We start from the raw sequence: 70,424 nt of genomic DNA on the forward strand, positions 1-70,424 counted from the left end.
TCAGAAGAGCCTCCCCTCCACAGACAAGCTACTGCTGCTCTGTGAGCCAGGGACCTTCTGGGGCTGAGCAATCAGGGTCCCCCCACAGTCCTGCACGTGTCCCTGGATGACAGGGTTTCAGTTGCTGCCGTGCCCCAGATGGTGCAGGGAGGCCCGAGCAGAGCTCAGCCCCACTCTCTTCTGCATGATCCCCCAAACCAGCCCCTTCACCACAGTGTTTCCTTCTTCAGGGGGACAGCCAGAAATGCCTCCAACCTCACCGGCGCCGTGCCCCAACTCCACGAGCTGCACAGGTAGGGAGGTCCCCTCTGTGTCTGGCAGGGCTCTGCCTGCTCTCCCGGTGCCATGGGAGGTCTTACTCTTCTCCAGCCAGGGAGAAGATTCGTGCCGTGGGAGGCAAGGACGGGTGCTCGGGCAGAGTGGAGGTCTGGCACCGTGGCTCCTGGGGGACGGTGTGCGACGACTCGTGGGACATGCAGGATGCCGAGGTGGCGTGCAGGCAGCTGGGCTGTGGCCCCGCAGTGTCTGCCCTGCATGAGGCTGCGTTTGGGATGGGGACGGGCCCCATCTGGCTGGAGCAGGTGGAGTGCCGGGGGACGGAGCCATCCCTGCAGGACTGCTGGGCCTGGCCCGGGGACAGCGGGGCTTGCCGGCACAAGGAAGATGCTGCCGTGAGCTGCTCAGGTTAGTGGCAGGGCTGGGAGCCCTTGCTCGGGTATTGGCAGGGAGCTAGGGAAGGCCTTTTGTCACGTGGTCCGGGCATGGCCCCCGACCTTCCGAGAGAAAGAACATTCCTGTGGAGTGCAGGAGCCCGGTGCCAGGCAGGGAGCAGCCTCGGTGTAACTGGCCGTGCTCTGGCCACTGCCCGTGGGGCCCTGCAGCCCCAGGGCTATCCCCTGGGCTGCCTCTGCCATCCTGCCTGCCTCCCAGAGAGAGGTGCTGGGCTCTGTCCCGGCCTCCCTTTCTGGCACTACAGGAGGGGCAATTTGGGTGGGATGTGTCAGGGACATCTAGAGAACCACACACACACACACACACACACACACACAAACACGGTGTGTTGGGGAGGAGGTTTCCTGATACCCACACACCCAGTGTCTCAGCCCAGCTCTCCTTTTCCTCCTCTGCAGCTACACCCAGGATGACAACACCCCCACCCCGAGCAGGTAACTTGTCCTCCCCAGGCTGGGTACCCCAGGGCCAGGCTGTGACCCACAGCTGGATGGAAGGGGCTCCTTGCTGGGGTGTGAAACTGCCTGGAGGAGATACTGGAGTGGTGGCAGGGGTTGGGGAGAGCTGTAATTTACCCAGGAGGGTGGAAGCTTCCCTGTCACTCACCCCTGGGGCCATCCACCTGCTTCTGCTTTGCGTGATGGGGCCAGCACTGGTGCTGCCCCTTCCAAGTTCTCTCCCATGCAGATCCCACCCAAGGCCGTCAGAGCAGCAGCGGGAGAGTCTCAGTGCCCGTCATCATGTGCATCATCCTGGGGACCCTTGTCTGCCTGCTCCTGGCCCTCCTGGCTGGACAAGTGCTGAGCGCCGGGCTGGGCGCAGAGGTGGGTCCTTGCCCAGAGGTGCCGGGGGGAGATACCTCCTGCCAGGGCTGTGGGGTGCGGCGGGGGGTATCAGCGAGGGGCACAGGCAGAGCGGGAGGGTGAGACTGTGTGCTGCTACCTGTCACATGTGCTGCCCCATTGAGTGACTGGCCGTGGGGCACCAGCAACAAGGGGTAGAGAGAGCCCCAAGGTGGGGGCAGTTAGCCATGGGGTGAGGAGAGAAATGGCAGAGTGGGGATGGCCAAGGCTGGCTGTGCTCTCGGTAGTGCTGGAGGGGGCTCTGGGGCAAGAGAGATGCTAGGAGGAGTGTGGGGCAGCAGGGTCCATCACTGTGGTGTTAGGCCCCCAGGCTGTCCCCCTGCCCAGCCCTGCCCACACCCTGGCAGGACAGGGGCCCTACTATAGACCCGTGGGGCAGGTAGGGGCAAGCTCCAGGTGGAGAGGAAGGGTGGAACAGATCCAGGGTGAGACAATGGGGACATGGCGCACAGGCCAGAGGGGCATGAGCACTGTCTCCAAAGCAATGATGTGAGGGTGACGCTGCCCCAGATGATCTTCACATCGATGTTGCCCTCACTGGGGAGGGATGTGGTAGACATGCCTGGATAGCACAGTGGGGCTGTGCTGTTCGGCCTGTCCTGAGGTGGCCCAAGGAACCTTTTGGGGGAGCACAGTGAGGTCTATTTGCCCCTCTGCCTGTCCCTGTGCCAGCCCTGCCTCTGTCCCCAGGCTCCAGAAGAGCCCAGGAGCCCTTCCCCGAGGCTGTGTACGAGGAGATCGGGTACAGCCCAGCGTGGGAGAAACGAGCCAGGTTTGATCGCTCAGGTGGGTGTGGGTCTTCCCTGGAGGCACATCCGCAGGACCCATTCCTCTGGCCCCAACCCAGAGCTGACCCCTGAAGCCCCCCAGCCTGTGGTCCCTGTGGTGCTGGCTGTGGGAGCTGTGGGGAAGAGCATCCAGGTCCTGATCCCAGGAGAGAAGCTTTCTCCCAGTCAGCTTTGACTGTCCCAGCTGGACAGCCCCTCTCTTCCTGCCCCTGCACCCCATGAGACACCCGAGGAGCGAGGCAAGGGGCTGTCCTGGGCCAGCTCTGGAAGCTCCTTTGAGACAGGGTTTGTCCCGGGGAAGCAGGGTGAATTCCCAGCCCTCCTCCCCACACAGCCCCAGCTCTGTGGGTCCCACTTCCCAGCAGCGCTGACCGTGAACCACGTCAGTGGGGCTTGCTCCATAACACCCGCTGTGCATCTCTCCAGGCTCCTATTCAGAGGAGTCCCTGACCCAGCTGCAGCCCCACCCTGGGGTCAGCGAGGAGGAGAATGGTCTGGGATCAGCACCAGGTAACGGAGGCAGGAAGGGGTTGATCTCCCTGCAGACATGGGGTGGACAGAGGTGTCCCTGAGTGTCACCATCGGAGAAGGGGAGGACATGGGCATCTCTTGTGGTTCTGCCAAGCCCAGTGTCTGCGCTCTGTGTCCCTGCACATCCTCCCATCCTCTGCTCTTCAGGACAGATCTTCTCACTGTCACCAGCTCCCCTCTCCTTTCAGATGTCCTTGTCCTGCCTGGAGGTGACACAGCAGATGGCTACGATGATGCCAGGGAGGTTTCTGACCTGGGGGAGGATGCTGTGCCTGGGCAGGGAGAGTGGGAAATTCCCAGGATGCCAGAGGAGGGAGCAGGGCCCAGGGCTGCACCTGGAGGTGAGAGGGAAAGAGAGTACTGCCTGTTCCTAGGGTGCCATCCCTGGTGCCCCTCAAGTCACTACCCTACTGACACCAAAACCTGCTGGGAAGGGGGAACCTGGCATAGGAGTTTTCCTTGAAAGGCCCAGGGGTGGGAGAAGGAGCTGAAGGTGGTGAGGAGCAGGGAGGGTGGTGGTGTACAGACCCCATGGGGTGAACTGAAACGTCCGGCCTTGCTGCTTGCAGGGGGCAGCCTGCGCTCCTGGAGAAGTGCTGAGGTCCCTGGAGCTGAAGGAGACACATCATCCCCGTCCCCGGGGAGCATGGGCTATGATGATGCTGAAGAGGTGCCTGTGGCACTTCTCTGTGAGGACGCAAAGGCTGTGACACCGGAGCTTGGTGCACAGCAGTCCCTGAGCCCCAGGCCAGGAGAGCCCATCCCTGCTGCACAGCTGGGTGCAGCCGGGAGGGAGGAGAGGTCTGTGCAGCTGGGAGAGCCACGAGCACCAGGGGACTGTCTCCCTTGAGCCATGGGCAGCAGAAACCGCCTGGAGTTTCCTCCATTTTTATTCCCATTTTTATGCTGTGCATTCTTATATTTGCTTATTAAAAGCCTCTGGGGGCTTTGACTCAGAGCTGATGCTTCCCTGCCAGGTGTCAGGGCATCTCCCTGAGGCTGCTCAGGGGGAGCAGAGAACAGAGACACGGTCGTAGGGAAGGGGCACGTCTCAGGGACAGCAGGCTCAGGGTCAGCCTGTGGGGCTGCGTGAGGCCACAGTCCCTGGGGAATAATCTTGGTGAGAGAGACATCCATCCTGCTGCCCACAGGCAGTTTCTAATCAAAGTGACTCTCTGATAGGTCCCATGATGCACCCCAGTGGGAGCACCCATTTCTTCCCCCAAGGGTTCCAGCTGCTCTTTCCCCCAGGCCCTGCCTGGGCCACACCGATCCCACCATGCAGAGGCCACGACAGAGCTGCCATGTCAGGGTGAGCCCTGGGCTTTTGTCTCACAGAAGCAAGCCCTAAGGTGACCGCAGGTCCCTGAAAACCCCAGCCAGCCCCAGGTGGGATCATGGCCCACGGATTACCTCCCACAATGCTTGGGAGGCAGCTCTGCTCCCCACTGCCCTGGCACAGGGTGCAGAGCCACCTCCTGGGAAACACGTGGCTGGGATTCTCTCTCCTCATGCTCTGCCAGGACCCCAGTCTCCATGGGCTGTTCCTCCTGCCTTGCAGACCTGGAGCAGCCCTGGGAAACCCTCCTCCTGCTCCCCTCCAGCTCCCACCCCGCCCCCCTGCTGCCTTGCCAGGGATGTCAGTTTGGGCTGTGTGCGGGGCAGTACTTGTGGGCAGGTACGTGAGGGCTTGGAGCACCGAGGATGAGGGCACTGTTCCCTCAGCGCTGTTAGAGGGCCAGGGGGATGGAGAAAGCTTCCCCACAAGACGCGTGCGGCAGCCAAAACTGTGCTCCAGCCCCTGGCCTGGAGAAGGGCCCATCCGGGAGGATGCTCATGTGGACACTTTTCCATGGCAGTGGAGATTTTGTGTCCCTCCAGTAAAACAGGTGCTGCTGGGAGCTGAGACAGGGTCCCTCTCCCTCAGCTGGGGTTTCACCTGCCCCAGCACCCACGGCACAGAAACTTTGTGCAGAAGCCAGGCTGGGAGAAGAGTTTGGCACCTGGGCAGGACCTGGCGCCCAAACTGCCCAACTGCCCTCCCTGCTCCTGCTGGTGGGTCTGCGCATGCCACCGGCTTCCACAATGGCTTCTTTTCTGCAGGCTGGAAGGTGCGTTGGGTGTCTGTGGCAGGATTGCCTGTGGGGAGTAGCTGCAGCTCCATAGTGCTGCAAACAGCAGGATCTGGCCCTGGAGCAGAAGTGGAGAGGAGGCAGACGTTGCCAACATCCTCTCCTATTGCAGTGTTGTCCCATTCCCTTCTGGGAGCTCCTCCACCCCTGGGCTGACCCTGGGGGCACCTGGGGGGAGCCGAGGTTCACACATCCCCCTGCCCCACACCTGAGAGCCTTCCTGCTGGCAGCCCCCATGGGAGAGCAGTGTTCCCAGGGCAAGACCCCCACAATGATGCGTGACATCCATGGGCATTGCAAACACAGCCTGGATAACTCCCACTGGGATAAGCTCCAGCCCTGCATCTCAGAGAAATAAGGTATAAAGGTGAAGTAAAGAAGAGGGGAGTGTTATCTTCTGAACACGGGATGGTGGGGGCCTCTGGACAGTATGGACACTGATCTGCACACTCCAGGTGCCCCAAGTGGGAACTGGGGAGAAGAGCCCAGTGCCTGTCCGGTGTGACTGCCCCACCAGCTCTGCCCTCCCACAGGTGTAATATTTCTCCCATAATCTGGCACCTGGTAGAGGTTTGCCTCTTCCTCCTTGAGGAAATAAGCCTCAGGCGTGGGTGTGCTTGAGAGGGCAGCACCACTGAGCAGAAAGAACCTGTTTCATGCATTTTGGGACCTAACAGGATGCCCCTGCCAGATGGGTCCCTTCTCTGCATCAAAGCAGGATTGCCACTGTGTCCCAGATCTGTGTCTGCTCCTGCAGCTCCTGATGATCTACCTGAGGGGGGTCGCAGTGAGACCCCAGCCCTCAGCACCACTGCCCCACACTGGGCAGAGCTCAGATGTGGAAAGCCCATGGGAGAGCAGTCTTATTTCTCTGAGTTTGGGCTCCCTGTTCCCAAGGAGGAGCAGTGCAACAGGGCGAGGTGCCCCCAGGCTCTGATGACATCCAGGGTGTGTGGTGGGGGCACACAGGGGCAGAAATCCCATAACCCCTCCTCTAGTCCCTGGGCCTTGCCCTGCACCACTCCATCCCAGGAGGTGAGGTGGACAGCAGGCTTCCATCTCCCTGGGGCTGCGGGTGTGGGTTGGGCTCAGGGATCTCCCCACTCCTCAGCACTGAGGCCGGTCCTGACAGCAAAGCAGTGCCCTGGGACAGCCCTGGCTGGGGTCTCCGTGGCAGGGTGGCTGAGCACGGGCAGCTGTTAACTCCAAGGCTGAGAGCCTGACCACATGCAGGGGTGGTATCTTCGTGGTGGTAAACATGGGACAATTGTGCTTCTCAGCTGCAAGGAGTGCCTCTCCCTGGGAGTGGGGGACAGTGGCCTCCCTGTGGGCAGTGTGCCCTGGTCTGGGAACTGAGGTTGAGGTGAAGGATGTGTGTGAGGAAAGGAGCAGTCTTTGCACCAGTGAGAATGACCATGAGGAGAGAGACAGAGTCTTTGCAGAGACCCCTCAGTGGAGAGATCCCGATCTCTGTGGAGCAGGGAAGGAGACCCAGCTGGAGAACACCCCAAAGACACACTGAGTGGAGAGTCCTGCCCAGGGGAAGCCTGGGGGCTTGTGGTGCAAGAGGAAGGCTCCTTCTAACCTGTAGATGTGCAGCTACAGCACACGGGCAGTGCTCTGGCAAGAGGGGAAGGAGCAAGGAGGGACAGGGCAGGATGGACAAAGGCAGACGGGCTCTGCAAGACCCTAAGGGAGAAAAACATTGCTGAAACCCATGGTTGAACCAGGGACCTTTAGATCTTCAGTCTAACGCTCTCCCAGCTGAGCTACTTCAGCCCTGCCCCAGCAGCCCTTGTCCCTGTGCCACCCGTGCCAGGCCAAGCCTGACACACGTGAGGAGAGATCCTTGGGGACGTTCCCAGGAAAAAGATGTGCCCAGTGCAAGCAGAGTGGGCCTGGCCTCTCCGTGCCCCTGTGGCCAGGTGGGCTGCAGTTGCGGGGTGGGTGCCAGCTTACAGTGGGAGTGACAAGATATGTGTTGGGCCTTAAATACAAAGGTGATGGTTGCAAAGTCAAGTGAGCAGGCCAGGCACATGCAGCTGCAAAGGCTGAGGAAAAGAAGTGTGGGATTGGTGGCAGACACCTCTCACAGGAAGAGGGCCAGGGGAGGAAGAGCTCGTGTTGGTGCCATAGGCTTTTGCTTCATTCTTGCCTGAGCCAGAGCTTTTTGTTCAATATTGGGAGACCATATGTAGGGGGAAAGGAGGCTTGGAAACCTCCAAGGGTCTGGATTGCAGAGCCTCTCAAGATAACCTCTTCCAGTGTGTAAGTGACCTCATGGTTATGACCTCATGGTCCTCATCTCCTGCCTGAACATTCGTTCCACTTTTGTCCCTTACCTCTCCTTTTCCCACCATCCACCACGATGAAGAGCCTGGCTCTATTTTCTTAGCTGCCTGACAGGTACTGAAATGCTCCTACCAGTTTTCCCAAAGCCTTCTCGTCTCCATACTGGAGAGTGTTCCCTCAACCTTTCCTCAGGTGGGAAGCTCTCCAGCCCCCTGCACGTCTACACATACCCGACTGTATTGGTGCCTCTTCACTGAGCTTGCTCCAGTTGATCAATGTCCTTCCTGTACTGGGGGCAGGAGGCCCCAAACTCAGTACAGTACTGGGCATGTGGTCTAGCAAGCACTGAATGGAAGGGGAGAATCCCTCCCCCTCACTCCTGGCCATGCTCCTCTTCAGACAGCCAGGATGCTGTTGGCCTTCTGGGTTGCCAGCCGTCACCGCTGACTCATGTGAAGCTTGTTGACCACCATGACCCGCAGGGCCTTTTCTGCTGAGCTGCACCCCACCCAGGGCTGTTGTCCAGGGTTAGGCCAGCCCAGGGAAAGACTTGGTTGAAGATGAGGGGTGTTGAGGGAAAGGATTAGGGAGGTAGGTAGGGCTTAGATTTCAGGTATCTGGTGAGGTTTTCAGCTTCAGTGATCAGGGCAGGGCTAAGGATGAGAGCTCACCTTTCAGGGTTAGGTGTTAGGGTATAGGCAAAGGTTTAGGGGGAGCTGGGCAGTGCCAGGCCTGAGGGGCAAGGATGTGGCACTCGGCGTGTATTTGTCCTCAGAGTGACCGGGGGAAAACCTCAACTGCTGATGACTGCCGGGGGCAGCCTGGTCTCTCCTTCTAGCAGCAAGGACCTGCTCAACTTGGCGTCTCGTAATTTGCATAAGCTGTAAGCAAACTGTTACACCCCTGGGGCTAAGGACGATTTCTTCCAGGAGGGCTGGTTTCGTAACTAGAGATAAGCATGTGCTATAGAAACAGGAGTAGAAGTTGTTAAGGAGAAGAATGCTGTGAGCTAGCAGAAAATTAACTGCAGAAAAAGTCAAGCTGACCTTAGACGTTAGCCAATCATGAGCTCAACTTTTGTAATATGTATTAGGTGATTAACCATTGTGCCAATCAGCTTAAAACACATGTCTCTCTTTGTCTGTTTGGAATATAAAATCGGTTGTTGTGTTCAATAAAGTAGATCCTGACTTGCATCGAGCTGGGTCTCCGTCTCTCAATCGCGGCAAATTGGTGACCCCGACGTGATTCGGGATTAAGAACCACCTATCTGCGTGGCATGCTGCGAGTCCCACAGAACTTTGAATGAGCTGCTGAAAGGAAGCAGGAGCCGGCATTAAGAATCCCTCCGGAGTTGTGAGGTGAGCTGTGGGAGACATGGGAAGTCAGGTGTCTTCCCCAGAGAGGGACGTGTACGAACTTATGAAAGCCCTTCTTGAAAAATATGAAAAGAATCTCTCTGGGCAAGATCTTAAGGTTATGCTCAAGTGGGTACAAGTGAAAATCCCCACTGTAACTGCTTCCAGTATATTAACGACTGAGCTTTGGGATGACGTGGGGATTAAGCTGTGGGACGCGGCTACAACAGGGAATGCTGAAGCACAGCGCATGCTCCCGTGGTGGAGGACTATCTTTGAAACTCTGAAGGCTCAGGAGACCGTTAAGAATAAAGATACTAAAGACAGGAAAGGTCTCCCGGTCGATAAGAAGACCTCGGAGCCTCTTGAGGTGGGCGCCGCCAAGTACCCCCCAGAGGATGATCCTTTTGATCCAGGACCAGTGGACCCAGAGGAGGAGCCAGATCTCTACCCTCCCGATCCCCAGGACGTATGGGCAAATATTAAACGACAAGCCTTAGAGCGCCAGATAGATAATGTGGAAGCGCGGGAAATTCTGTTGTTAAAGTTAGCGGTGGAAAATGCCAATGCAGATTGTAAGAAGTTATTGAAATCTCTTCCGAACCCTAATCCCTCTCTCGTGGAAATGGTGGAAGCCTGTAATAGAATTGGCACCGTAGATCATAAATTTGAAGCGATGGCCGCTGCTTTTGCTGCCATGCGTGGCACAGCTGGCCCCGGGGTTTGTTATGGCTGTGGCAAACCTGGCCATTTGAAAAAGAATTGTATGGCTGCTACATCTGGAGCCAAGCCCCAGGCACCGGGGATTTGCCCTAGGTGCAGGAAGGGGCGCCATTATGCTAACCAATGTCGCTCTAAGTATGACTCCCAGGGGCAACCGATACAGGGAAACCGATCGCGGAGCGCGGGACGGGGCGTGCAGACACAAGTTCCGCAGTTAACCCCTCCGCTGCCGCAGAGGGATACGACAGTGCCTCAAGCCTTCACCCAGCCACAGCCGGGAGCGCCGGGCTGGACCTGGCAACCAGCCACACAGTAACGATGGATCTGGGAAGTCCCATAAATCTGTTATCCTCTGGTGGGACGACCAGCGCAAACAATGGGAATCGGATATAAAGACAGTGCCGGGTTCCCCCCAAATCGTGGAACTGACTGCCATCGTCCGAGCCTTTAGAAAATGGTCTACACCGCTTAATATCATCACTGATTCAGCTTATGTTGCAGGGATTGTTGAACGAGCTGAGGCGTCTGTGTTACGAAATGTCTCACATTTTGCATTATTTGCTTTGTTACAGGAGCTTATTTTTCTTTTAGATTCTCGCATTCATTCCTATTTCATTATGCATGTCAGATCTCACACTTCCTTACCTGGCTTTATAGCGGAAGGGAACCGGCAAGTTGACCTGCTTACATTACCGGTACAGGTACTGCCAGACCGCATAGCACAAGCAAAACTTAGCCACGCTTTCTTTCACCAAAATGCTGGTGGGCTTAAGCGACAATTTGGCCTTACTACTCAGCAGGCAACCAGTATAGTTGCTGTGTGTCCCGATTGTCAAAGGCACTCATTTCCTACAATAGCAGGAGGAGTTAATCCTAGAGGATTGCAAAGTTTGCAACTTTGGCAAACCGACGTCACTCATTTTTCGGAGTTTGGTCACTTAAAATATATTCACTCCTCTATTGATACCTTTTCTGGGGCATTATTTGCCTCTTGTCATACTGGCGAAAAGGCGCGCGATGTTCAACGACATCTGCTGCGTGCTTTTGCCACTTTAGGCATACCTTCTCAATTAAAACTGACAATGGCCCTGCATATATTTCAACTGCAATTAAAAGTTTTTGAGTTCTTGGGGGATCAACCACATTACGGGTATCCCTCATTCCCCCACGGGCCAATCCTTAATTGAACGCTCTCATCAGTCTCTGAAACGCTTATTGCAACAACAAAAAGGGGAATAGGGACCGTTACCCCGAGGAACGTCTTCAGAAAGCTTTATATGTTTTTAATTTTCTGAATTGTTCTTTGATAGACAGTAATCCTCCCATAGTCCGTCATTTTAATACGAATGCTTCGCTCGAACTGCAAATCAAGCCGCCCGTGCTGATCCGAGATCCAGAAACAGGTACAGTCATGGGACCTTATCCCCTTATTACATGGGGTAGAGGTTATGCTTGTGTTTCTACAGAGAAAGGGCCTAGATGGATTCCCGCGAAGAGCGTACGACCTTTTCGTGAACCCCTGCCACAACCAACTGGAGTCGGACCGGAGTGCTCCAATCAGAATTTTGGACAGCAGACAGAAGAACTGCCCGGAAACATCACAACTGAAGAAGGAATTACATGAATAAGTATCGAGAACTGTCCATTGCAGAAATTACCTAAGGTTAATGTGTGGGTAACGCTGGCGAACCTTACCGGACAGGATACTTTGTGTCTGGCCACAGCCTCCCCTAGCAACCCCTTTTCCACATGCCTTGTGGATTGCCCCTGGAGCATTGGCCAATACCTGAGGGCCTCCAGGCACAGTTTCTACCTGGGAATGCCTCTAAGAATGTAACAGAATGCTGGGGCCTATCAGGATGGTTGAGAAGCCTTGTAAAAATGATTGTGTATGCTTTAGAGTTTTTATTCTTTTGTTACTTTGTTTACCCTGTTTTTTGCAGTGTGTGCAGAACCTGATAGCCAGTTCAGTGAAAAGGGTCCTTATTGTGCAACAAGAAGGGGGAGATGCCGGGGGCAGCCTGGTCTCTCCTTCTAGCAGCAAGGACCTGCTCAACTTGGCGTCTCGTAATTTGCATAAGCTGTAAGCAAACTGTTACACCCCTGGGGCTAAGGACGATTTCTTCCAGGAGGGCTGGTTTCGTAACTAGAGATAAGCATGTGCTATAGAAACAGGAGTAGAAGTTGTTAAGGAGAAGAATGCTGTGAGCTAGCAGAAAATTAACTGCAGAAAAAGTCAAGCTGACCTTAGACGTTAGCCAATCATGAGCTCAACTTTTGTAATATGTATTAGGTGATTAACCATTGTGCCAATCAGCTTAAAACACATGTCTCTCTTTGTCTGTTTGGAATAAAATCGGTTGTTGTGTTCAATAAAGTAGATCCTGACTTGCATCGAGCTGGGTCTCCGTCTCTCAATCGCGGCAGATGACCAAAGGCATCACCACTCAAATGGGCTGGGAATTAGCACTGAGCCCCTTGGCAGGGCACATCCAACGGGCTACACGACACAGGATGTCTCTGTCTCCTTTCTTTGTCACCCTGAAGTCACTTGCCTCTGTTCTTCTGCTCTAATCACTCCCCAGAGAGGCTCACGTCAATCTCCTGAGGGAGCTTCCTCACCCAAACCCCTCAGCACGCCCCACTAAACCCCAAAGACTCTTTATTCCTCCCATAGCTCTCCAGACTCAGTAACTTTCTCCTGGGAGCTTGTTAGAGTCCAGCAACTATAATTAGTTTATTCTTGCATCTTAATTTCTGTCCAGTTGTAGGGGGGCTTTTAGAACAGACTGTCTTTGAGGATGGGTTTTGCTAAATTAATGATGTTAACAACTACATGATGTAAAACAAGTGCATTTCTTTCTCAGTTATACCTCAGAAATGCTTTGAACATTGACAAATGATTTTTCTGTTGACTGTAAAATGTTGCCCACAACACCCCAAATTAATTTGCTAGAGGTGGGCATGGAATAAGGAGGCACAGGAAGATAGGCAGGGAGATCACTAGAGGCATGAGGTCGTAACAAGGCTCTGGGCTAGAAATTTGGCCAAGAAGGTGGAAAAGTTGATTTAAAGTGCCAAACTCTCTTTTTAGCCAACTTGCTAATTGTGCGTATAGTTATAATTTCCTATCTATTTGTCTAGCATATTTCTTTTATGGTCATCACTTGAGGAAGGTAGACCTTAGTGGAGGCTTGGATTTGGCATACAGTTGAGGACTTCATTGTTGTTTGTTTGTTTGTTTTTTAATAATTTGTTTCATATTTTACTTCCGTTTCTTCAAAATTAATAATATTCCTGTGACTATTTACAGTCAAGTCTCAGGGTAAATCAGGTGGGAATTGGTGCAAAGGAGCTGTAACATTCAGCTGTGAACATCAGTGAGGAAGTCTGATGTAGAAGAATGCAAGTCCCAGGCAGCCCCTGAGGGAAATGGTGGGGCTGGGGAGGTGGGGAGGAAAGTTGCCCATACAGTGGGGGACCATGAGGAGACCGCTGTTGCTACATTTCCTGTCCTCCGTAGAAGACCATCAGAATTGGAGAAAGCTTCTCTCACTTCTGTAAAATTAAGAAAGGATTAAAAACCCCTTCAAAATGAACAAAGAAAAAAAAAATATTTACGAAGTTGTCATTAAAATCTTCCACTTTAAGTAGACTCCTGAAGCCTCTCCAATTAGCTGTACAAGCCTGGAAGTCCTGAAATAATTGATGGAAGAGATGTGGCTCCTTTGGGTTTTCTTCATTTTAATGAGACCCGGGTGTATTTGGTGCTTGAACCTCAGATACTGAGAGGAGCTGAACCAACCTCTGAAGGGGTTACAGTCAGAAGCAAAAGCCAAAGTGTCTTGGAGTGTTAATTGGCCCCTCTGAGGCCCATTACAGACCAGGTGTCCCCATGGATTAGTTAGAGAAGAAAATTGGAGGCTGTGAGTACAGGTAGGCAAAGGCACTGTGCAAGGGGAGTTGATGCTGAGTAAAACTTGATATATTTTATCATGCCAAGTGGTCAGCCCCAAGAAGGGGGATCCCATCCCTCACACTGGCTCAGGGCTCTTCCTGGGGCACTGTGGGTGGGGTGGGCAATGCTGAGTGCAGGACAGTGGTACCACAGCTCCCAGCCTCCCTGGGGGGCTGCAAGGAAGCCACGACGCCCCAGTTCCATGCAATTATCATGTCTCTTTCCAGGCCTTGGTAGCAGAGACAACTGCCATAGCCAAGGGGACAGAGACCCCCAGGCTGTGGACACCCAACCTATAGCATCTCCCTGACTTTCCTGAGATCTCTCCTTGCTCCCTGCCTGTTCCTTGGAACACAAAGCATTGCACTGATCCAGGCTCTGGGTGACATCTGGCACCACAGCACTACCCTTCAGGGACATTTCTTTCTCCTCCTGTCCAGTCTCAACTTCCTAAGCTGCACTTTGTGATGCTTTTCCTTTCTCAGGTGGTTTCCCACTACAAAGAAAAGGTCCAAAATCTCTGAAAACACCCCAAACTCCTAATTTCAAGCTACTTTTTTACTCCCGCACGACCTTCCACACCATCAGGACAAGGAAGCCCAGGTCACTCAGCCACTCCACATACTTCATGTGCTTCATGCTCCCTAAACCCACCTTTGCAGACATCCTCTGGGCACTCTCCCATTCCTTCTTGCTCCTCAGAATGGGAAGCCCCAGAGAATGTTATCGGTGTGACCACACCAGTGCTGAGTCGAGGGGGATGATAACTCCCCGTGTCTCGATGGTCATGGTACAATGCAGCTCCGTATGCAGGAGCTGGCTCTATTCATGGTGAGCCTTTACCAGCGGCACATATGGCATCACTCACAGTGCCCAGGGCCTTCTCCTCAGACTCACTCCTCTGCTGGTCCAGTCCCACTTTGCCCCTTCTCCTTGTACAACTTGAGGTTCCTGCTGGCCAAAGCCCCAAGTATCTCAAGGTCCCTGTGCACTGAAGCTCCAGCACATCAGCATTTAAGGCACGTGTGCAGATGGTTCGTCTGAGAAGACAATAACTTGAGTGGATGTATGGCAGTATGGGTAAGAAAAAGAAATGCTCATTTAATGGAAGTGATGACGAAGGTGGAAAGCACCACTGTAATGATGAGATAGCTCATCCCCAGTCACACTGAACTTCACAGGAAGACAATGAGCAGTGAGGTTGACCTACATCTATGTGCCTCAGAAGGTCAGTACCGCACCTTATTGGGCAACGACAACGTCAAGTTTGGGGATAAAAGTGACAAAAATCAGCATTTGTTGCTTTCCAAAACTTGCAGCAAACTCCTGCCAGCAGGCAGCGGAGGAACGGATGCAGAAGCCACCCCGACAAGAATGTTGTGCATGCTGAAAAGTTTTTGGTAGAAGGCAGATCATGACGAGGGCTGAGCAGTTTGTCACAACAGGCAGAGCACAGACTGACATTTCCGATCCTAGTTCACGTGACTGCAAAGAACAACAGGAAGGAAACTGGTGCTTGCAAAAGGCCTGGGTCTTGAGCATGAGCCATGGCCTTTGGTCACAGAGGCCAAATGATCCAACCAGCTGGTGTGCATGTCAGATGCAGAGGGCAGTGGGGCCCATAAGAACTTCCCTATTTGACAAAAGGGTTGCAAGGAGCCAGGCTTACCAAGAAAGGCAATCTGCAAAGTCCTGATTTCAGCTGGGACAGAGTTAATTTTCTTCCTAGCAGCTGGTACAGTGCTGTGCTTTGGGTTTAGGGTGAGAACAATGTTGAGAACACAGGGATGTTTTAGTTGTTGTTGAGCAGGGCTTATCCTAAGTCGAGGATTGTTCAGTTTCCCATGCTGCCAGTGAGGGGGGCACAAGGATCTGAGAGGGAGCATGGCCAGGACAGCTGACCTGAAGTAGCCAAAGTGCTATTTGATACCACAGGACATCAGGCCCTGTATATAAACATGAGGGAGGAAGGCGGTGGGTTGGCCGGAGATGTGGATCACTGCTTGGGGGGACCAGCTGGGCATGGATCAGTGGGTACGGACCAATTGCACTGGGCACCACTTGTCTTCTTCTTTGGTTTTACTCCTCTCTTTTTTAATCTTCTTTTTCATTACAATTATTGCAATTATTTCTATTATTATCATTAATATTATTATTATTACTACATCTTCTTTCAATTATTAAATTCTTCTTATCTCAACCCATGAGGATTTTTTGTTGTTTTCATTTTTTTTTTCTGATTCTCCTCCACACCCCACCAGGGGAGATGTGGGGATAATGAGTGAGTGGCTGCATGGTGCTTAACTGTCAGCTGGGGGTAAACCACAATATTCCTTTTTGGTGCCCAAAATGTCATCTGATGGTGTGACCACAGCCCTGAGAAGTACAGCTGGAGTAGCAGTTGGTCCTGACACCATCATCACTGTGCAGTACAGGACCTGCAGCAGGTGAGTTTGGGGTCTGGATGGTGCCATTTGTTGTCCTGAGACAAATGTGAAGACTCTGGTTACGTCCTATTAAAGAGGAGCCCAAACACCCCTCAGGTCATTCTGGATATCCAGAGAAGTGGGGGGTGGGAGCAATGGGCAGGCCTGAAGCGTGTCTTCAAATCTTAGACGTGTTTCCTTCCCAAGGTGGAGATGGTGTGGGTACAAGGAGAGTGACCTGATCCTCCCGTGCCAGGAAGAGCATCCAGCCCAGGGGTGCGGACGTCTGGAGGAGGCTCAGACCAGAGCTGTCTATAGGAGATCCTCCTGCCAGCACTGCATTTGGGAGATGCTTTGGCAGGGCTTCCTAAGGGCTGATACAAAGGAGACAATTCCTGATGGCGAAAGGCCAGTGCAACCCTTCATGCCCACCTTCCCTCTCCCCTACAGCCACTCTTATAGAGGCTGTTGGTCACCTGTGAGTGGCTCTCAGCTAGACAAGAAGAGCTGCCCAGAGGGGCACGAAGCCACGTGGAGCAGAAGTTGCCAAAGGCCAGAAGGGCGATGAAGCTGCCCTTGGGTTGGCAGCAGGTGGAGCAGGACCCAGCAACAGCTGGTGGCTAAAGAAGCATGTCCCCAGAGAAGACTGGTGGCATCCAGAACCTGGGCTGGTTGCCCAGCAGATGTTGTAGCCCCACCTCTCAGTGAGATGAAGGAGCTGATGCAGGGGGAAGCACCGCGCTTCCACAAATCCTGCCTCAGCACTGAAAAGAGGACAGTCAAACCCTGTCACTTCTCTGTTCCTCCAGGAATGGGTGCAGCAAGATGAGAGGCTTGATGTGTCCTGTCATGTCATTCTGGAACAAATACTTGAGACAGAGCGCCAGGAACTTGTAACCATGGGCACGTGAGCTTTTCCTCTGAGGGTCGGTGTCACATGGCTGCAGTGAAGGAGATGGTGGGGTTTAAACACCCAAGAGAGGTGTGCAGGACAAACCCCAGAATCAGAGCCTTGGAGTACAAGGGAGAAATTTTTGGCTTGTTCAGGAAGTTCCTGGGCTGAATTTCTTGGGAAACTGCCCTGTAGAAAAAAGGAGCCTTGGACAACTGTTTCATCTTCGAGGCCAAACCTGTTGAAATGCAAAAACTATGTGGGCTTTTTATGGATGAAGTTGAGCAACCATGGCAGGAGGCCAGCACACTTTCTTAAACAACCTTGCCACTGCAGTTGCCTGTGCCTGAGCCTGCCTGCTTGCTTTTGCTGCAGCCACATTTTCACTGGAATTCCATGGAAATCCCAGCGCTCCTACCCTCAAGCTGGCATCCACCACAAGCCCATACAGCCTGGCCAACCACCGAGGCACCAGCCACCCCATGCCCCTGTGTGCAGCCCAGGCCATGGCTCGCACCCCCCCTTTCCTTGTTGGTGCCCCTGCTCCCAGCACTGCTGTGCTGTCCCCAGATGCCACCCTCTTGCCACCAGCCTGCCTGTGGGATGGGATGGAGATGCACAGAGGGCTGAAGGGGCTCAGGCTGCCCTGGGGGAGCACAGAGACCTTGTCTGTAGATGCAGGAATGGAGCTAGGAAAGGCAGAGCTCATCTGGATCTCAAACCGGCAAGGGATGCAGAAGGTAGAAAAAGGGGCTTCAGTAAGGGTGTTGGCAGACACAGCAAGGCTAAAAAAAAAAAAAAAAAAGTGGGCCCAAAACTCAAAACTCAGTGAGGGAGTAGGCCTAGTGACCAAGAACATTTGGAGACACTTTCAGCAAGCTGGTTGGCCATACATGACTCTGTGGGTCCTCTTTGGGGTGAGTTTCAGCCAAGGGTGCTGAGGGTGCTGGCCAAAGTCATTGTGTGGCTGCTCTGTCACCCTGGAAAGGCCATGGCAGTCAGGGAGGTTCCTGACGCCTGGGAAAAGACAAACATGTCACCCATCTTCATGAAGAGCAAAAAGGAAGATGAGGGAGCTACAGGCTGCTCAGCCTCACGTCTCGTCCTGGGAAAGTGATGGAGCAAATCCTCCTGGAAGCCATTTCCAAGCACCTGAAGGACAAGAAGGGGATTTGGATCTGCCAGTAAAAACTGCACAAGGGCAAATTCTCCCTGGACAACCTGAATACCATTTACAATGAGATGATGGGCCCTTTGGATGAGGAAAGAGGTGGATGTAGTAGTCCTCAGTGAAAAGGGCTGCCTGGGACCCACACAATGTTGAAGACAAATGCCAGTGTTCATCCTGCCACTGCGCTGGGACAACTCCAGACAAGAGGCCAGGCTGGGGACAGCAGCTCTGCAGAAAAGGACCGGGGAGTCTGGTGCACAAGTGGGACAGGAGGGAGCAGTGTGCCCTTGGGAAGAGGCAGGCCAACCACATCCCGGGCAGGATTAACAAAATCACAGCCAGCAGCTTAAGAGAATTGACTCTTCTCCTCTATTCATGGGCCCCAGTAGGATTGCTGTGTCCAGTGTGGTCTCCCCAGCACAAGAAAGACCTTGACAGGCTGTGAATAGTCCTGCAGAGGATGGAAAGATGGTTGGGCCTGGAGCACATTGTGTACTAGGAGAGGCTAAGTGGGCTGTTTGGTTTTGAGGGTTGGGGTTTTTGGAGAGATCCCTCAGAGACAAGCAGCTGAGCAAGGGCTCAGGGAGATGGTGGAATCTTGGTCAATAGAGATGTTCCAAACTCATGGAGACGAGGCCCGGTGCACTTGATCTAGCACAAGTTGTCTGAGTATGGGCTTGGAGACCAACTTAGGCAGGAGCTATGGAACATCAGGTCTGAGGGTCAGTATGAAGCTTTTTCTTCTCTGGTCATAATGGTGGTGGAATTGGGTATCAGAGTTGTGCCTGTATGCACCCCCACTGCACTGACATCATTAGAGCCCAATAAATTTTTCCTTTTAAAAAATTTTCCTTCTACCTGTGAGTGCTTGTACAACCCTCACAGCTTCCATACAGCAGAAATCACTTCAGGCTGCCATGGTTCCCCTTTGTACCAATAAGAATCCTGGTGTGAGGACATCTTGAAGGGCTCACCCATGCCCCCAGCACAGTGTGAGCTCTTCTGCAGGAGTCATTCCTAGGCTGGCACTCATGCCATGGGCTGAGGACTATCACAGCCCATCTCCAAGGCCAAGCCTTGCCAGGACCGTGCAGGCAGGCCAAGGCGACCAGCTCCAAGCAGAGACATACCCTGTGGGTACCCACGCGGCTCACAGAAGGGCACCCACAGAAACCTCATTGCCCAGCACAGAGGGGCTGTGGCAGTGCCGATGGGTGGCAGTGGGCAGAGCAGGGAGGACCTCCTCAGCTGGGCTGGCCAAGTCCTGCTGCCCCACATGGCCCCACAGCCCCATGGTGCAGGCACTGCGTGGACCAGGGTGGTTGTTCAGGGTGGGGAAATGTCTGCCCAGCACAGACCCCGTGGCAGCCGTCCATGGTTCTTCCTCCAGCAGTGGCAGCCTCTCACCACCACTCGACCCTTGGTGAGCCCCACGTAGGGTTTTACAGGCAGAGATGTGTAAGGAACTGAAGGAGTAAATGCCTCAAGCATTCATCAACACAGAAAAATTTGACAATCTGTGGCCTTTGTGATCAGTCTAAGGAACAAACTATCTGCCCAAGGAAGCACAGAGTGTATCGAAGTACTCACGGCTCCACTCTTTCGCAGTTGTATTGCCAAACTCTTTAGATAAACCTCAAAGGAGGGAATCGTGGACTCAGTGAAAGAATATGTTTGGGTTAAAGGACTAATAAGAGAGGTAAGTAACCAGCACCAGATGGACCTAAGCAAAAACTGAGGAAAAAAATAAGGGATTGGGAGGTGAGCATGTCCACTGACTCAATTGACAAGGCTGTTGATGCACCCCGTCCCCCCACAATGCACGCACGGAACCTGTGCTCCACCTCTCCTTTTCTCTCATGGAAATGTGTTCTTGGAATACCTGCCTCTCTTGGTCTAGTATGCAAAACATCTGATAAAGATGAATTTAAAAGGCAAGAGAAAACTTTGCTGGGGGTGCACCCACCACCAAGATAACCAGACCTGAGACAATGCTGGAACGTGGGTGATGGACCAGATTCCTTTACTCTCTCTCTTCTTCTCCTTTACTTTTATTCCTTTTTTTTGTTTGTTTGTTTCTTATAAATTTATCAATAAGAGCTATCCTTTTCCAAGTTTAAGTTGTTTCTATCACAAGTAAAACATTTTAAGTGGTCATTTGGTGTCATTTCATCTGAATTTAACCTGAGGGGATCACAGAAACTTTACAACTCCCTGAGCTCCCAGTCTGGGTTGTAACACTGTGCTGCAGGGTCTGGTAGTGTCTGGGTCAGGAGAGACGGCCCAGGGCTGGCCATCACTCCTGGGCACTGAGCCCAGCAGGAAGGTAGAGGTCACCAAGCAGCAGAGGCCCCTGCCCATGGCTGCTTGTATCTCCAGAGATGGAAATAGCCAGGGCTGGTGGGGCAGCTTCCTCAGGGTGTCTGGGGACCACGGCACAGACCAGCTCCTCTCTTTTTGCCTCTGATGGTTTGCATCCTTCTCCAAAAGGCCTGGCTGTGCACCGTGACCACACTGCTCTGTGATCCCACTTTGTTTGTTTACACAGCCCAGCTAACACTGGGGTTTTCCTCTCCCAAGAAACCTGCCAGCCCAGGCTAAGCCCTCCCTGGCTCTCTCCACGTCCCCTGCCCTCTCCCCAGCGCAGCTCAGCAGAGCAGCCCAGTCTGGACCAGCCCCATGGCAGTGCCTGCTGCGGGGTGCTGCCGAACTCTGGGCACTCACTCCACAGCTCCAACCCTTCTGAAGGGCACACCAGCCCCAGGGAGCATCCCAGAGAGGGATGGCAGCCTCCTCAGTGTCCCCACTACTTGAGCTGGTCCAAAGGGCAAGAGGAAACAGAGGCCAGGCACTCTCTGTCTGTCCTGCATTCATGCTGCAAGTGGCCCTCAGCCCTGGCTGCTTTTGTTCCCCTTCTGCCTCCCCACCAGCCCTGCTGCCCAGGACAGCAGGAGACCCCTGCCCTGGGGCTTCTCGGGCAGCTTCCACATTTCTCTAGTCTCCTTTCCCTGTGCCTGTTGCATTTTCGCTGGCTCACACTGAACTGCAGGGTCATAGCTTGTGGGTATCTGGATTAATGCTTTACTCTGGATGAGTTTCAGCTTTGAGGTGTGTCTCATCTTCTGTGTGTCCATTCACTGCCCACCCCAGGGCACACAGAGAGTGTCCTTTCTTTCCTGACCCCTCCAGAATCATTTCCACAAGGAACACTATATGCCGTCAACCCTTCTATACATGTGGCTGCCTAAAGAGGTAATGGAGAGATCCTGCAGCACCTACACAGCCCCTGGACACCAGGAATAGTCTTTGAAAGCACCACTTGGTGTCCAATAGATCACACAGTTGCCACAAGTTTATTGCCCCAAAGCAGGAAGTAAAGAATGAGAAAAGACATTTTTAAAAGTCCAATTCCTTGGGCTTATTCGTGGCAGCAGCTTTGTTAGGACAGCCCAGCCTTCAGGCACTGCACTCAGGAGACCCTTTTTATTGCTGAGATGCTCTCAGGGAGGCCGGATATGGTAGATGGTTCAAGGCATTTGTGAAAGGGTCAGACACAACAGATGAAGCCTCTAGAGAAGTGGAATGAAGCCAAGCAGTTACCTCTTATGAAAATTATCAGAAGGGAAAAATAAATCAGAGGCTTGGCCTAATCCAAGCTCTGGGTACTCTGCAGAGAAGGTGAGGCAGGTTACTGCTGGTGGAACAAGGTGCGTTGGATCAATTCCTTCACCGCATCCTTGAGCTCCCTGTTCCTCATGCTGTAGATGAAGGGGTTCAAAGCTGGAGGTACCACTGAGTACAGAACAGCCACCATCAGATCCAGGGATGGAGAAGAGATGGAGGGGGGCTTCAGATAGGCAAAAAATGCAGTGCTGATGAACAGAGAGAACACGGCCAGGTGAGGGAGGCACGTGGAAAAGGCCTTGTGCTGTCCCTGCTCAGAGGGGATCCTCAGCACGACCCTGAATATCTGCACATAGGACAGCACGATGAAAATAAAACAAGCAAAGACTACAAATACAATAGCCACGAGAAACCCAACTTCCCTGAGATATCCTGAGTCTGAGCAGGAGAGCTTGAGGATCTGGGGAACTTCACAGAAGAACTGGTCCAACACGTTGCCATTGCAGAGTGGTACAGAAAAAGTATTTGCAGTGTGCAGCAGAGAATTGAGGAACCCACTGGACCAGGCAGCTGCTGCCATGTGGACACAAGCTCTGCTGCCCAGGAGGGTCTCGTAGTGCAGGGGTTTACAGATGGCAACGTAGCGGTCGTAGGCCATGACGGTCAGAAGAGCACACTCTCCTCCAAGGAAAAATGCAAAGAAAAAGACCTGGACAGCACAGCCTTGGTAGGAGATAGCCCTGGTAACCTGGAAGGAATTGGCCATGGAATTGGGGAGAGTGGTGGAGATGGAGCCCAGGTCGAGGAGGGAGAGGTTGAGGAGGAAGAAGTACATGGGGGTGTGGAGGTGGTGGTCGCAGGCGATGGCGGTGATGATGAGGCCGTTGCCCAGGAGGGCAGCCAGGTAGATGCCCAGGAAGAGCCAGAAGTGCAGGAGCTGCAGCTCCCGTCTGTCTGCAAATGCCAGGAGGAGGAACTGGGTGATGGAGCTGCTGTTGGACATGGTCTCCATATGAACCCGGGGGCCTGTACCAGAGGGAAAAGACAGTGACAAGTGAGGAAAGACTTCTCTGGGTAAAACCAAAGACATCTCTCACACATTCGTGACCCCACCTCAGACCCCCTCCCTTTCTCCTGCTTGGCAGGACCTTTGTGCAGCTCCCTGGCTGTTGCTCTGGTTTGTGCTGTCTGGGGGTGCTGTGAAGAGCAGGGCCCGTGGGCTCCCAGATGTGTTGGACATGCTCTAGGCCAGGGTCTGCCTGGGAGCAGGGGACACCTAGGGACCAGGTCTGATAGATTTTCTCAGGTGAATTCTCTCTCATCATCAAAGGGATTGACAGCATCTCCACCCCCAATCCCAAGCAAACTTGACTGCATCAGGCTTTTTTTTTTGTGTTGTTCCTTTCATAAAGTTATTCCTTTCCACCACACCAACCCACTCCAGCCCCATCTCCTCTGGGGACTCTTCTGTGAAATCAGAAATGCTGAGCATCTCTGCTGCACTCAGGCTGAGCATCCACAAGTCCTGGGAGGCAAAAGGATTTGCTGTCGCTTAGCACAGGGGCAGGCAAGCTGGTCTGTCTGTTTGTCTTATTCCCGGCTGCCCTGTGTCTGCCCCTTGAAATGGAGGGGGATTGCACTCCTGGGGTACCCAGAGAAGCAATCAGACCCCACTGAGAGCAGAGGGATCCACTGCAGATCACTAAGTATTTCACCCTGCCACCAGGCACCTTCACAAAGTCTCAGCACCCCACTCCTTGCCAAGGACACAGAGTTCATTTTCCCAACCAATCACCCTTTCCCTGCTTGTAGCATCTCGGGGTTTCGCTATTGGGTTTTACACACAAATGATGCAGGAGAGATTTGCAGTCTGCAGGGCGGCTCCCAGCTTGGGAGGACACCCCAAGGAGTCACCAAGTGTTCTCATGGTGGCATCTCCTGAAGTCAGCTCAGTCCCCACCCACACGGGCTGCACGGCCCAGAGCCCCACAGCTTCGAGGAGAGCTAGGACACCGGGTTCCCAAGGACACGTCTGCGTGGGAGGACCCACGAGATGCACTGTAATGGCCCAGCTGGGAGAGGCCAGCAGAGAGACAGCCAGGCACTCGGGACAGCCTTCCCCTGTCCCAGCTCTGCCCGCCACCTCCCAGCCGGTGACACCGCAGGGCAGTCACCCTCAGCCCCTGTGCTGCAGGGGCACGGGGCAGGAGAGATGCCCTTCACCTCTTCTTGGCGCTCAGGGGGGCGAGGAGGCTGCTGGTGGCCTGGACTCCATGGCTGTGAGGGCAGAGGCTCTGCTGGGTGGGAGAGAGAAGGTGAGAGATGTCAGTGTCACAGAAATCGGGAATGAAAACTCCTTAATGCTGGGTTTAGCATTAATGAGCAGGCATTACTTTATGTGGTTGGGGACATGAGGGAATCATTCCACCTGACATGTAAACCATACATTACAGTAGCCAAAGCTTATATCCCTCTGTTACATACCTATTCATCACATTTCCTAAAACTCATTATCATATATACATAGTAGCTATTAGGCATGCAGTTTAGGTCTCTAAGGGGCTTCCATGGGGGTCACTGGAGGTCTCTAGCAGTCTGTGGTGGTGTTTGGAGAGGAGCCCTTCTTGAACATTTCCTATATATGGGAATTGGACTTCATTGGTTTATGTATGCACTTCTTATCTCCAAACTAGCTTCAGCTAGTTCATTCTTTTTCAGAGCACCTTAATCTCCAAGGACAAGGGCTTCTCATTAGGAGTTTCCCAATTTACACACAGAGCCTCTCCTTTTAGGCATTCCCCACGAGGTGTTTATCATGCTTGCCTAGCTGAAGGACCTCTGTGCAACAGAGAACGTGTTGCAGGTGTTCAACTGATTGCTTAAGTTCTTATGCTACCCTAAAAAAGTGTTTTTTCTTCACCCATTTTCCAACATCAGGGGAAGGGACCTGCGCTGCAGGGCATGGCCGGAGGTGCCAGTAGATCCCCTGAAACAGGATTTCTGATAAAAATGTCACTCCCTGCCCACGTCTCTGCTGCCTGGAGCTGTGCCTGATGGCAGCCTGGTTTCTCAGTTCCCATCTCCTGCACTCACAGACCCCATCCCAGATGCTGCGTGCTCAGCTCTGCCCTGAAGACACCTCCTGGGGCAGGGCACTGCCCAGGACCTTCTCTGTGCTTCAAAATTCATGTAGGAATAGCAGAGAAAACCTGCCAAGCCTGCTGCTAATGATGCTGGTGATCTGTAAACTGGGGGATTGCTCTGATGCTGCCAGACTCATTCACCTCTCAGTGAAACAGATCTGCATTGTCAGTACCTTCTCCAAACCAGTGAGAGTCATTCCCATCTCTCACTGCTCACCCAGGCAACCCAGAGTAGCAAACTGAAAGCACAGGCTCCTTCCCTTGCAGCTGAAGCCTCCCTTTTTTTCTGTCTTGCAGGATTCCCCTCCAGAGCTGTCCAGGCTGTCAGCAGGAGCTGTGGGCAGCCCTGACCCACGCCTCACCCCCTCAACAGCACAATGACCCTGTCTTACCAGGGGTGATTGTGATGAAGGACAGCCTGGGGTGCTCCTGGCTGCACACCCAGCTTCACGTTCCTGCAGCCGTCCCCAGGTAAAGGGAGATGACATGCCCTGTCTCCCCAGCCGTTCGGCAGATAAGCACTGCTCCAGAGAGCATCAGCCCTGGGATGTGCCAGCTCTAGAAGGACCCTCCCAGAGACTCTACCAGTACCCACCTGCAGCCAGAGACTTACTGTGTTAGGAGCTGTGATGATTTGTCCCCCAGTGAACTCAGCATCCTCCCACTGCACACTGTCTTACATCCCTCTCACTTCTCTCCTTTCCCCTTGTCACCCGTGGGCAGTGCCCTCAGCCCTGCCGTGCTCCGCAGAGATGCTGCTCCCAGGCAGAGCTGTCTCTCTCCAGTGCTTCCCGCTTGCCATCAGCTCCTCCTGCCCCCGGAGCCCGGCCCAGCCCAAGGCACCACTTTCTCTACCCGCTGCTGTCCCTCGAGAGATCCCTGGTGCTCAAGGGCTGACAGCTCCCGAAAGGCAGCGGGGCCACCCCTGGGGAATGTTCTCTGAAGTCAACTGAAGTCATCACCAATGTACCTGTCCCGACAGTGGAGGGAGACTGGTTCCAGCACAGTTTGTCCTAGCAGAGCATGGTCTGGCCTGTAAAAGCTGTCAATGTCCCCATCTGAAAAATGTAATTTCCCTGTCCCAAAACAAAAAAAGGACACACAAAGCAGGACAAGGAAAGGGTTTGTTTCCCCTATGCAGGGCAGGAATACAGCTGAGGCAATGTGGGCATCTCATCCAGAGATGGAAGCCCTTGGGCTCAAACAGGATCCATTTCACCTCATGCACCCCACATCTGACATGATGCAGCAGCTTTTGGCATCGTCTCACAGAAGTCACCCCTCTATGTCTCCCTCCCCGCTGCTACCTAAAAACCTTGCCACATACACCCAATACAGGTACCTAGGCACCTGTAAGTTTGTGGAGGACTCTCTCCTCTGAGAGGGGGACCACACTGGAGCAGGGGGAACAAGTTCCAGAAACTCTCCCCACCGAAGATGGCAGAAGCAGCAGCACTGACTGCACCCCCCTATTCCTGCCCCTGCGCCACTGGGGGAGGAGGTAGAGATATCGGGAGCAGAGCTGAGCCCGGGAAGAAGGGAGGGGTGGGGGGAAGGTGTTCTCAAGATGTGGCAATGCTGCTCACTCTCCTACTCTGTTACAAGTTTTTAGTGTCTGTAATAAATGTATGTTATTTTTTTTTCTTCCCCTAACGAGTCTGTCTTTCACTCGTGACCATAAAGGGTGATGATTTTTCCCATCCCGGTCCTATCTTTATCCCCAAGCCTGGCTCATCTATCCCTTCTCATTGTGGGAAGAGAAGGGGGAGCGAGTGGCTGCGTTGTGTTTGGCTGCTGACCAGGCTCAAACTACAACACATGGTCAGACAAACTGTGCTCAGTTTCACACATATCCCACATGGACATTTGTATCTGACTAATCCCCAACACTTCCACAAGCATAAATAATTGCCATTTCTTAGGACAGGAATCACCCTGTTTTCAGAGAAACAATTTAAAACCCAAAGTGAAACACACTCATTCACAGACAGGTCCAAAATATCTGTGTGTGACATTTAACAAGTGGGTCAATCGGAGGAGCCTCCCAGGGTGACCTTGCCGATTTAGGGTGGGGGTTTCTGCCTCGGGGTCTGACAGTCTTTATGGGATGCCGGAGACAGCACTGAGGATTGTGCCAGGCTTGCTATGGCATGCCTAGGAAAGAAGCAAAGGCAGGGAAAGGGAAGGACCAAGGTGGTTTGGGGAGAAAGAAGCATCGGAAAATAGGGGGAAAAGGGGATGAAAGGAGCTGGTCACATGTGGCTGGTCAGCATAATTGTTTATGCACACCATGTAACTGAAAGTCTGTCCTGTCTTCTTATGAAATTCCATCCTCCACAACATTCTGGAGTGAGGAGATGTCTGCTTTTGGTACGGATAGAGGTCCGAGGGCCCATCCCTGGAGTGGGAAGCACGAGTCAAAGGGGCTTGTGCACCTTCAGGGCCAGCAACTGGAGAGATCAAGCTGTGTGCATGTGTCATGTTGGTGCATTAACCGGCAAGGAGGAGAGTCCTGGGAGCCAGGTATTTAGAGACCCTATGTAGAAGCATTTCTGATGGAGAATGGCCATGATATTTTGTTGCAAGGTTTGGACAATCCAGGCCTGAGATCAGACTGCTAACAACAGCTGTGTTATGAGAATGACCTTGAAGGGCTGTGTTGTGAGGAACTGTATCTGTTGAGTAAAGATAACTGAGGAATTTTCCCAGCTATGTATCTGGCTAAGCTAAGCACAAGTATGTAGCAAACTGCAAGATGCTTGCCTATCACAGTTTCCCTTTGGGCATGTGAGAAGTTGCTTATGACCACTAATCAAGGGGTATGGGGCACGTGAACAGCGGGTGCTTGCTGTGCAAAGGATATAACCAAGCGATTCAGGCAATAAAGGGGGACGACATGTAGCCGCATCGGTGAGATTGTTTACTCGGCCAACTATCGGAGAGGACTCAGCTTCGACAACCTACACACCAGCCATGTCCCCTTTGCCTTCCTCTTCCTCTTGGCTGCCCCCAACCTCTCATCTCCCTGACCTTTCCCTCCGGAACCTCACAATCCGTGCTCTCCTTCTATCTGGCAGAAAACATGAGCTAGGCTTAGGAGAGAGGTTGAAGATGAGGGGTGTTGAGGGAAAGGGTTAGGGAGGTAGGTAGGGCTTAGATTTCAGGTATCTGGTGAGGGTTTCAGCTTCAGTGATCAGGGCAGGGCTAAGGATGAGAGCTCACCTTTCAGGGTTAAGTGTTAAGGTATAGGCAAAGGTTTAGGGTGAGCAGGGCAGAGCCTGGCCTGAGGGGCAAGGATGTGGCACTCGGCGTGTATTTGTCCTCAGAGTGACTGGGGGGAAAACCTCAGCTGCTGATGACCAAAGGCATCACCATTCAAATGAGCTGGGAATTAGCACTGAGCCCCTTGGCAGGGCACATCCAAGGAGCTACACGACACAGGATGTCTCTGTCTCCTTTCTTTGTCACCCTGAAGTCACTTGCCTCTGTTCTTCTGCTCTAATCAGCCCCCAGAGAGGCTCACGTCAATCTCCTGAGGGAGCTTCCTCACCCAAACCCCTCAGCACGCCCCACTAAACCCCAAAGACTCTTTATTCCTCCCATAGCTCTCCAGACTCAGTAACATTCCCCTGGGAGCTTGTTAGACTCCAGCAACTATAATTAGTTTATTCTTGCATCTTAATTTCTGTCCAGTTGCAGGGGGCTTTTACAACAGCCTGTCTTAGAGGATGGGTTTTGTTAAATATAATGATGTTAACAACCACATGGTGTAACACAAGTGCATTTCTTTCTCAGTTATACCTCAGAAATGCTTTGAACATTGACAAATGATTTTTCAGTTGACTGTAAAATGTTGCCCACAACACCCCAACTTCATTTGCTAGAGGTGGGCATGGGCTAAGGAGGCACAGGAAGATGGGCAGGGAGATCACTAGAGGCACGAGTTGGTGACAAGGCTCTGGGCTAGAAATTTGGCCAAGAAGGTGGAAAAGTTGATTTAAACTGCCAAACTCTCTTTAGCCAACTTGCTAATTGTGCGTATATTTATAATTTCCTATCTATTTGTCTAGCTTATTTCTTTTATGGTCATCGCTTGAGGAAGGTAGACCTTAGTGGAGGCTTGGACTTGGCATACAGTTGAGGAGTTTATTGTTGATTTTTTTAAATAATTTGTATCATGTTTTACTTCTCTTTCTTCAAGTAAATAAGATTCCTGTGACTATTCACAGTCAAGTCTCAGGGTAAATCAGGTGGGAATTGGTGCAAAGGAGCTGTAACATTCAGCTGTGAACATCAGTGAGGAAGTCTGATGTAGAAGAATGCAAGTCCCAGGCAGCCCCTGAGGGAAATGGTGGGGCTGGGGAGGTGGGGAGGAAAGTTGCCCATACAGTGGGGGACCATGAGGAGACCGCTGTTGCTACATTTCCTGTCCTCCGTAGAAGACCATCAGAATTGGAGAAAGCTTCTCTCACTTCTGTAAAATTAAGAAAGGATTAAAAACCCCTTCAAAATGAACAAAGAAAAAAAAAATATTTACGAAGTTGTCATTAAAATCTTCCACTTTAAGTAGACTCCTGAAGCCTCTCCAATTAGCTGTACAAGCCTGGAAGTCCTGAAATAATTGATGGAAGAGATGTGGCTCCTTTGGGTTTTCTGCACTTTAATGAGACCCGGGGTGTATTTGGTGCTTGAACCTCAGATACTGAGAGGACCTGAACCAACCTCTGAAGGGGTTACAGTCAGAAGCAAAAGCCAAAGTGTCTTGGAGTGTTAATTGGCCCCTCTGAGGCCCATTACAGACCAGGTGTCCCATGGATTAGTTAGAGAAGAAAATTGGAGGCTGTGAGTACAGGTAGGCAAAGGCACTGTGCAAGGGGAGCTGATGCTGATAAAACTTGATATATTTTATCATGCAAGGTCAGCCCCAAGAAGGGGGATCCTCCCTCACACTGGCTCAGGGCTCTTCCTGGGGCACTGTGGGGTGGGGTGGGCAATGCTGGTGGAGGACAGTGGTACCACAGCTCCCAGCCTCCCTGGGGGGCTGCAAGGAAACCACGAGGCCCCTGTTCCATGCAATTATCATGTCTCCTTTCAGGCCTTGGTAGCAGAGACAACTGCCATAGCCAAGGGGACGGAGACCCCCAGGCTGTGGACACCCAACCTATGGCATCTCCCTGCCTTTCCTGAGATCTCTCCTTCCTCCCTGCCTGTTCCTTGGAACACAAAGCATTGCACTGATCCAGACTCTGGCTGACCTCTGGCACCACAGCACTACACTTCAAGGGACATTTCTTTCTCCTCCTGTCCAGTCTCAACCTCCCAAGCTGCACTTTGTGATGCTTTTCCTTTCTCAGGTGGTTTCCCACTACAAAGAAAAGGTCCAAAATCTCTGAAAACACCCAAAACTCCTAATTTCAAGCTACTCTTTTACTCCCGCATGACCTTCCACACCACCAGGACAAGGAAGCCCAGGTCCCTCAGCCACCACACACTTCATGTGCTTCATGCCCTCTAAACCCACCTTTGCAGACATCCTCTGGGCACTCTCCCTTTCCTTCCTGCTCCTCAGAATGGAAAGCCCCAGAGAATGTTACAGGTGTGGCCACACAGTGCTGAGTCGAGGGGGATGATAACTCCCCGTGTCTCGATGGTCATGCTGCAATGCAGCTCCGTATGCAGGAGCTGGCTCTATTCATGGTGAGCCTTTACCAGCGGCACATATGGCATCACTCACAGTGCCCAGGGCCTTCTCCTCAGACTCACTCCTCTGCTGGTCCAGTCCCACTTTGCCCCTTCTCCTTGTAAATTGAGGTTCCTGCTGGCCAAAGCCACAAGTATCTCAAGGTCGCTGTGCACTGAAGCTCCAGCACATCAGCATTTAAGGCATGTGTGCAGATGGTTCCTCTGAGAAGACAATAACTTGAGTGGATGCATGGCTAGTGTGGGTAAGAAAAAGAAATGCTCATTTAATGGAAGTGATGATGAAGTGGAAAGCACCACTGTAACGATGAGCTAGCTCATCCTCAGTCACAATGAACTTCACAGGAAGACAATGAGCAGTGAGGTTGACCTAAATCTATGTGCCTCAGAAGGTCAGTACCACACCTTATTGGGCAACAATAAGGTCAAGTTTGGGGATAGGAGCGACAAAAAGTAGCATTTGCTGCTTTCCAAAACTTGCAGCAAACTCCTGCCAGCAGGCAGTGGAGGCACGGATGCAGAAGCCACCCCAACAAGAATGTTGTGCATGCTGAAAAGTCTTTTTGGTTGAAGGCAGACCATGACGAGGGCTGAGCAGTTTGTCACAACAGGCAGAGCACAGCCTGACATTTCGATCCTAGTTCACGTGACTGCAAAGAACAAGAGGAAGGAACTGCTTGCAAAAGCCTGGATCATGAGCATGACCCATGGCCTTTGGTCACAGAGGCCGAATGATCCAACCAGCTGGTGTGCATGTCAGATGCAGAGGGCAGTGGGGCCCATAAGAACTTGCCTATTTGACAAAAAGGGTTGCAAGGAGCCAGGCTTACCAAGAAAGGCAATCTGCAAAGTCCTGATTTCAGCTGGGACAGAGTTAATTTTCTTCCTAGCAGCTGGTGCAGTGCTGTGCTTTGGGTTTAGGGTGAGAACAATGTTGAGAACACACAGATGTTTTAGTTGTTGTTGAGCAGGGCTTATCCTAAGTCGAGGATTGTTCAGATTCCCATGCTACCAGTGAGGGGGGCACAAGAATCTGAGAGGGAGCATGGCCAGGACAGCTGACCCGAACTAGCCAGAGTGCTATTTGATACCACAGGACATCAGGCCCTGTATATAAACAGGATGGAGGAAGGCGGTGGGTTGGCCGGGAGATGTGGATCACTGCTTGGGGGACCAGCTGGGCATGGATCAGTGGGTACGGAGCAATTGCACTGAGCACCCCTTGTCTTTTTCTTTGGTTTTATTCCTCTCTCTTTTTGTTATTCCTTTTCATTACAATTATTGCAATTATTTCTATTATTATCATTAATATTATTATTATTACTACATCTTGTTTCAATTATTAAATTCTTCTTATCTCAATCCATGAGGATTTTTTGTTGTTTTATTTTTTTTTTTTCTGATTCTCCTCCACATCCCACCAGGGGACATATGGGGATGAGTGAGTGGCTGCATGGTGCTTAACTGTCAGCTGGGGGTAACCACAATATTCCTTTTTGGTGCCCAAAATCTCATCTGATGGTGTGACCACAGCCCTGAGTACAGCTGGGAGTGCAGTTGGTCCTGACACCAATCACCACTGTGCAGTACAGGACCTGCAGCAGGTGAGTTTGGGGTCTGGATGGTGCCATTTGTTGTCCTGAGACAAATGTGAAGACTCTGGTTATGTCCTATTAAAGAGGAGCCCAAGCACCCCCCAGGTCATTCTGGATATCCAGAGAAGTGGGGGGTGGGAGCAATGGGCAGGCCTGAAGTGTCTTCAAATCTTAGAGGTGTTTCTTTCCCAAGGTGGAGATGGTGTGGGTACAAGGAGAGTGGCCTGATCCTCCCGTGCCAGGCAGAGCATCCAGCCCAGGGGTGCAGACGTCTGGAGGAGGCTCAGACCAGAGGGGTCTATAGGAGATCCTCCTGCCAGCACTGAATTTGGGAGATGCTTTGGCAGGGCTTCCTAAGGGCTGATACAAAGGAGACAATTCCTGGTGGTGAAAGGCCAGTGCAACCCTTCAGCCCACCTTCCCTCTCCCCTACAGCCACTGTTCTGGAGGCTGTTGGTCACCTGTGAGTGGCTCTCAGCCAGGCAAGAAGAGCTGCCCGGAGGGCAGGAAGCCACGTGGAGCAGAAGTTGCCAAAGGCCAGAAGGGCGATGAAGCTGCCCTTGGGTTGGCAGCAGGTGGAGCAGGACCCAGCAACGGCTGGTGGCTAAAAGAAGCATGTCCCCAGAGAAGACTGGTGGCATCCAGAACCTGGGCTGGTTGCCCAGCAGATGTTGTAGCCCCACCTCTCAGTGAGATGAAGGAGCTGATGCAGGGGGAAGCACCGCACTTCCCCAAATCCTGCCTCAGCACTGAAAAGGGACAGTCAAACCCTGTCACTTCTCTGTTCCTCCAGGAATGGGTGCAGCAAGATGAGAGGCTTGATGTGTCCTGTCATGTCATTCTGGAGCAAATATTGAGACAGAGCACCAGGAAATTGTAACCATGGGCACGTGAGCTTTTCCTCTGAGGGTCGGTGTCACATGGCTGCAGTGACCAGGAGATGGTGGGGTTTAAACTCCCAAGAGAGGTGTGCAGGACAAACCCCAGAATCAGAGCCTTGGAGTACAAGGGAGAAATTTTTGGCTTGTTCAGGAAGTTCCTGGGCTGGATTTCTTGGGAAACTGCCCTGTAGAACAAAGGGCCTTGGACAACTGTTTCATCTTCAAGGCCAACCCTGTTGAAATGCAAAAACTATGTGGGCTTTTTATGGATGAAGTTGAGCAACCATGGCAGGAGGCCAGCACACTTTCTTCACCTTGCCACTGCAGTTGCCTGTGCCTGAGCCTGCCCACTTGCTTTCGCTGCAGCCACATTTTCACTGGAATCCATGGAAATCCCAGCACTCCTACTCTCAAGTGGCATCCACCAAGCCCATACAGCCTGGCCAACCACCGAGGCACCAGCCACCCCGTGCCCCTGTGTGCAGCCCAGGCATGGCTCACACCCCCCTTTCCTTGTTGGTGCCCCTGTCCCAGCACTGCTGTGCTGTCCCCAGATGCCACCCTCTTGCCACCAGCCTGCCTGTGGGACGGGGTGGAGATGCACAGAGGATGAAGGGGCTCAGGCTGCCCTGGGGAGCACAGAGACCTTGTCTGTACATGCAGGGATGGAGCTAGGAAAGGCAGAGCTCAACTGGTGCTCAAACTGGCAAGGGATGCAGAAGGTAGCAAAAGGGGCTTCGTAAGGTGTTGGCAGCCACAGCAAGGCTAAAAAAAAAAAAAAAAAAAAAGCGGGCCCAAAACTCACTCAGTGAGGGTGGGCCTAGTGACCAAGAACATGTGGAGAGACTTTCAGCAAGCTGGTTGGCCATACATGACTCTGTGGGTCCTCTATGGGGTGAGTTTCAGCCAAGGGTGCTGAGGGTGCTGGCCAAGTCATGTGTGGCTTCTTTGTCACCCTGGAAAGGCCATGGCAGTCAGGGAGGTTCCTGATGTCTGGGAAAAGGCAAACATGCCACCCATCTTCATGAAGAGAAAAAAGGAAGATGAGGGAGCTACAGGCTGCTCAGCCTCACGTCTGTCCCTGGGAAAGTGATGGAGCAAATCCTCCTGGAAGCCATTTCCAAGCACCTGAAGGACAAGAAGGGGATTTGGAACTTCCAGTAAAAACTGAACAAGGGCAAATTCTGCCTGACCAACCTGAATACCATTTACAATGAGATGATGGGCCCTTTGGATGAGGAGAGAGGTGGATGCAGTAGCCCTCAGTGAAAAGGGCTGCCTGGGACCCACACAAAGTTGAAGACAAATGCCAGTGTTCATCCTGCCACTGCTGGGACAACTCCAGACAAGAGGCCAGGCTGGGGACAGCAGCTCTGCAGAAAAGGACCTGGGAGTCTGGGTGCACAAGTGGGACAGGAGGGAGCAGTGTGCCCTTGGGAAGAGGCAGGCCAACCTCCCAGGCAGGATTAACAAAATCACAGCCAGCAGCTTAAGAGAATTGACTCTTCTCCTCTATTCATGGGCCCCAGTAAGGTTGCTGTGTCCAGTGTGGGTCTCCCCAGCACAAGAAAGACCTTGACAGGCTGTGAATAGTCCTGCAGAGGCTGGAAAGATGGTTGGGCCTGGAGCACATTGTGTACTAGGAGAGGCTAAGTGGGCTGTTTGGTTTTGAGGGTTGGGTTTTTTTGGAGAAATCCCTCAGAGCCAAGCAGCGAGCAAGGGTCAGGGGAGATGGTGGGATCTCGGTCAATAGAGATGTTCCAAACTCATGGAGACAAGGCCGGTGCACTTGATCTAGCACAAGTTGTCTGAGTATGGGCTTGGAGACCAACTTAGGCAGGAGCTATGGCACATCAGGTCTGAGGGTCAGTATGAAGCTGTTTTCTTCTTGGTCATAACGTGGTGGAGTTGGGTATCAGAGTTGTGCCTGTATGCACCCCACTGCACTGACATCATTAGAGCCCAATAAATTTTTCCTTTTAAAAGATTTTCCTTCTACCTGTGAGTGCTTGTGCAACCCTCACAGCTTCCATCCAGCAGAAATCACTTCAGGCTGCCATGGTTCCCCTTTGTACCAAGAAGAATCCTGGTGTGAGGACATCTTGAAGGGCTCACCCATGCCCCCAGCACATGTGAGCTCTTCTACAAGTCATTCCTAGGCTGGCACTCATGCCATGGCTGAGGACTATACAGCCCATCTCCAAGGCCAAGCCTTGCCAGGACCGTGCAGGCAGGCCAAGGCGACCAGCTCCAAGCAGAGACACACCCTGTGGGTGCCCACGCGGCCACAGAAGGGCACCCACAGAAACCTCATCGCCCAGCAGAGGGGCTGTGGCAGTGCCGATGGGTGGCAGTGGGCAGAGCAGGGAGGACCTCCTCAGCTGGGCTGGCCAAGTCCTGCTGCCCCACATGGCCCCACAGCCCCATGGTGCAGGCACTGTGTGGACCAGGGTGGTTGTTCAGGGTGGGGAAATGTCTGCCCAGCACAGACCCCGTGGCAGCCGTCCATGGTTCTTCCTCCAGCAGTGGCAGCCTCTCACCACCACCCGACCCTAGGTGAGCCCCACGTAGGGTTTTAGGCAGTTATGTGTAAGAACTGAAGAATGCCTCAAACATCATAACACAGAAAAATTTGACAAGCTTTGGCCATTGTGATCAGTCTAAGGAACGCCACCCAAGGAAGCATGGAGTGTATCGAAGGGTGCACAGCTCCACTCCCTCATGGTTGTATTGCCAAATTCCTTAGATAAGCCTCAATGAAGGGAAACAAACTGAGTGAAACCATATGTTCAGGTTAAAGGAGTGATAAGAGAGAGAAAGAACCAGCACCAGAAGGACCTAAGCAAAAACTGAGGAAAAAATCAATGGTGTTGGGGCGAGCAAACCACTGACTCAATTGACAAGGGGCAGGGGCACCTGATCCCCCTTCCACGCACACACAGAACCCACATTCCACCTTTTCCTCATCTCTCATGGAAATGAGTTGGAGGAGAACCTGCCTCTCCTTGTCTAGTATGAACATCAGCAGAGAAAATGAACTTAAAAGGCAACAGAAAACTTTGCTGGGGGTGCACCTACCGCTCAAGATTACCGACCTGAGACAATGCTGGAACTTGGGGTGGTGATCCACATACTTCGACTCTCTTTCTCTCTCTCCCTTTTCCTTTTCTTCCTTTCTTTTCTTCCTTACAGGTTTATTAATAAGAGGCCACATTGCTTGCTATCCTTTTCCAAGTTTAAGTTGTTTCTACTGCAAGTAAAATTTTAACCAGTCATTTGGTGTCATTTCACTTTAATTTAACCCAAGGGGACCACAGAACCTTTATGCTTCCCTGCATTCCCAGTCTGGCTCATAACAACCTTGGAAAGGCTCATTGCCAGTACGATATTCATTTTTGGCTACCTGGCCTCTGCCTTCAAATGCACGCTATGAGAGAAGCACACCTGTGGAGCACCTCATCTGCACAGTCAGAAGGGGTTCTGTAAGCATCAGCAATGTTGCCCTCGAGAAGGCATTTCTCAACTGCCAGAAGGCACAGAGCACATTTAGGGAATATTAATACACTCAGAAACACACACCTCCGTGGTTCACCTCGCTGAACTTCCTTCACCATTCTTTTAAGCAATGAACACAGAGAAATGTTCTTCCTCTAGGGGTCCTACTAGGAGAGAGTGGAAAAGAAGGACCTTGGCCTCCATGGTGTTAAAGAGCAGAATGCACCTCATTCAAAAGAGGGAAGCAGCAATATGTTTTATTGAGGTAAGGTAATAAATTGACAGAGTTCCATAAGTGCGATGGAACTGAACAAAGTTTTGATAGGGGCTTGATAAGGTTCAGTAAGATTGATGGTGAGGTTCACCTTACTAATTACTGCATGGAGGAAACCCACAAAGGAAAATAGAGTTAGAATTGAGTTAGAATGTTTCACATAGAGACCAGAGATGCAAGGAGAGAGGAGGACACTGCCACTGTGTCACACTCCAAGGGGCCCCCATAACAAATCCTGTCACGTGTAAAGAGGGGTCCAGCCCAGTGAGCCAGACTGGGAGGCCCCCACATCCCAGACCGGCCATGCAGGGTTACTGGGGCCAAGTCTGGGCTTTGAACTGTGCAGGAAGACACAGTCCATGTGGGCTACGAAAATGGAAAACCAGGGCAAAATGCCAACTTGGGAAGGCCATGTGTGTTGGAACAAAGAGGAAAAGACCCAAAGGGGATCCCAGGAAGAACCACATGAAGGAGAAGAAACAGACAATGGGCCTGTGAAATGCAAACTGCTTTTTGAGGTGTGACACCAAAAATTCAGGTGGTGGGGGGACATCCAATTCCCCATGCTTGTGAGGGATCTCACAGCTACCTGTAAGACCATTGTGGCGGGCAGGTCAGTGCTACATGTTTTGCCTTGTCCTTCGGCTGACGACCTGATCAAAAAGCTCTGTCTGACTGAGCCAGGGGAGAGGTCAGGAGTGGGCTGGGACTTGGGCACTCACCCCAGCTCCAACCTTCTGAAGGGCACAGCAGCCCCAGGGAGCATCCGAGGAGGGATGGCAGCCTCCTCAGTGTTCCCACTACTTGAGCTGGTCCAAAGCATGAGGAAACAGAGGCCAGGCACTCTCTGTCTGTCCTGCATTCATGCTGCAAGTGACCCTCAGCCCTCTGCCTTGTTCCCCTTCTGCCTCCCCACCAGCCCTGCTGCCCAGGACAGCAGGAGACCCCCTGCCCTGGGGCTCCTCGGGCAGCTTCCACATTTCTCCAGTCTCCTTTCCCCGTGCCTGCTGCATTTTCACTGGCTCACACCAAACTGCAGGGTCATGGCTTGTGGGTGTCTGGATTAGTGCTTTACTCCGGATGAGTTTCACCTTTGAGGGGTGTCTCATCTTCTGAGTGTCCATTCACTGCCCACCCCAGGGCACACAGAGAGTGTCCTTTCTTTCCTGACCCCTCCAGAATCCTTTCCACAGGGAACACTATATGCCATCAGCCCTGCTATATATGTGGCTACCTAAGAGGTAATGGAGAGCTCCTGCAGCACTACACAGCCCCTGGAACCAGGAATAGTCTTTAAAAGCACCACTTGGTCCAATAGATCACACAGTTGCCACAATTTATCACCCAAAGCAGGAAGTAAAGATGAGAAAAGACATTTTTAAAAGTCCAATTCTTTGTGCTTATTTTTGGCAGCATCTTTCTTAGGACAGCCCAGCCTTCAGGCACTGCACGCAGGTGACCCCTTTTATTGCTGAGATGCTATCATGTCGGCTGGATTAGGTAGAGTGTTCAAGGCATTTGTGAAAGGGTCAGACACAACAGATGAAGCCTCTAGAGAAGTGAATGAAGCCAAGCAGTTACCTCTTACGACAGTTATTACAAGGGAAAATAAATCAGAAGTCTGACCTAATCCAAGTTGCAAGTAATCTGCAGAGAAGGTGAGGCAGGTTACTGCTGGTGGAACAAGGTGCGTTGGATCAATTCCTTCACCGCATCCTTGAGCTCCCTGTTCCTCATGCTGTAGATGAAGGGGTTCAAAGTTGGAGGTACCACTGAGTACAGAACAGCCACCACCAGATCCAGGGCTGGAGAAGAGATAGGGGGGCTTCAGGTAGGCAAAAAATGAGTGCTGATGAACAGGGAGACCACGGCCAGGTGAGGGAGACATGTGAAAGGCTTTGTGCTGTCCCTGCTCAGAGGGGATCCTCAGCACGACCCTGAAGATCTGCACATAGGACAGCACAATGAAAATAAAAAGCAAAGACTATAATACACTAGCCACAAGAAACCCAACTTCCCTGAGATAGCCTGAGTCTGAGCAGGAGAGCTTGAGATCTGGGGAATTTCACAGAAGAACTGGTCCACCACATTGCCATGGCAGAGTGGTACAGAAAATATTTACAGTGTGCAGCAGAGAATTGAGAACCCACCGCCCCAGGCAGCTGCTGCCATGTGGACACAAGCTCTGCTGCCCAGGAGGGTCCCGTAGTGCAGGGGTTGGCAGATGGCAACGTAGCGGTCATAGGCCATGATGGTGAGAAGAAACTCTCCTCCAAGAAAAATGCAAAGAAAAAGACCTGGACAGCACAGCTTTGGTAGGAGATAGCCCTGTATCCTGGAAGGAATTGGCCATGGAATTGGGAAGTGGTGGAGATGGAGCCCAGTCGAGCAGGGAGAGGTTGAGGAGGAAGAAGTACATGGGGGTGTGGAGGTGGTGGTCGCAGGCATGGCTGTGATGATGAGGCCGTTTCCCAGGAGGGCAGCCAGGTAGATGCCCAGGAAGAGCCAGAAGTGCAGGAGCTGCAGCTCCCGTGTCTGCAACGGAGGAGGAAACTGGGTGATGGAGCTGCTGTTGGACATGGTCTCCATATGAACCCAGGGGTCTGTACCAGAAGGAAAAGACAGTGACAAGTGAGGACAGACTTCTCTGTGCAAAACCAAAGACATCCCTCAAATATTCATGCTCCATCAGCCAAACCCCCCCCTTTCTCCTGCTTGGCAGGACCTTTGTGCAGCTCCTGGCTGTTGCTCTGGTTTGTGCTGGCTGGGGGTGCTGTGAAGAGCAGGGCCCGTGGGCTCCAAGACGTGTTGGACATGCTCTAGGCCAGGGTCTGCCTGGGAGCAGGGGCACGTAGGGACCAGGTCTGATAGATTTTCTCAGGTGAATTCCCTCTCATCATCAAAGGGCTTGACAGCATCTCCACCCCAATCCCAAGCAAACTTGACTGATCAGGATTTTTTTGTGTGTTTTTTCTTTCATAAAGTTATTCCTTCTCACCACCAACCCACCCCAGCCCCACTCCTTTAGGAGTCTTCTCTGAAGGCAGAAATGCTGAGCATCTCTGCTGTGCTCAGGCTGAGCAGCTACAAATCCTGGGAGGCAAAAGGATTTGCTGTGGCTTAGCACAGGGCAGGCGAGCTGGTCTGTCCCTTTGTCTTGTTCCCAGCTGCCCTGTGTCTGCCCCTTGAAATGGAGGGGGATTGCACTCCTGAGGTACCCGGAGAAGCAATCAGATACCGCTGAGAGCAGAGGGATCCACGGCAGAATACTAAGTATTTCACCCTGCCACCAGGAACCTTCACAAGGTCTCAGCACCCCACTCCTTGCCAAGGACACAGAGTTCATTTTTCCAACAAATTACATAATCCTGCTTGTAGCATCTCAGGGCTTCTCCAATGGGTTTTACACAGAAATTCTGCGGAGAGATATGCCATCTTCAGGGCAGCAACCAGCTTGGGAGGACACCCAAGGAGTCACCAAGTGTCCTCATGGTGGCATCTCCTGAAGTCAGCTCAGTCCCCACCCTCACGGGCTGCATGGCCCAGAGCCCCACAGCTTCGAGGAGAGCTGGGACACCGGGTTCCCATGGACACGTCTGTGTGGGAGGCCCACGAGCTCCGCGCTGACCCTTCAGCTGAACCTCCCACCCCCAGAGTGCCTGACAGCTGCAGCAGCAGCGGCACAGGCGCGGAGAGACGAGCAGACGCGCCTGAATGGCCCAGCTGGGAGAGGCCAGCAGAGAGACAGCCAGGCACTCGGGACAGCCTTCCCCTGTCCCAGCTCTGCCCACCACCTCCCAGCCGGTGACACCACAGGGCAGTCACCCTCAGCCCCTGTGCTGCACGGGCACGGGGCAGGAGAGATGCCCTTCACCTCTTCTTGGCACTCAGGGGGGGAGGAGGCTGCTGGTGGGCTGGACTCCATGGCTGTGAGGGCAGAGGCTCTGCTGGGTGGGAGAGAGAAGGGGAGAGATGTCAGTGTCACAGAAATCAGGAATGAAAACTCCTTCATGGTGGGTTTAGCATTAATGAACAAGCATTACTTTATGTGGCTGGGGACATGAGGGAATCTATCACCTGACATGTCCACGTACATTACAGTAGCCAAAACTTATATCCTGTTCATCTAAATTCCTAAAACTCATTATCATATACATAGTTATTAGGCATGCAGTTTAGGTCCCCGAGGGGCTTCCATGGGGTCATTGGTGGTCTCTAGCAGTCTGTGGTGGTGTTTGGAAGGAACCCTTATAGAACATTTCCTATATATTGAATTGGACTTCATTGGTTTATGTATGCACTTCTTATCTCCAAACTAGATTCAGCTAGTTCATTCTTTTTCAGAGCACTTTAATCTCCAAGGACAAGGGCTTCTCATTAGGAGTCTCCCAATTTACACACAAAGCCTCTCCATTTAGGCATTCCCCATGAGTTTTATCACAGTTGCCTAGCTGAAGGACCTCTGTGCGACAGACAACGTGTTACAGGTGTTTGGCTGATTGCTTAAGTTCTTACGCTACCCTAAACAACTGTTTTTTCTTCACCCATTTTCCAAAACAGGGGAAGGGATCTGCACTGCAGGGCATGGCGAGGTGGTAGATCCCATGAAACAGGATTTCTGTTAAAAATCTCACTCCCTGCCCACATCTCTGCTGCCTGGAGCTGTGCCTGCTGGCTTCCTGGTTTTTTGGTTCCCATTTCCTGCTCTCACAGACCCCATCCCAGCTGCTGCGCTCAGCTCTGCCCTGCAGACACCTCCTGGGGCAGGGCACTGCCCAGGACCTTCTCTGTCTTCAAAATCAGGTAGGAATGGCAGAGAAAACCTGCCTAGCATGCTACTGGTGATGCTGGTGATCTGTAAACCGTGGGGATTGCTCTGATGCTCCCAGATTCATTCACCTCTCAGTGAAACAGATCTGCATTGTCAGTACCTTCTCCAAACCAGTGAGAGTCATCCAGCTTCTCTGCTCACCCAGCCAACCCAGAGTAGCAAACTGAAAGCACAGGCTCCTTCCCTTGCAGCTGAAGCCTCCCTTTTTTCCTCTTGCTGTTCCCCCCAGAGCTCTCCAGGCTGTCAGCAGGAGCTGTGGGCAGCCCTGACCCACGCTCACCCCCTCAACAGCACAATGACCCTGCCCTACCAGGGGTGCTTGTGATGAAGGACAGCCCGGGGTGCCCCTGGCTGCACACCCAGCTTCACGCTCCTGCAGCCGTGCCCAGGAAAAGGGAGATGACATGCCCCGTCCCCCCGACTGTTCGGCAGATAATCACTGCTCCAGAGAGCATCAGCCCTGGGATGTGCCAGCTCTAGAAGGACCCTCCCAGAGACTCTACCAGTTCCCACCTGCAGCCAGAGACTTACCGTGTTAGGAGCTGTGATGATTTGTCCCCCAGTGAACTCTCAGCATCCTCCCACTGCACACTGTCTTACATCCCTCTCACTTCTCTCCTCTCCCCTTGTCACCCGTGGGCAGTGCCCTCAGCCCTGCCGTGCTCCGCAGAGATGCTGCTCCCGGGCAGAGCTGTCTCTCTCCAGTGCTTCCCACTTGCCATCAGCTCCTCCTGCCCCCGGAGCCCGGCCCATCCCAAGGCACACTTTCTCTACCCCGCTGCTGTCCCTCGAGAGATCCCTGGTGCTCGAGGACTGAAGCTCCCGAAAGGCAGCGGGGCCACCCCTGGGGAATGTTCTGAAGTCATCTGAAGTCATCACCAATGTACCTCTCCCAACAGTGGAGAGACTGATTAAAATGGTCTGGCCTGATAAAGCTGTCAATGCATCTGTCTGGAAAATCTAATTTTCCTGTCCAAAACCAAAAAAAGGATGCATAGGGAGGGATAAAGAAGGAATTTGTTTCCCCTGTGCAGGGCAGGAATTCAGCTGAGGCAATGTGGGCATCTCATCAGAGCTGGAAGCCCTTGGGCTCAAACAGGGTCAGCTACCCTATGCACCCCACATCTGACATGATGGGGCAGCTTCTGGCATCTTCTCACAGAAGTCACCCCTGCATGCCCCTCTCCCCGCTGCTAAAAAAAACCTTGCCACTAAGCCCAATACAGGTGCCTGGTCATCCTTCCTATGATGTGCCCTCAAATACTCCAGGGTGTCTTTAATCTCAGGGTATGACTGCTGCTTGACATATTCAGTGTGTTTTAACCACTGAAAATGGTTATTGTCGCCTGGCTTGCACTTCCGACTCTTTAAAATCTTTTTCACTGGGTCTTGTGTACATGACAAAGACTTTGAGGGAGGGAACACAGAAACAGAGGTGGACGGGACTGAAGAGGATTACCAGGTGATCAGGGTAGATGTATGTTATGCTCCTTCTCATGTGTGATCAGTGCTAGTAAATGCCTTGGAGTCGATGTCATCAGGACCTGGTCATAGTCAGACAAACTGTGCTCCTTTTCACATATAACATCCATGGATATTTTTATCTGCCTAATCTGTAGAACTTCCACAAACAAAAATAATTTCCATTTCTTAGGACAGGAATCACCCTGTTTTCAGAGAAACAATTTAAAACCCAAAGTGAAAAATACTCGTTCACAGAGAGGTCCAAAAGATCTGGGTGTGACATTTAACAAGTGGGTCAATCGGAGGAGCCTCCCAGGGTGACCTTGCCGACTGAGGGTGGGGGTTTCTGCTTCTGGGGGTCTGAGAGTCCTTATGGGATGCCAGAGAGAGCACTGGGGATTGTGCCAGGCTTGCTGTGGCATGCCTAGGAAAGAACCAAAGGTAGGGAAAGGGAAGGACCAAGGTGGTTTGGGGAGAAAGAAGCATCAGAAAACAGGGGGAAAAGGGGATGAAAGGAGCTGGTCATGTGTGGCTGGTCAGTATATTGGTTTATGCACACCATGCAACTGAAAGTCTGTCCTGTCTTCTTATGAAATTCCATCCTTCACAACTTTCTGGGGTGAGGAGATGTCTGCTCTTGGTACAGATAGAGGTCCAAGGGCCCATCCCTGGAGTGGGAAGCACGAGTCAAAGGGGCTCATGCACCTTCAGGGCCAGCAACTGGAGAGATCAAGCTGTGTGCATGTGTCATGTTGGTGGGTAAGTCAGTGGGTGGAACCAGTAGTGTACATCAAACCAGATTAACCAGTAAGTAGAGAGTCTTGGGAGCCAGGTATTTAGAGAAACTATGTCTGCACTAGAGCCTGGTGAGCCCAGAGATCTGTGAGTTGGTTGCTTGAGGGAGAAAGTGGCTCAAAGCAGCACCTGGAGAAAATGTGGGGTCTTGCAGTCAGGTACTGATAAGGCCACAGGTCTGGACTGGAGGGGAGGTTGTCCTTGGTGTGAGAGAGCAGCAGGAATGCATGGAGCTCTGCCTGGGGACTAACAGTGAGTTAGCTGAGAGCTGATAGGCCAGGATCAGAGGGCAGAACAACATGGGCAGCACTGTGGGAGGATGGGTGGATTTCTGCTCCAGACCTCTTGATCAGGTAGATGAGGCCTTCTTCAGACAATTGGAAGGAGCTTCATGCCTGCAGGCCCTGGACCTCATGGCAGACTGAAACTGTCCCAGCTGCCTCTGCTGAAGAGGTGCAAGCCACCCAGGAGGATTTGGAGCTCACTGGTGACATCTTCCTGACAAGGGTGACTGAGGAGCCAGTGAGGTGAGGGGCCCTGCAGCAGGACTTGATACTTGCAAACTAGGAAGAGCAGCTCAGGGCTGTAACAATCAAGGGTGAGAAAGTAGAGTGTAGGATGCTGAGAGAAAGGAAGAAAGCAAGGGGCAGGACATCAGGAGAGCAGGCTTTGACCTGCTGAAGGACCTGCTTGGAAGAATCTCATGGGATACAGCCCTGAATAGGAAAGGGTGCAGAGAGCTGTTTGATGGTTAATGATCTCCTCTTTGCACTCCAGAACAGTCCACACAGACATGCTGGAAGTCAAGAAAAGGTGGCAGGAGGATGGCATGGATGAAAAAGGAGCTCCTGACAGAAACCAAGCATGAAGAGGAAGGACAGAGGAGGTGGAAGCTGACTGCATTCCAGGCTCAGCGGTTCTGTGATGCTGTGCTGGAGAGAGTCATTTGAGTGTGCGTGTGCTTGTCTGTGCGTGGAGGAACTGGGGGGATGAGGGAATCCTGGATCCAGGTCCCAGACAGCTGGAGGACCTCAAACCAGCTTCTGGAGAGATCCTTATTGTTTCAGTCTCTATACAGGTATATATTTTCCACTAACACGGTCTAACATACAAACAGCCCAACTGTCATTTACCCTTTCTCCACTGACCCTGACTTTGCTTGTTTTGTGATCTCATTTGGTGTTTTGAAGCTTGTGTTGATGGTAATTCCTACCTGGGGCTGTAGAGCCCTGCAGCTCCTCAGGCTGTTATTACGTGAGAGACACCATCACCATCAAGGTGAGCTATCTGCACAGAGGCACTAACAGCTGACCAAATGGAGCTTCAGCCCAGGGAAACCTGAGAAACTCTGGGATTCTGGCCAACAGAAACCTCTTGAGGTTTACAAGGAGAAGTGTCCAGTCCTGCATTAGGAGAAAGAATAATCTCCTCATTTATCAGGGCAGGCTTGGACCTGACTAGCTGAGCAGGGACCCTGAGGAGAAGGGCCTGGGCACTACGAGGACACCATACAAGACAGTGGTGCATGCTGACCACAAACAAGGCTACCTGCATACAGGTCTGCACTAGGATGAGCATGGCCACCCAGACTATCCTGACATGGGTTGAAGTGTGTTTCAGAGATGGTGGAGGTTTTTCTCTAAATCGGGAAACAACATGAGAAAGAATGGTACATAGTGAAGCTTTTGAAGTTGAGACTGGACATGAGGATTTTGTGTCACACTGAGTTACATGAAGCGTCCCTCCAAGTGAAGTACAGTAGGCCACCCAGAAAGAGTCTGGATTAGCCAAAGCTTTGCATTCCAACCAACAGCCCATGAGGATGGAGAGATATCAGTAAGGGTAGGAAGACTGTCAAGTGAGAGCAAGGCTGGTAAGCACGGTGGATGTCCCCAGCCTTCAAGAAATCAACTGCAGGCCTACCAGGAGACACCTAATCCTTACAGCACTGGAGCCTCATGGCTGTAAGGCTGGGGGAGATGAGGACAGGGGATTTCTCCCTGAGATTCTCCAGGGGAGAAAGCTGGGGGGATGAGGACAGCCTGCAGGGGAAAAGGCGCAGGGCATGCAACCACATAGGACAGCCTGTGGTGGAGATGACAGAGGGCTGTGGGAAAGCTGAAAGCCCCCAGTAAAGTCAACCCCATCATCATTTTAGCTTTGGCTGTTGTCCCTGCCACTGATGACTGTGAGGAGGCACAGTCCCTTGCAGCACGGGGGCCTCATGGCCTCCTTGTGCATCCTCAGGAGCCTGGGAGGTGCACATCTCCATACCCCCTACCCCAGGAAGAGCCCTGAGGAATGTGGGAGGGACAGGATCTCCCTTCCCAGGGGCTGGGGGTCGTGGCTTGGCCATTTGGTTAATGGGCACAAGGCCTGGCACTTTGCCTTAATGCAACACATTCAGGTTTACTTGAACATCAGAGACACCTTTCCCTTGCTTTTCTGAAACTGTTGTCACTGCCTCCAAATTTCTTCTCTAACCGGAGCCTGGGGAGGCTTTGTCAGCAGTGGCCCTCAGTGGGAGCCATTAAAACCACAAGAAACTTTGGAGTTTCAATTTAACTCTGATTTCTTCAGAGGTTTTTCCAGGTTCTTCTCAGTGTCTGAGGTTTATGGAGTTGGCACCAAACCCTCCTGAGGGGTCATTAAAGTGCCTTGGGCTGTTGCTGTGGTGCTGAGCTGGGCCGGGCTCCTGGGCCGGAGGGAGCTCCTGGCAAGTGGGCAGCGCTGCAGAGAGACAGCTCTGCCCAGGAGCAGCTCCTCTGCAAAGCGCAGCAGGGCTGAGGGCACTGCCTGCAGGCACCCAGGGCAGAGCAGCGAGGCACACACAGCTTCAAGGCAGCCTGGGCTGGGAGGCTGCTGAGAGCTCCGAGGAGGAGAATGTCAGGGCCCTGGCCACAGTAAGTCTGGGGGTGCAGGGCAATGCAGCTGCAGCTCGGGGAGGGATCTGGGGAAGGCGGCAGAGCCGCCAGGAATCTGCCTCCTGCCTAGGAGGAGGAGGAGGATCTGCTCCCGAGCAGGGCTTCCCTGGTGCCCCCTGCGAGGGCCAGGGCATGAGGGCTGCCTTCTGGCGGGGCCGGCTGCAGGGGTGTGCAGCCGGGTGTGCAGGCAGGGGTGCCCAGGGCTGTCCTTCCCAGCAGGGTCCCTGCACCCCAGGGGGCTGTGTGCTGGGGCAGGGACTCTGCCGCCTGCCAGGGTCAGCACTCAGCCTGCCCGGGGAGCTCCCCACGGTGCTGTGGGGAGAAGCTGTGGGGGGAAGGAGAGACCCCCATCACAGAAATGACAGTGCTGCTCACAGCTCCAAATCATTCTGAGGATTTTGCAGAGGGTCCTTCTGAAGAAGTATGTCAAGACTGCACTTGAAATGCAGCGACTCTTTCAGATTTCTTTTCTTGTTTGACTGGGTGGAATGGTTAGATTATTTTTTTATTGTGGAGAAGGCACTCAGATCCCTTTTCTCATTAGCACTTTTCTGAGCTGCTCCTGAGACCCTGAACACACAGAGCTGCCCCTGGGCAGTGTCCTGCTGCCAGGAGGGGTCTGCAGCAGGCTGAGCACACAGCGGGTGGGATGGGGGCTGGCAGCACTTACAGGGAGGAGATAAGGGGACACAAAAGCAGGTCCCAGCAGGGAAAACCCCAGGTATCAGAGACATGGACAGGGAGGGAAAAGGATTTGCTCCCAGAACACCATGGGAGGGGGGATTTGAGTTCCTCCCTGCCAAGTCCTTCAGTTCAGATGCCTTCCATGGAGCAACCCCCTGCTCTCCTCTCTCACTCAACACAGCCTCTGCCCTGAAGGCCATGGGGCACCTTTGCAGCAGCCTCAGCCTTGAAGAGGAAAATTTACTCAATACCTAACTGCCTGTCCCTTTCTCACTCCAGCAGTTCCAGCATTCAGGAATTTCTCCATTTTTGCTTTCCTGTATCTACTCCTCTTACTGTCATCCCTGGACTTACTGGGATGGGGGTACAGGGTTAAGCTGCATTTCTGAGCCCAACCCTGCGGGTCCTGCTGTGCAGATGTGTCCATGGGAGTAAAGTTTGCTTATAATCTGTGGGCTCAGGGGAAAATAAAGGACCTAATTCTCTCTTCAGGACACCTTAATTTTAAGACACTCAACTCTTGCTCTGAGGGGCTCGTGCTGGGCTGCAGGTTTCTCTCCAGGTGGGCAGAGCTTTCCCAGGACATCTCTGTGTTATCCAGCAGCCCCAGGGAGGAAACACCTCAGTGCTAAGGCCATGGAAATGCTGCTGGGCATCTGCACACAGGCAGCTGCAATGAGCCCTCTGTGTCCCTGGCTGGGAGGGGAGAGCTGAGATCCTCCTCAGGTGTGATGAGAGGGGCTGAGGGCTTTGGAGAGCTGTGCTTGGAGACTGGATTCCTCTAGTCCCAGCAGTGTCCAGTTTCTTGTCTGGGGAAAATCTGTCTATCATCATCCAGCTCAAAGTGATGCCAACACAGAGCAGAGGAAACCAGGGTTGATGGACAGAACAACTCTCCTCACTCTGAACTGCAGGACAGACCCTTGGCCTCTCAGGACCCAGAAGTTTTCACTAGGAGTGCAGCAGAAATGCCAAGAATTTCAGCCTTAAAACCACTCCTTGTGTGGTGGTACAACTAGAACAGTCTGAACAAAAATAATCCCCAGAGGTCTGCCCTGCAGTCAGGTGAATTGTTTGCAAACATGCTGAAAACCTCTTTGGAAACATGACTGAATGTAATCTCAGATCACATGTGTTCCGATTTATCTGTGGTTGTCTGGCAGGACAGACTCCTCCAGAGATCACAGCAGAGCCCCTGCTCCATGGGGCACCCTCAGCCAACACCAACCTGAGCTCACCGGACGGACTGGCCGAAGGTCTTGGTTAAAAGGGAGAGGCAGTTGCTGAGAGATACAGAGTAGATTTTATCTCAGAGAAGTCTACCCTAACTTTTCAATGTATTTTCCTCCATGGACAGTGCCCAATGACCAGTGGAAGCAAATTTTCAATGACAGCTCCATCACCAAATTTCTCCTCCTGGCATTTGCAGACAGATGGGAGCTGCAGCTCGCACTTCTGGCTCTTCCTGGGCATCTACCTGGCTGCCCTCCTGGGCAACGGCCTCATCATCACAGCCATCACCTGTGACCACCACCTCCACACCCCCATGTACTTCTTCCTCCTCAACCTCTCCCTCAATGACCTGGGCTCCATCTCCACCACTCTCCCCAAAGCCATGGCCAATTCCCTCTGGGACACCAGGGACATCTCCTACCTGGGATGCGCTGCACAGCTCTTTTTCTTTCTCTTCTTGATAACAGCAGAGTTTTCTCTTCTCACCATCATGGCCTATGACCGCTACGTTGCCATCTGCCAACCCCTGCACTACGGGACCCTCCTGGACAGCAGAGCTTGTGTCCACATGGCAGCAGCTGCCTGGGGCACTGGATTTCTCTATTCTCTCCTGCACACTCCCAACACATTTTCCCTACCACTCTGCCAAGGCAATTCCATAAACCAGTTCTTCTGTGAAATCCCCCAGATTCTTAAGCTTTCTTGCTCAGATTCCTACCTCAGGGAAGCTGGGCCCCTTGTGGTTAGTGCCTGTTTAGCATTTGGGTGTTTTGTTTTCATTCTTTTTTCCTATGTGCAGATTTTCAGGGCCGTGCTGAGGATCCCCTCTGAGCAGGGACGGCACAAAGCCTTTTCCACGTGCCTCCCTCACCTGGCCGTGGTCTCCCTGTTTGTCAGCACTAGCATCTTTGCCTACCTGAAACCCCCCTCCATCTCCTCCCCATCCCTGGACCTGGTGGTGTCATTTCTGTACTCGGTGGTGCCTCCAGCAGTGAACCCCCTCATCTACAGCATGAGGAACCAGGAGATCAAGGATGCCCTGAGGAAATGATAACAGAATGATTTTGTGAAAAAATAAAGTACCTGTCTTCTGTAAACCACTCATATTTTAAATCATTACATCCCAGTGCATAATCTGTAGCTTTTGTTGTTTTTGTTTTTTGTTGGGTGGGCTTTTTTGCTTTCTTTAATTTACATGGTGTTCTCTACAAAGAATTGTCATTATTTGACCTTTTTCTAATAATGCAACTATCAAGATTTTGTGTGACCTAGAGACTGTGTAAATTAGGACCTGTGCTTCCTTTCTGTTTAAACAAGATAAAGGATGCTGCAGCAACATGTTTCTCTGAGATCATTCCTCCAAGGCCATCTCCCGACCTGCTGGGTTAGTGTGTGTGCAGAGGTGGATGGGAAAAGCACTACGGCACAGTAGTGCTTCCAAAAAACACAACCACTTGGTCTTTCCAGTGCTGCTCATTTTCCACTTCCACTTTCTGCTCCTGAGCCCTTGTATTGGTCTAAGATCTGAGTGGTTTTGTGCCTTGGTCACTGTCCCATGGTGTGGCAGTCCTTTGACCGCAGGTAGGGACAGGCAGTGGTTACATCCGTGACAGAGCTGGCCTTCATGACAGCGTTTCCATCAGACAAGGGGATCTCCTCAGGGCAGTGCAGGAAGGCTCAGGTCTTCTTCCAGAGTTGCTCTCAAGACCATGCCCAGGAAATTGTCTGGGAGAGAAACCACCAGTGAAGTGTGGAAGTGTGTGCATGTGTAGGGTGGGGGCTCACAGCAGTGTTCTTGTACAGCCAGGCTCCTGTGAGAGACCTGAAGGACCAGGAAAGCATGGGCTGGGCTGTGTCTGTGTGTGCTGGACACCCCGGGGAAGCAGCCCCAGGGCAATTGCCACAGACCAGACAATAACAACCACCATTTCCAGCATGGACCTCTTACCTCAGATCAGATAGGTTTTTCATACTTCCACAGAAGGACAACAAAGGACTAGGTCAGAAGTCCGTGTTTGTATTGTACAGACAAAGCATAAACCTGCACATCATGTGTGAGCGGTGAGATGAACCAGAGTGAGCACAAAATCCACCAGCTATTCCTGGGGTTGCCACGAAGGTCTGTGGCACAGACCATCTCTTGGGGTCACTTCACATAGAGACTGACATCCCCTGGGAAACCCCCTGAATGCAGCACTGGGAGGTGCTTCCCTGAACCATGGTCCCTGAGTCCATTCCTCATGTCTCGGGGCATCTCCCACGGGTGCAGAGAAGGGCGAGCACCGCAGGGCTGAGGTGCCTCCCAGCCTCTGGGGGTGGCAGCAGGAGTTCAGAGAGACACTATGGCTCCTGCAGTGCACTGCCTCTGCGTGTGCAAGGGAAGGACTCGTGTCTCTGAACAGCCCTGTGTGTAAGAGGAGTGCCCGAGGCCAGCTCAGCTGTGGGCACCTGACAGAGCCCTGACACTTCTGTGTGTGACTGCAGGAACAACCCCACCTTCCCAGTGAGACTCATCTCAGCCTCCTTGGACATGTTCATTGCAAAAGCCTCTGCCTGCTCCATCACCCTTCCTTGGCTGTCTGGCCCCTGCCTTCAAATGCACAGAATGAAATGAGCTGCCCTGGGGAGCATCTCACCTGCGCACTCAGAAGGGGTTCTGCAAGCATGAGCGACGCTGCCCTTCAGAAGAAGGCATTTCTCACCTTTCAGAAGGCACAGAGCACATCTAGGGAGTGTGAATGCACTCAGAAACACACGTATGTTCATCTTTCACCTCTCTCAACTTCTTTTACAATTCTTTGAATCAACTAACAAAGAAACAAAAGTTCTTCCTTGTAGGTACCACCTCTGCTCACAGCAGTGTCAGTGCTGGTTTTGGCACTTTTTGCAGGTGCTGAGTGTTTCCCTCTGGTGGCTACATCCTAAGGACAGTACCAGGCTGTGTGCCACCCACTTCTCTCTGCAAGATTCCCAAACTGGCAGGTCTGTGCTGAGAAGGCAGCTGTATCTTGGCTAGGGGTATTGATGTCATCTGCAGTCATCATGTCATTCTTGTCCCAGATACAGTCCTGTGGCCTCCTTAGATAGTTTGACAAAATTTGTTTTCTACACTATCCTCATGCCCCTGATCAATACCCTCATTTACAGACTGTGAACCAGAGATATTCTGGGGGATACAAACAACACTGAGAAAAATTCTCAGGCAAGCTGTGAGCTGTAGAGACACCCCCTCAGAGTTGTGGGCCTGCAGGCAGAAATCCTTTCTGGTTGTCTGATGAACAGGACCAGAGGAGAAGGACAAGCATGTGCTCTGTCCTGGGCATTTCTGTGGAAATGTGTGATATTTAGAAGGTTTTTGGTGTGGGAAGGGACAAAGAGGTGTTGGTGGAGCTGGACAGTGTTATCATGGACTTTCTCAAACATCTCTAAAAACCCAGAGCAATCAGGGAAGTTTCCTGGTCCTCAGAAATTACAAACATCGCACTTCTCTTTGAGAAGTATAAGAAAGAAGTTTGTGAGAATTACAATGGTCACCTTCACCTCAGCCCCTGGGAAGGGGGAAGGTGGTGGGACAAGTCCTCCTACAGGCCATTGAAAGAAAAGAAAAAGATTATTGAAGGTGTATAGGAGGGGAATGTAGGCAGTGTTGTGTGCCTGGAATTTAACAGGGCCTTAGACATGGTCTCCTTGCAGCCAGATTGGTGCTATCTGGGCTGAAGAAGTTGATGATGAGATGGGTGGGAGTTTAGCTGGACGATCAGTCCCAGATGTCATCAGTGGTACAGAGTCTTCCTGAGAACCAGTCACTAGCGACCTCCCTCAGTGACCAGCACTTGGGCCAACACTGTTGAACGTCTTTATTATCTCCTTGTATGACAGGATGGAGCTCACCTTCATGTCCTTTGTGGATGATGACAATCTGGGGGAGCCTTTCAGCTACCTCATCTAGTTCACCCTGCCTTGAGAGGGAGAATCAGACAAGATAGTGCTCAGGTCTCTTCCAGCAGGACTTCTATGACACATGGGATCTTTCCATTGAAAAGCTCATTGAAGTTTAAATAGGCGGAGGAAGGAGAAAAGACAGAGAGGCATAAGTAGAATAAATAATGTGCCTGTATAAACACGGTAGCTCTTCTGAGCAATGTTTCTCCATTTCAATTATTGGTAAGAAAATTTATTGTGATAAGTGGCTGCATAAAACTATTTCTACAGAGCAAGAGAGCAATATTCAGTTTGATAGGACATACCCCTGGTGCTGTTAATAAAAGACTAAGTAAACTGGAAAGAATCTTCCTTAAAAACCTCACAGTGCTGGAAACGAAGACTTTCTCATCTATTATATCGAGCTCTTTTATGCTGAATTAGAAGTTTTTCCAAAATATACATTCAGGACATGATTCTGCCATCCACACAGAGGTGGCCACTGCCCTGGTGTAGCTGGAGCACCCGTGTGTCCCAGGACATATGGGGTCCCTTCTGGAGCAGGAGCTGGCAGGCAGGCAGAGTACCTGCGGGGTGGTGGAGGGCATCGCCTGCCTCCAGCACTGCTGGGGTGACTGAGCAGGGGCCTCTGCAGCACAGCAGCACGTGGTGTCCCCTCGGGTGCTGGCTGCCAGGTCACTTCTGCCTGGCATTAAAATCTGGCCCAATGAACATTCACTTGTGGGGGACCTTGAGAAACTCTTGGATTTGGCAATAGAAACTTCATGAAGTTTTACAAGTAGAAGCAGCCAGTCACTTACTGGGGAGAGAATAACCCCATACAGGAGGGCAGGCTGGGACCCGACCAGCCCAGGACTGACCGTCATGAGAAGAGCCTGGGCATTACAAGGGATGCCATGTGAGCCAGCGGGGCATGATCAGCATAAATAAGGCCAAGTGCAAACAGGGCAGAGTTAGGAGGAGCGTGGCCACCCAGAGAAGGGGATTATCATCCCCGTTCACACAGTACTGGTGTGGCCACATCTGGACTAGTGTGTCTGGGGGTGGGGCTCTCTGTTCTGGAGGAATGGAGGGGAAATGGAGAAGCTTCAAACGAGATCTCTGAGGAAGGAGTTTGGGGTCTGTGGGGTGGCTGAGGGACCTGGGCTTCCTCAGTCTGCTGAAGTGGAGGCTCAGGGCACTGTAGCAGTAGCCTGTGAAAGTGCTTGAAGGGCACTTTCAGTGATGATGGAGCTTTTCTTGGTAGCGGGAAGAGAAGAAAACAAAACGCAGCTTGGAAAGTTCAGACTGGATGTGAGAAAAGGAAATCTCACTGAAAGGGTGGCATTATTGTGTAAGATGGCAGTCAGTGAAGTTTGTGATCAGCCCGTGGCATTATTTGTCAGGGAACAGCCAGCGATGGTGGAGATATATCAATGAAAGTACAGAAATGCTGAGGTGACAGCTAGGTGGGAAAGCAAGATGGATGCCAGGAGCCTGAAGGGAAAAACATACATGAAGGGGACAGCAGAAGAAAACCTGCAGTAGAAGTAGCCAAGGGCTCATAAAGGGCTGAAAGGCTACAAAAAAACCAAGCTCTTTGTCCCTTTGGCTATGGCAGTTGCCTCTGTCACTGAAGCCTGCCAGGATAAATCTTATTTTCTAACTCTGAACATTGTTTCCTCCTTGTCCCTTCTTGGGGAAGCCGGGAGGTGTTGTGCAGTTTCCCTAAATGTGGCATTGCTCACCCTCACACCCCACTGCCCCCAGGAAGAGCCCTGACCCACACGTGAGGGTCATGACATGCCTTCGCAGGGCCTGGGGGGTCAGGGCTTGGCCTTTCTGCTTCATAAAACAAACCAAGGGGTTTTGCAGCCTTACAGCCACCTGCACAGTGCCTTTGCCTACCTGTAATCACAGCCTCCAATTATCTGCTCTAACGAGTCCATGGGGAGGCTTTGTCAGTAATGGCCCTCAGTGGGGCCAATCAATGCTTCAAGGTACTTTGGGTTTTCTTCTGACTTTGACTTCTTGAGTATTTTGCTCAGTCTCCACTCAGTATCTGAGGCTCATGGACTCCGGGCCAAACACACCATGGGGCTCATTAAAATACAGAATGTACTAACAAGCCATGCATTTTCCTGTTATTTTCTTGAAGTCTTCAAGACTTGTACAGCTAATTGAATTAATTTTGGAATGTAGTCAAGGAAGAACATTTCCAAAGATATCTAATAAAAATGATTCTTCATTATAAAGAGCATTTTATATTAATTTCAGTTTAGAGAAGAGGTGATAACAACATTCTGTGTCTGATATTGATGCAGAGTGTCTCCTCGGGAGGTCTGGACAGTCCCTTGGGGTCCACCACAGAATGGACAACCTTCCTCCTCATTGCCCAGTCTCACCATTTTTCACATTGGCCTTCTGGGACTTGCATCACTTCTCCTTACATCAGCCTTCTCCACTGATCTCTGCAGCTGGATCTTACAGGTCCTTTGCACCAGCTCCCACTGCTGTCCTTAGAGAACTGGCTGCCCACAGGCACAGAAGGGTTTCTGTTCCTTGGAAACAAAGAAATCTAAAGTATGATAAACTTTCATCAGCAATAAAGACTGATCCAGATGCATATGTTAAATACAAGATATCACTAATGAGGTTGCCTTATGCAAGGGCTACTGTCAGGAGAAATACCTTAGGTAGGTAAATACACAAAGATAGGTATAAACACAATTAAAGTGTTGACTAAGGAGAAAATGAGGCTGTTGACAGTTTTTACTCCCTGAAGTTCAAAAGAGCAACATAGGTGAGAGTTATCTGAAGGAACAAAGAATAAAAGGCAGGAAAATCTGGAGATAATGGAAAGGTCCTTTGCCTCAGGGGTCTGCATCTGAAAAGGTGACGTGAGAAATGTTCATTGTATCCTGGCCAGGTGCAAATTCATGAAATATTAGAGAAATTAAGTATGTGGTAAACCAGGCAGGGTAGTGGCAATGAAGTTAGACTTGAATATGGATATTTCTTTGGCATATGTCTTTTAAGAGGTCATGGGATTGGTAGAGGCTTCTTGTGGGAGAGGACAAGCCAATGTTGCAGCCATCTTGGAAAGAGCCCACAAGGGCCACCCAGGGAACCACAGGCTGTACAAGCTCTCTTTGGTGAGGAGTGTGCCGTCAGTTAGAGTCCTCTTGGGTGACGTTCCTGGGCACCTAAAAGAGAAGAAAATGTCCAAATTCAGTTGGCAGGGACTTTCCAAGGGTAAATCATGCCCTGCTAACCTGATTGCCTGCAGGATGAAGTAACTGTTTTTGTGCGTGACATAAGAACAGTGGATGTCAGGTACTTCCAATGCTGCAAGACACTGGCCATGATCTCCCTCAATATTCTTGTACCCACATTAGGCCATTACAGTCTGGTGGGTCAACAGACAGAGAGGTGAAACACCAGTTGGAGGTTCAGGCTCAGAGAGCTGTGGTGAAGGGGTCATACCCTACCTGGAGTGCAGTGGGAGATACTGGGGCATTGTGGGGCAGCACAGAAAAATCTCCTGGGATCTGGACAATTTAACAACTCTATCTCTAACCCAGAGGAGTCAATTCTGACAGTGTTTGTCAATGACAGTAAATTGAGAGGACCATTCCTGTGCCCTAGGGATGCCATTCCAATGAAACCTGGCAGATGAGAGGACTGTCCTGTCAGGAACTTCACAGGACAGAAGAAGGACAATGTCCAGGTCTTGCCCCTTGGAGAGATTGAAACCCTACAGTGACAGGAGATGACGACTGCCTGGCTGGGGAACAGCTCTGTGGCCAAGGCCTTGGTTGTGCTGGGGGTCAGGAAGCAAAACATTATCCAGCAACGATCAGCACAATCCAGCATGACCTGATAGCAAAGGCAGCCAGAGTGTTTAAAGAGGAGCCCTGCCAGAAGAGTGAGGGGAGTGATTTACACTCCACTCATCACTCGTTTGATCACCTGTACACTGTCGTATCAATTTTGGGGCCCCCACTGCAAGTGTGTTTGGTCAGGCTGGGATGGGGTTAACTTTCATTGTTGCAGCCTTTATGGTGGCTTGTTTTGCATTTGAGATTAAACCAGTGTTGAGAACAGAGCAGTGTTTTGGTTAGTGTGGAACAATGCTTGTGCAGCATCAGGGTCTTCTTTATTTCTTACTCTTCTTCCTCCCAACAAGTAGCTGGGGATGGGCAAGAATTTGGGGATTAGATGGGACACAGCCAGGACAGCTGACCCCAACTGGCCAAAGAGATATTCATCGAATCACAGTATAATAGACCAGACCAGGTTGGAAGTGACCTCAAAAGATCTTCTGGTCCAAAGTTTTGTGGGAAAGGGAGCCTACATGAGACTACCTAGCACCCTGTCCAATTGTTTCTTGAAAACCTGCAGTGGTGGGGACTCCACCACATCCTTGGGGAGTTCCTTCCAGTGAATGACTGTCCTTAGCCCTTTGGACTGTCTCCAGTCTGCCTGTGGATTTCTTCCATTGTGGGGACCAGAACTGGACACAGCACTCCAGCTGTAGCCTGACAAAGCCTGAGCAGAGTGGGATGATCATGTCCCTGTGTCTGCTCGTAACGCCCCTGTGGATGCAGCCCAGGAGCCTATTTGCTGTTGTTGCTGCAGCGGGGCACTGCCGGAGCCTCTTCAGCTTGCTGTCCACCAGGAACCCCCAGGTTCCTCTCAGCAGGGCTGCTCCCCAGCCACACACCTCCTGGCCTCTACTGGGCTCTTTGGTTGCTCTGACTCAGGTGCAGGACTTTTGACTTGTCTTTGTCTTGTGGTTCATATTGTTCTTGCTGGCCCATTCGTCCAGCCTGTGCAGGTCTCTCTGTAAGATGACTCTCCCTTCTGGCATGTCCACCTCACCACCCAGCTTAACGTCATTAGCAAACTTGCTGAGGGTGTTTTCAATCCCAACATCCAGATCATTTATGAAGATCTTGAACAGCATGGGACCCGGTACCAATTCCTGGGGGGATCCAATGTGCTACAGGCTTCCAGCCTAAGTAAAAGCATTGATCACCACCCTCTGAGTGCAGCCTCTGAGCCAATTTCCTACCCATCTCTCACACCAATGCTTCAATCTCTGTCTTGCCACTTTGTCCAGGAGAAGGATGTAGGAAACAGTGTTGAATGTTTGCTGAAGTCCAGGACAACAACATCCACTGATCTCCCCATGTCACAGAAGATGTTATTTTGTTGAAGAAGATGATGATGTTATATTGGCATGATTTGCCCTTGAGCAATATCTGCTGGATTTTCCCAATCACCTCCTTCATTTGGTTTGTGATAGTTGAAAGGTTCTGTGTCGCAAACCCTAAGACAGTTTTCATTGCCCCTTCTCCTAAGTCCATGATGGTTTGGAGGCTCCCCCAGCATCTGACCCCTGCCCAGACCCAGTTGTGTCCCATGCTGGTCTTTACAGACAGCCCTGCTCCAGGGTCTGCCGGGGTCTGGGCCAGGAGAGAGGCCGGGCAGGGCTGGCCGGTCCCCCCATACAGGCACTGAGACCAGCAGGAGGATGGAGATGGTCTCACAGAAAGACTCACCCATAAGTTTGGGTGAGCAGCCAGTGCTGGAAATGGCCAGTGAGAGAGGCTGGGGGAGATGAAGGCCCTGGGTCACCTTCCTGGTCTGTTCATTCTAAAAAAGGGCACAGACCAGCCTCTTCTCTCCTGCACCTGCATGCCTTCAACCCTTCCACAAGCCCTGGCTCTGCACCACAAATCCCCTGGTGTGTCCTCACCCTGTGTGGTCATGCAGTACAACTTATACTCTGTTGTTTTTCTCTTCCTGCTACTTTCCACTCAAGCCCAACTTCTCCAAGATTTCCTCCTCCCCTGACCTCCTCCACCTCATTCCCCAGAAAATCCCAGTCTGGGTTAGTCCCAAGGCAGGTTCCTGGTACTCCCACCACAGCCTCAGCCCCTCTGAAAGGCAGAGCAGCTCCTTGGGGGCAGAGAGGGGTTAGCCCCGGAGATGGGAGGCTTCAGTGGCACAAGTAGAAGGATTCCAGTGGCACCTGGCATCCCATGCTCTCCTCTCCAGCAGATGCTGAGGGCTCTGCAGCCCCTCCATGCCATCCCCTCTCCCGTGACCTGCACAAGAGCCCTGGCCCTGGAGGTTCTCAGGCAGCTTCTGCTGCCACGCTGTCAGAGAGGCTTGACCTGAGATGGTGCAGCCAGAAAGGTGTTTTCATTCCCCATTCATTCCTGCCCCGATCAGGATGGATCTAAGGCAAAAAGTTGTGAGTTCATGTATTCTGCTTTAATACACATAGAGCTCCTTATTGAGACCAAGTCTCTGGGTTGCACAAGATGGTTGGATACTGAAGTAGGAGGGAAAGAATAATGCTATTTCTTTGAAGAACACATCATCACAACTGGAAAAACGAGGACCAAAATGTATAGAGAAGCAAAGGTATTCTTGGGCTGTCATGACATATAGTAGGGGTCATCTGCAGAGAAAGGCTGAGAGTCTATGGCTGCTGAAAAACCTCCAATAAGTTTCCTCAGGGCATCCTTGAGTTCCTGGTTCCTAATGCTATAGAAGAGGGGGTTCAATGCTGAAAGCATTCACTAATTACAGAAATGAAACTATCAGATACAGAGATGGGGAAACATAGAGGAGGCCTTCAGGTAGTCAAACATGGCAGTGTGGATGAACAGGGAGATCACGCCCAGGTGAGGGAGGCACATGGAGAAGGCTTTGTGCTGTCCCTGCTCAGAGGGGATCCTCAGCACGGCCCTGAAGATCTGCAGATAAGACAGCATGATGAAGAAAACCCAACAAATACTGAACAGGATGCAGCCAGGAGAAATCCGTAAACTGTTTTCTATCCAGGGATCCACTTTCTCAACCTGTTTCTTAAAATGGTTCAACTTTTGCCAAATCTTCATTCAAGTATTGATCCAGTTGCCCACAAAGTGGTGACCACTGCCTGCAAGATACACAAGGGTAGATGAGGCCATGGCATCGGACTGGGAAATGTGTCCCCAGGCTGATGGGAGACTTTCTGGAGCAGGAGCTGGTGGACAGGCAGGGTGAGCCAAAGCATCTCAGTCGAGACAGCTCATTTCTGTCCCTTGAGTAGATGAGGAAGCCTGGACAATTGCACCCAAGCTGCCTGTGTTGGAGGCGAATAAGAAATGAGTGGGTCCGGATGCTGTAGAGCCTACTGGAAGATGTACTTGTAGCCCACATACAGTGGGATTAGTGCAGATATGACTATTCAAAAGAGGAAATTTCCTTTGTTTAGACTCTTTACATCCCTCTGTGAATTTAGGGAGCTTATAACTTCAGGGTGTGAGAAACCGTGAGTAATTATGGACAGAGCCTGGGTCAGGGCATTCTCTGCTTGACAAAAATATGTTTTCCTTTGGTGTAAGGGCATCTCCACGATAGAAATTGGACTTCAGAGCAGTTTAGGTGGACTTCATATGCAGAAGAGGAGTTCTGTTTTGTTTTTTTGTTTTTTTTTTTTTTTTTTTTTTTTTTTTTTTGTTGCTGCTTTTGCTTTTTTGTTTTGTTTTTTGTTTGTTTTTTTTTTTGTTTTGGTTTTTTTTTAATATTATTGAACTGGACAATCATTTGTTTTTGTTTTTTTGCAAGTAAGAAACATTCTTCTGTGTCTGTGTGCAGCTCATTTCCCATGTACTTCAGGTAGGAGCTGGTGTGAATGGGCTGAAATGTGCATCTACAGACCATCCTGGAGAAAGCTCAGATTGGAAAAAGGTGCTGTAAGTCGCAGGGGGCTGGTGAGAGACGTGGGGTTGGAGGTAGGGACAAACACTGCCCAGAGAGTGTCTGACATACAGGGTCTTGACTTCCCTCCATATTCAGACTTAATCAGGAGATGCTCTAGAATCAGTATCAATTGCAGTTGGGTGATGTCACTTAGTGTGTAAGCAGGAAAATAAGAACTAATGGAAAAAGAAGAGATTGTTTCTTATTAACATTTAATACTGAAAGCTTTTCACTTTGACTACACTTCTGAAACCACTCAAATTCACCACACAGGAACTGAGGAATTCAGTGATACCCAGAGACTTGGCTATTGAGGACGTTTTAGCTGCTTCTGGGCCTCTGGTGCCAAGTTGCTGAACTGCAGATCCTGGAAAGGGATTGATCTGGCCTCTAGAGAAGTCGGAGTCAGCAGGAACCCTCCAAGTTCCTGAGAGTGTCATTGATGGCCACCGAGGGCCATCACTGAAGAGCCCATGGAGGGAATGAGGAGACAAGGTTCCTGTCCCTGGGGGTGATGAAGCAGGAAGGCAGAGGCACTGCTGCCAGCCTGAAATCAAATGTTCAGGTGACTGTGAAAGCCCTTGACATGTTTCCTCATGCAGGCTGTTCAAGCCCTGACCCCATAGCCTGGGAATGGGGATCCTTCCCCTCAGAGGATGCTGAGGGCTCTTCCTGGGGGCAGTGAGATGTAGGGGTGTGTGATGCCAAGTGTAAGACAGCGGGAGGACTCCTCCCAGGCTGTGTGGAGGGTAGAGGAGGAGGCAGCAGAGCTCTGTGGCTGTAAGGAACTGGTGTGCTCTCAGGGACCTCAGTGGAAGAGACAGCAGCCACAGTCAGAAGGACAAGGCTTTCAGTTGTGTTGGGGGGTCCCAGCCCCATCAGGGGACATTCCCACCACAGGCTGTCCTACACTTGCCTATGCCTGGGCCTGTTTCTGTGCAGAACCACCACCTCTGCTTCCCCATCTCACTCTGATCCCATCGCATCCCAAGATTTACTGGTAACACTCTGTCCTAATTCATTATTTGTTCAAACACAAAACTGTCATGTTCTCTTCTTTTTCAAATGGCTGTGAGTTCCCCATAACCTGTGGAACTTCTTCCAAAGGCCTGCTATTGCTCCTCAATTGTCAAAGTTATCCCCGAACCCAGCCTTACTTCAGTCATCTATATAGCTCCATGTCTCAGCACTGAACTGTACACCTTCTCCTTCAAATCAAAACTCCACCACTTTCACTTCACTACAATACACTCCCACACCTCCCCTTGCCGCAGACCTCTCATCTTACTGTTTGTTACACACACACTGCCACACCCCCCCACTCTCTCCCTGCACTCCCATCTGTCTCACACACCCTTCCTCTTCCCCTGCAGTGGTGGAACCTCATCCCAGGAGGTTTGTGCAACCTCCAGGCTCCTGGATGTTTCCTGAGGCCCATCCACGTGTTGGGAGTGAAGGAAGGAAAGAGAGTGTCTCAGGCTCCCCATCAGCCCCAGGGCTGAGGGCCAGCCATGGCATGAGGAGATGGAGGCCAGTGTCTCCCTGTGTCCCTTGCTCCGGTCTCCCAGGCATCCTTATTGTCCCCTGCCAGCAAGCCGCTCTGTGCCAGCCCCTCTCCCAGGAAAAGACTCCTGGCCCAGGGGCTCCTTGGGCTTCTCCCATTGCCCCAGCAATAGAGAATCTTGATCCAATCTGGTGCATTCAGAAATAGGTTTCTTCTGAGAAGAATAGTTGAAAAGGTAAAGAACATGCAAAAAGCCATCCAGAAATTGAAGGACAAGGAATTTCCCAATTTAAGAAAATTGTCTTAATCAAAACAACATAAGATCTTAGGGTCCACAGAAACAGACTCTGGTTACAAATTAAATAACTGCAGCTAGATATTGGCCAACTACAAGATTTAAAAAGAGAACAAAAGTTTTTTAAAATGAGCTAGAGAAAGATGGAACAGCATCTCGGTTTCTAGCAGAGGAACACATTTTCACTCACATAAGTGGCAATAAATGCAATGCCTTCGCTGGAGTCTGGGAATTCAAGTGTCAGTCTTCTTCAAGTTCCACAGGTTCTTCCGGGAAGGCCCAGGTTCCTGTGGGCTGCCACCATGGATCCTGGTACCCTTGCCAGCACATTCTCTGGGATGACCCATAGTTAAAGTAACTAAGAATGTTCAAGGAGAATCTAATTAAGCTCATCCATGAGCTAAGGAAAACCCTCTGAGCAGAGGGAAGGACAGTGAGTGCTGGCCTAACAGGAAGAAGGACGTAGATCTCTGGTGTAGGAGCCGTCCTTCTCCTGCCATGACCAGTGCAGATTACGCTGGAGTTAAAGCCCCAGTCCAGCACCAACAGAGTGAAGACTCACGGGCACAGCTACAGACTGATTTCTTGGGACCTCTGCCAGTGACAGCTTGAAACACCAAATGCATCTTGGTAGTAGCACATCCTATTAGTAATTGGACAGAAGCCCCCCTTGCAAAACCGGCATGGTTGCCACCACTGCAAATCTACTGTTTAACAGCATCATTTCTTGATGGGGTGTGTTGCACAGCACAGACTCTGATCTCAGCACAGGCTTTGTCACAGTCATTATGCATCAGCTGACTCCTCATCCATCCCCAGACAGAGCTCCATGCATTCCTGATGCCCTCTTCCAAAAAGAACAAGTTCCCCTTCAGGTAAAGGCCTATGGCATAATCAGTACCAGATGCCCAAGCACCCACAGTATCTCCAGGAGGTGGTTTGAGCCACCTTACTCCTCCAGGAGCTACTTACATAAATTCTGGTCTCTCTGTTGTCCAGCACAGATTTAAGCTGTCAAAAATTCCAGGCTCCCAGTCCTCTTCTACTCACTGTTGCTCTGGTTTGGTGTTTGCTAGTGGTTACACCCACTGACATACATACACACCAACGTGATATACACACACCTGTCTCGCCAGTTGCTGGCCCTATCAAAGAACATTTGGAAGAGCAAGTGACATCACTTACCCAGACTTGTGGAAGCCACTTGGCACTGTCCCACATGACATCCTTCTCTCTGAATTGGAGAGACATGGATTTGACTGATGAACCAATTGGTGGATAAGGAATTGTCTGGATAGTTGCACTCAAAGATTTGCGGTCAACACCTTGATGTCCAATTGGAGAAGTGTGATTAGTGGTGTTCCCCAGGAGTTAGTGTTAGGCCCGTTGCCGTTTAACATCGTTGGTGCCAACATGGATAGTGGGATCAAGTGCACCCTCAGCAAGTTTGCCAACGATATCAAGATCTGTGGTGAAGTCAACACGCTCGAAGGAAGGGATGTCATCCAGAGGGACCTGGACAGACTGGAGAGGTGGGCCCATGTAAACCTCCTGAAGTACAGAAAGACCAAGTGCAAGGTCTCGCACATGGGCTGGGACAACCTCATGCACAGATACAGGCTGGGTGATGAGTTGGTTGAGAGCAGCCCTACAGAGAAGGCAGCCAACCACAATGGGGGAGTGTCCAGAACTTATTCCTCCTGCTCCATCGTGGTCCCTCTCTCACAGGAGACAGTCCTCCACAAACTTTCTCCAACTTGAATTCCTCCCAAGGGCCGCAGCGTTCCCCACACTGCTCCATCATGGGTCACTAACTTCCTCTGACTGGATTCCCTCCCACGGCTGCAGCCCTTCCCGAGCTGCTCTGGCGTGGGACTCCAACGCATGCTGCAATCCTCCCAGCGCTGAAATACAGCAGCAGGGCTGCTTTTTCCCATGAGACCCCGGCCTTCTTCAGGCACAGAACCTTGATCATACGAGCAGGAACAACAGGCCACAAATCAATGTCTGCTCCACCGTAGATCTTCATGGGTGGCAGGGGGGGGCCGCCCTGTCGTCTCACCACAGGATACAGGGGGATCCCTGCTCCGGCACACCTCCCCCCTCCTTTCTTCCTCCATTCCTCCACTGACCTTGGTGTTCATGCAGCTGCAGCAACTCCTCCTCACCAGTCTGACTGTCCATCACCACGTCCCTTCTTAAATACATTATCGCAGAGGCGCAGCTGATTGGCTCAGTTTTTCAAACAGAAGTGCAGCTGACTTGGAGCTGGGGGAGCTTCGAGAAGCTTCTCACAGGGCGCCACCCTGATAGCCCCCTCCCCTGCCACCAAAAATCTCCACCACTCACTCAACCCAGGACATTCCACCCCTCGCCTCTGCAAATCCTGTGTTTAAGAATTAAGAGATCCAACATTCAATACAGAAAATAGCAAACACATCAACATCAGAACAAAGAGTAGGCAAAACCAGAATGAAAAGAACTTCCCCACACCCAAATAAAACATAACTGACAAAATACTGAGATACAATACAGAACATCCACCCATAGTCCCTTCACCACACCTGAAAAAAACTTCCCCACAATTACAACTACAGACATTACAAAGATCATTCCACTAACGGAGTTCAGTTTTTTTTTTTGCTCGCTACCTCTCCCAATTAATATCCTTATCACATCGCAACCCTCTGCCCCACATTGGGTTCCAAAAACTGTCGTGGTTTGAGCTTACTCAGCAGCTAAATGCCACACAGCCACTCACCCACCCTCCCCCCACTTGGGAATGGGGAGGGAATCGGAAGGGCAAAGGGAGAATCGCAGGTTGAGATAAAAACAGTTTAATAACAGTAACAGAATAATACACTGATAGCAATATCAGTAGGCAATGTACAATACAGCTGCTCACTACCCACCGACCAACACCCACCTGCTCCCAGCCAGCAATCCCAAACACAAAGACACCACTGCAACACTCCCAGAGGTGGCAGCTTCTCCCAGCCCTCTCCTGCCTTTATATGGTGAGCACAATGTCACATGACATGGAATATCAGCCAATCCCGGCCCAGCCCTCCAGCTGTGCTCCCCCCCCCCGCACACAGGTGAGGGCACTAGGACCTGGAGAGCCCCTGGGGTCTCAGTGTGCTGCAGCACTCCTCCAGCTACTAAAACAAACAGGAACTCTATTCCAGCCCGAACCAGGACAGAAAGTCACTGAGACAGCTGATCCATTACACTGAGGGATCAGCAGATCTGCCAGAGACCTCTTAAAGTGCCTTCACCCACTACTCTATATACTAACAGTACCAAGATCACCTTTGCCTGAGGGTTAAACTTTTGGCTGAGGTGCTGCTTAAGACATGCAAACACAGAGCTGTCCCTGGGCAGTGTCCTGCTGCCAGGAGGGGTCTGCAGGGCAGAGCTGAGCACACAGCGGGTGGGATGGGGGCTGGCAGCACTGACAGGGAGGTGACATTTGGACAGAGAAATGGCTCCAGGCAGGGAGATCTCCAGGGAGCAGAGACCAGACCACCCCTCTGTATCCCATTCTGTTCAGCTGTACAGGGACAGAGAGAACATTTTGGAGAAATGGAATTTGAAAATGGGCTCTTCCATGCTTACAGAAGTCAAATTTCTTCTTCAAGTATGTTGTTAATTACATCATCCTCCAGTGGAGAGAGCTGTAAGCAGAGGGCACCTGTGTGGTAACCAGCAGGTCACTCAGGGCAGATCAGCTCTTCCGACTCTGCACTAGGGCACAGGGAGCCCTTTTCTCCCTCAGCTCTCTCCCATGTTCAGGGTGAGAGCCATGTGAAAGATGAGGATTTCTGCCACTTCAGAGAAGGTAGCCTCACTCAGCAACAACTCAAATTTGAGATCACTACTAAAAAAGGAATGACGTTATTCTAAAGAAAGAGAAGTAATTCTGAGGGGATTTTCTGTGAAAAAAAAAAAAAAAAAAAAAAAAAAAACATAGCTTGGGCTCAAAGAAGTCTGCTCTAACTTGTCAGTATCTGTTGGAGAACGGCTCAGAGACAAGGGTCATGAGCCCACCGAGCAATTGTACGATCAGAGCCTGTTCTAGGGGCTGATGCTGCCTCGCTGATGTTGGGCCTCACTAGGGTTTGCCTGCAGCTGCTCGCAGATGCTGATACATGAAGAATGTCAAGGACACTTCGGCCTTGTGTACCGTGGTGTGTCAAAAACAAGTTAAGAGGAATTAGAAGTAGTGGTCTGAGAAACCTAGTGTTATGGTAATGGTGGTCTGAGAAACTTTGTGTTATGGTACCATTGTGTATCGAAAACAAGTCAAGAGGAATTAGGAATAGTGGCATGAGAAACTTAGTGTTATGAGAAGCTTGTGCTGTAAGCTAACTGCAAGTAGGTGGACCGTGCGGATACGACCTTTAGAGCTTAAGCCAATCAGCTAGTGACTAGTAGGCATAATAATTAGCGTTGTCTGTATAAATATATGTACCCTGGTCCAATAAAGATATATGATGCTCTATCACCCACATTGAGTCCGTCTCGGCGTGTCGTTCCTCCGCAGCTCCACAAGATGGCACCCGAACAGGGACCTGCACAGAAGAATAACACGGATGGAGCAGCGGACACGGAGAAGCGCCGGGTACAGCAGCGCCCGGGGACCGAGACTGGACGAGTAGAAGCGCCACATACAGCAGCACCCGGGGATTTGAGAGAGGACGTGGAGAAGCACCGGCTCCAGCAGCGCCCGGGTGATCGAGAATGGACGCGGAGAGGTGCCGGCTACAGCAGCACTTGGGGGGTTGAGACCGGAAGTGGAGAAGTGCCGGCTCGAGCAGCGTCCAGGGGGTCAAGACCGGAAGCGGAGAAGTGCCAGATACAGCAGCACCCGGGGACCAAGACCGGAAGTGGAGAAGTGCCGGATACAGCAGTGTCTGGGGGGTCGAGACCGGAAGCAGAGAAGTGCCGGATACAGCAGCGTCTGGGGGACCGAGACCAGAAGCAGAGAGGCACCGGATACAGCAGCGTCCGGGGGGTCAAGACCGGAAGCGGAGAAGTGCAGGATACAGCAGTGCCCGGGGGATCAGAAACGGACACGGAGAAACACCAGATACAGCAGCACCCGGGGGATCAAGAACGATCGAACATTGGATCTCCGATGTGTCATTCCGAGGACCTGAACCAAGATAGAGGGTCGCTTTCTGCAAGGGCTACTGGCAAGAGCTGCACCTGGTGCCTTAATCACGGAGCATCAGCAACATGTCAAAGTAAAGGAACATTACTGTGCCTTAGACAGGGAGCACAGGGCCGACGGTGCCTTAATCAGGGGTGGGTCGGCGGTAACAGTACTGTGCCTTAGTCAAGGAGCACAGGACTGGAGGTGCCTTAATCAGGGAGCACCGGGCCGGCGGGAGCGTTTCTGTGCCTTAGCCAGGGAGCATAGGGCCGACAATGCCTTCATCAGGGGTGGGTCGGCGGTAACGGTACTGTGCCTTAGCCAGGCAGTGCAGGACCGGAGGTGCCTTAATCAGGGAGCACCAGTTCGACGATATGGAACAGGAGGTAGCCCTGGATTTATTACAGTGCTTTTTAGAAAAACGGGGAGTAAATTGTGTAAAATCACTTGCGGGATTAGTAGCGTTATGACAGGTCAAAGGATGTTTTCAAAATCCTAATTCTCTTTTTGATGTCGAGGATTGGAGACGATTAGGTGATGTTTTATGGGATATGGTAATTGACAAGGATAAAGCTGCAAGGAAAATGATGAAACCGTGGAGGAAGGTGGTGAATAATATTAAGCAATATAAGCTTGAAAAGAACCTTGCAGCTGTGGCAACTACAAAGTTGGGGGGGGAAGTTCCACTGTTACCCCAGAAAGTGATGCATCCGGTTCTATGCTTTTTGACAGTGATCATATTCCTGTACCATCAACAGGAGTGCCAGTTTGTTAACATAAATAGGGGAAGTCTGGAAGCCAGCCCCCACCCAGTGCCCTTACAGTCATGCTCCCCCCCCCCCCCAACCTCGGAGGCGGGGGGGAGAGGGAAGATGGCCTCCCAATGCGGTCAGATACAACGAAAGCACAGGGGTGGGTACGTCATGTTGACTGGCGGGAGATTATGCTCCAGGCGGCAGAGGATAAGCAATATGACATTGTTGGTACCCTCTCTGAGAATCTGGCATTTCCAGTTTGATTCAAATGGGCTGAAGATGGAGCCGTTTATGGCAGCCATAGTCCATTGAATTGGAAGATGCTGTCGCAGTTGCGTAGTACTGTTAATGAGTCTGGGTTACATGGTGAACCCACGAAGCAGTTATTAAATTACATATGGGGGGGAACCCTTTTGTGTCAGGAAGATATTAAGGTTGTTATGAAAATGATTATGACCCAATCTCAGTTATTGATATGGCAGGCCCACTGGCAATGACTCTGTGAAATAGCAGATCAACAGCCCAGACAGCAGCATGACCCACTGTTTGGGGTAACTGCGGAACAGCTTATAGGAGTGGGGCGATATATTACCATAGACGCTCAAATGCAGCAAGGTCCAGATGTCTGCCTGGAGGCCATGCGGACAGCAAGGCTAGCCATAGCCGCAGTTAAAACAGCCCCCCCTTCTCCATCTTATATGGCAATAAAACAGGGACGGGTCAAAACCTTTGCACAGTTCATTGATCGGGTAACCGCAGCTATAGAGCAGGCAGAGGTTCAAGACTGGATGAAACCTGTGCTCCTCAGGCAGTGTGTTTTAGAAAATGCTAACCCAGCAACAAAGTCTATTATACTAACATTTCCTGAGGATGTTAGGATAGAGCAGATGTTGGAATGTATGAAGCAGGGTGCCTGTAGGCCCCCAGGCTATGTTGGTAGAAGCAGTTTGGGAGTTAGGGAGGGACCTGATCCAGGCCCAGCACCGAAGCCTTTGCAGCCCTAGACCCATTACGTCCATCTGAGAAGCAACAGCGACCACCGACGTGGCACTGTCCCAAGTGTTTTCGATGCGGGCAAGAAGGACACATTCGACGAGAATGCCCTGTTCGACGAGTCTGGTGCGGGAAGTGCAACATGAATAGCCATAACACCAGTGCATGTGGGCGATTGGGAAACGCCCAAATGAGTGCGACGGGCTGCCGCGCAACGACAACAGTGGCAGCCCCTGCACAGCTAGGCAACAGCCTGATACTGCCTCAGCAACAAGTTCCAGAATCTGCTAACAAGAATCCGTTCCTGCGAGTGCCCTCCAGCCAGCCACTAGAGGGAGCCTCGGCTTGGACTTGGCGACAGCAATAGATGTTACACTGATCGATCAACAACCGCAAAGGATTGCAACTAAGGTTAAGGGCCCAATAGTAATTAATGGACAGCCACAAGGTGCTTTACTAATTGGGCGATCATCAAGCAGCATTAAAGGACTGTTTATTCTGCCAGGAATTATTGATGCTGACTTTACTGGGACTATATGCATAATGGTACAGACTTTATTTCCCCCAATTCATTTTCCAGCAAACAGCAAAATTGCTCAATTAGTGCCTCTGCCCCAACTGACCAAAGAGATGGAGGCCTCCCCCACGGTTACCAGGGGAACTGCTGGCTTTGGATCAACAGGAGATTTGGCTCTGCTAACTATGGCAATGAATAGCTGTCCAGTGACCGACGTTACCTTCTGCTCGAATGGGACACAGATTTGCCTTACTGTATTATTGGATACTGGAGCCGACCTCACCATTGTGGACAATAACCACTGGCCACCCAACTGGCCTTTGGTACCTATGGCTCGTGGGGTTGAAGGAGTTGGGGGGACACTCATCAGTGATGTGCAACAGAGAGCATATTCGAGTGATCATAGATGGGAGAGTCGCGAATACGTATGTAACAGTTATGCCTCTGCCTCAAGGAGTTTATGGACTAATTGGCCGTGATGTGCTGGACCAGATTGGTGTCATCCTGACTACCAGCGATCCTTTTCAGCTACGGTCACTGCTTCTAAAGCTTTCCTGATCCCGTTGAAGTGGTTAGCAGACACCCCGTTTTGGATCAAGCAGTGGCCGTTGAAAAAGGAAAGCCTTGCAGCAGCACATCAACTAATTGAGGAACAGCTGTCTCAGGGACATTTACGATTGTCCACTAGCCCGTGGAATACACCCATATTCGTTGTCCGGAAAAAGTCAGGGAAATTTCGCCTCCTCCATGATCTGCGTGCTGTAAATGCGCAGATGCAGCCCATGGGAGCCCTCCAGCCCGGGCTGCCCAATCCATCTATGCTGCCTGAACACTGGCATCTACTCATTGTTGATCTGAAAGACTGCTTCTTTACCATCCAACTGCATCCAGAGGATACACAGCACTTTGCCTTCACCCTCCCATCGATTAATCGTGAAGCACCGGCTCAGTGATTTGAGTGGACAGTATTGCCACAAGGAATGAAGAACAGTCCAACACTCTGTCAAC

At 51.6% G+C, this 70,424-nt stretch overlaps 4 protein-coding genes across 4 annotated transcripts in view; 3 read left to right on the forward strand and 1 right to left on the reverse strand.

Annotated features, from left to right (window-relative positions):
- Positions 1–6,568, forward strand: part of LOC122152987 (antigen WC1.1-like) — a 19,286-nt gene extending 12,718 nt beyond the window's left edge. The window contains 3 exon segments of the mRNA XM_042789116.1: positions 2,286–2,381; positions 2,810–2,893; positions 6,327–6,568. Of these exon segments, the coding sequence (XP_042645050.1) occupies positions 2,286–2,381; positions 2,810–2,893; positions 6,327–6,568 (422 nt within the window).
- Positions 6,569–8,775: 2,207 nt separating this feature from the next.
- On the forward strand, positions 8,776–9,735 carry LOC122152988. Its single transcript, XM_042789117.1, has 2 exons — positions 8,776–9,256; positions 9,323–9,735. Exons 1-2 carry the CDS (start codon positions 8,818–8,820, stop codon positions 9,733–9,735), a joined length of 852 nt encoding a protein of 283 aa, XP_042645051.1. The 5' UTR covers positions 8,776–8,817.
- Positions 9,736–21,554: 11,819 nt separating this feature from the next.
- Positions 21,555–22,493, reverse strand: LOC122153137 (olfactory receptor 14J1-like). The gene has a single exon (XM_042789240.1). The coding sequence runs from the start codon at positions 22,491–22,493 to the stop codon at positions 21,555–21,557; it is 939 nt and encodes a 312-aa protein (XP_042645174.1).
- A 26,506-nt stretch (positions 22,494–48,999) lies between these two features.
- Positions 49,000–49,560, forward strand: LOC122152989 (olfactory receptor 14J1-like). Its single transcript, XM_042789119.1, has one exon. It carries the CDS (start codon positions 49,000–49,002, stop codon positions 49,558–49,560), a length of 561 nt encoding a protein of 186 aa, XP_042645053.1.
- The last annotated feature ends 20,864 nt before the right edge of the window (positions 49,561–70,424 follow it).

Source organism: Tyto alba, unplaced genomic scaffold (genome assembly GCF_018691265.1).
Source record: "Tyto alba isolate M040663 unplaced genomic scaffold, T.alba_DEE_v4.0 Super-Scaffold_15, whole genome shotgun sequence".
NCBI classification, from domain to species: Eukaryota; Metazoa; Chordata; class Aves; order Strigiformes; family Tytonidae; genus Tyto; species Tyto alba.

Bases quoted from the DNA above. Each gene is read 5' to 3' on its own strand.
- LOC122152988 (XM_042789117.1), top strand. From the start codon at position 8,818: ATGCTCAAGTGGGTACAAGTGAAAATCCCCACTGTAACTGCTTCCAGT. The intron at 9,257-9,322 runs ATGCCAATGCAG...CTCTCGTGGAAA, and splicing joins GTTAAAGTTAGCGGTGGAAA to TGGTGGAAGCCTGTAATAGA.
- LOC122152989 (XM_042789119.1), top strand. From the start codon at position 49,000: ATGGCCTATGACCGCTACGTTGCCATCTGCCAACCCCTGCACTACGGG.
- LOC122153137 (XM_042789240.1), bottom strand. From the start codon at position 22,493: ATGTCCAACAGCAGCTCCATCACCCAGTTCCTCCTCCTGGCATTTGCA.